Source organism: Apis laboriosa, unplaced genomic scaffold (assembly GCF_014066325.1).
Source record: "Apis laboriosa isolate Shangri-la unplaced genomic scaffold, ASM1406632v1 scaffold26_cov146, whole genome shotgun sequence".
Lineage (NCBI taxonomy): Eukaryota > Metazoa > Arthropoda > Insecta > Hymenoptera > Apidae > Apis > Apis laboriosa.
Genome location: NW_025222592.1, coordinates 3,533,779 through 3,597,096, shown reverse-complemented (window position 1 = coordinate 3,597,096; position 63,318 = coordinate 3,533,779). Strand labels below are relative to the sequence as shown.

Sequence of the window (63,318 nt, the reverse complement as noted above, 5' to 3'; positions counted from 1 at the left end):
CAAATTATTCTCTCCAATATTTGTGAAGTAATTACATGTATATTAAGTAATGAATAGATTTGTTACTTATTAATTAATTATTAAAAATTAATCATTATTAAAAATTTTAATTTAATTATTTATGATAAATAAATTTTCATTTATTAAATTGCTATATACATATATTAGTTAGAAATAATAATGAATATTTTAACTTACTTTAACAGAATATATGTGATTTAATATTCAACGATGAGTTGAAAACACGATTTTTATGAATGACTTTATGAATATCCGAATGTTTTAGAATCGTGACAATCTGTGAATCAGTTTCATTTACTGAGACAGAGAGAGAAAATAGTAGATGAAACAATATTAATGCAATCTAGGATAATGATTGCAAGTTCCTTGAAAAAGAGAGGGAAGCACCCGTCATCGTTATGGAGCAATACGTGCTTTCCCAAGATTTTTCCTGCGAACTCGTGTTTCTTCTTTTCTTCGACTACATGTACTCAAACTGTCATCCCTGAAAATATCGTTCAATTAATATTAATTGCAGAAATAATATGAATCATGATTGATTCATCATAATGTTATTGATGTTAATTTGCATGTGCATAGAATAGATTGTAAAAAAGTATTGAATTAAAATTCTTATTTATAAATGTAAATATTTTTCGATAAAATCATATTTCAGTCATTTTAAAATCATAAAATATTGCAATATTGTTTCCATTTTTATGTTATTTTATTTAAAAAACTTATAAAATTTTTTCGTCTCGTTTTTCTTTCTCATTCTCTTCATTGATAATTTTTTTGATAACTGTGCCACAATAGATTTTAGAACTGAAATTAAAGAAATGATAAAATTACGAATTATATAAAAACAAATTATATTGATATTGAATTTATCTCGAAAGAATATTATGCATTAACGTAATATTATAGGAAGAGAATTAAAAATTTCCTGAATTCCATAAACTAGATTTTTCTTTTATGATTATTAACGTTTCATGATGAAAATTGCGTCACGTAGAATGGTTAATTGACAATTCTATGACAAGAAGACATCGTACAAAAGAGGCATCTGGTCCAAACTAGAAGGGACTTTCAAGGGACTAATTCATCGTATTTCTATACCAGACAATCTTGCACCCCTTTAGACAAGGTTCCTCTTGCTTTGTCTAACTTCTGAAGTCCTTAGAATAGATCCAGCTGCTGGATCTTTTATGCCCTCGACAAGTTTTCGCGCTCTAACTGAACACGTGCAACCTTGAGTTTTATTCTTTTATTTTGTTTTTTGTTTGTTTTATTGTTTTATCGAAATTTGTGTCTTGAAGTATTTCTCGTAATAATGAATTTAATAATGATCCTTTTAATATGAAAATTATTCTTTTCAATTTATTCAATTCTATGTTCAATATGTAATTTTAAATAAATTAAATAAAATTTAAAAATTGTATTTTAAGATATTTTTATATTTTTCAAAGACATTATTGTCTTTTATAAAATCTTTTATAAAATCATTATCTTTATTAATTTATGTTTCTTAAAATTGAAAGATTAATAATTTTTAATTAATAATTTTTTGTTCTTGTAAAAATTATATTTTGAAATCCATATATAGAATTTTTTAGAAATTTTAATAACTTTATATATTTAATTCATAAAACTTTATACTTTCAAATAAAATTTAATAAATAAATCAATGTGTAAGTATATTTTTTTCACATATATTAGTTTCATATATATTTATGTTTAATAGTTAAATCTTATGAAATCTTATAGTTATGCAAAATACATTACATATCTAATAACTATATAGTATAATTACTATAAAAGCTTCAGACACTTAGCCACTGTTCTTTTGAATATACGATTTCATTACATTTCAACGATAAGCATGAAATTACTAAGTATAATTGAAGGAACAAGATTATATAACTTACAGATATCGCCTATATGTCATATAAGAATTAATGATTTTTGATCAAATTTTCTTTGTTCATGAAGATTCATTTTCTCCTATATAAATAATTTCGATCTTTTGGATTTATTAATCCTCTATAAAGTTTATCTCTCTTCCACTTTAGAATCGAAATAATATTATTCCTTATATATTTTTTTTTATTAATTATTAAAATTATTTTCTTTTTCACCTAAAAAGTTAATATTAATTATATTTCATAATATTAGGCTATTATATTTTTGCAAATTATAATTATAATTATTATATAAATATATATATAATTAAAATATAAATATATAAATATATATAACTAATATTAACTTAATTATATAAACATAAATATTATATAAATATAAATATAATTATATATATGTAAAAAATAATAAAATAAAAATATAATAATTATATAAATATAAAAATTAAAACAATTTTCGAGTATTTCTTTTTTAAAATGTCTGAAATAAAATTCCGAAAACAATATGCAACAATCTAATAAAAAGAAATAAGCAATATATAAAATACAATTTTAATGTTAATGTTTTTTCTTTTTTTTTTTTTTTTGAGTTTTAAGCCGGATTTTTACAGAATTCTTAGAAATAAGTCATTAAATATACTAATATCTGACGATATCGATTATCATGTAGTTCTAAAGATAATACAAATAATTGCATCTATCAATTTTTCATTTTTTTACAAATTTTCACTTTTACATTAGAATAACACATGGAATAATAGAAACTATTTTTTAAAGAAATAAGTGACATGAAAATATTATTCTCTGAACGAATTAAAATTGGATATTAATGATTTTAAAATAATATATAAAATAAATTAAAAAATTAGAATAGAAATGAAATTAAAAAATTAAATTTGTCTTTTATAAGTTTATTATATTAAAATTATAGAAATAAATTTTCTCAAAATAAAATGTGAAGATAAAGCATTAATTAATAAAGCATTAATAAATAAATAAAGCATTAATTAATGTGATAAAAAAAGAAAATCAATTCGAATGATAAATATTATATATCAATAGTACTAATAAATCAAGCAAAAAATAATGAGATATTTATCTACTTTAAAAAAAAATAAAAAAGAATAATAAAATTATGAATAAATTTCCTTAAGAATTTAACTAAACTAAATAATTGAAGAAAAAAAAAATATTTTTAACAATGTAGAAATATATAATAAATATATAAAAAAAATATATATATATAAGAAATATATAATAAAATTTTAAAATTAAATCTTTCATTGTGTAAAATCTTTAAAATAAGAAATTGGCAATACATTATAGTAAGAGATTATATTATACATTATAATAAGAGATTATAGTAAGAGATCATAGATGATGATGAAAATATAAATTATAATTAAAATATAATTTATAATCTGTTCGTTCATAATAATATAAGAAATGAATTTCATTCAATGAAATCTTCTTGTATTAAGAATTTATATTAAAGATATGATACACGTTTCCATCAATAATTGTTGATCTGATAATTACAGAACATGATGAAAAAAACCAAAGCAATATTTTATCTCTATTTTAGATGCGAAATATTATTATTTCCATTAGCATTGAAATAAAAATGTTTAGTTAAAAAAAAAAAAAAGATTCTTTCTTTTAACTACGCTTTCTTTTAATTACTTCTAATTAATAAAGTTTTATAAGTTCTAAATTGAAATTGTTCTATGACAAAATTATTTTAAAAAATTAGTAATTATTATAAAAATTTTGTATAACATATTCATTATTATACCAAATTTTCATTAGCTATATTATATGCTAAATATTTTCTATGAAATTTATTTTTATATTACAAAACGTTGAAGCTTTTTTAAAATTTTATATTCCATTCTAATTTGTATCATAATGTAAATGATTAATCCTAACATATAAAAATTAAAAAATTATTTCACTATTAATTTTTACCAAATTTCATTGCAAACTTTAAAAAATTTGTAAAATATCTTCTCACGAATTTATAAAATTTCAGAAAAAAATGAAGAAAGTTATATTTTTTTATTATTGCTTATTGATTTTTTAATGAAAATTTATTATATAAAAAGACTAACAAAAATTGAACAAGGAGAAATACCGCGAATTTGATGGAATTGATGGTTTCTTGCGTAGGTCGTCCTTTTTATATGACGTCACAGAATCAATATGCCATTCTGAGCTCACTATCTACGTCATCAATGGTACTTTGCCTCTTGATCGTATTCAACTACTAGAAACAAGCATACTATGTTACCATCACCTGAACTTGTTCCTCTAATGCAATTTATCAAGTACTCAGTGTTGTAAAACGGGCGAAAGACATTGAATTAGTTGAGAAACGAGATTGCTCCTTTCTATCTTAATTTTACTCCTATTCAATTGTAAATCCTTGATAAGAAGTTGCAAATGTAACTTCGAGTTCGTAGTCAAAAGATAAAAGTGATTCTTTGAATAAATTCTATAAAAAGTTTATATAAAATATATAATTCTATCATTTATAAATTATCTAATTGTTATATTTATTAATTTCGGAAACAAAATTAAAGAAAATTGATTAACATTATAAAAATAGTATAGTAATAAATATATTCTTTTAAATTCTCAAAAAAATAGAATTCTTTGCTTATCACAATAAATTTTTAATGAATTAACAATAATTGTCTTTGCATTCTTTATTTCAATAGAGAATTAACCTCTTATTTATATTGTTTACCTGACAATTTCAATCATAATTTGTCACTAATTTAATTCCTAAAAATATTCCAATAAATCTCACTGAAATAAAAAAATTAATTTATTAAAACTTTACTTTTATTGTTTTAAATTTATTAAAACAAGTTTATTTAATAAACAAAAATAAAATATCTAGATTTATTGTTATTCACAATAATTATTGTGATTTTAATTGCTGATGATGGAACATGTAATTAAAACGGCAAATAGCCGTTTAATTAGATTTCGAGAAACGTTTATATAATTTGTAAAATAGTCAATTGTTGTTGAATATCGTTCTCTCCAAACGTATCAATTTTTCAATTTAAGTAAAGCTTGTGACTATGTCTAGACAATTCATCTAATAATAATATTAATAAGAATATTTTATTCTATTGTGAACAAACCATTTTATTTCGTATCTTGCTCAATGAATAACACAGGATGAAATTGTTAATAGGAAGCGAAAAATATGTCTTCGTTGTGCGAAGCCAAAAATTTGTATTTCCATCGTAATTTATATCGTAGATGAAATTTTACTCTGCAAAGAAAAAGAAGAAAAAGAAAAGAATCAAGAAAAATTCTCGATTTAAATTATTTTCGTAATATTCATTGATACTTATCGAATCATAAAAATAACATTTCTATTTCCATCCATCTTGATCATTCGTATAATATAATACTATTCACAATAGTTTTTTGAGATATCGATTATTGCGATTCGGAAAGATAGATCAAGAATTGTTTCAAATTGATTTTATTAAAATTTATCATAAAGTGGAATTGATCTGTTTTAAAAAAATCTTTAAAAATTTTTTTTTTTTAATAAAAAATTTATAAATATATCTTAATCTATAATATATGTATCTATAATATAATATAATTAATTAATCTATGCTTTTACTTCTTTTATATTGAACTTTGAATGATTTGAAATCTTATAAAAGAATTTAAATCCTATATTAATTTTTTTATAATACTATATAAATTTTTTTGCACAAAATTTCAGAATTTATTATTACGCTGAAAATTGTAAAACACAAGATCTGAACAGATAGAACAGATCTTCTATTCCAATATTACAAATATTGGAAAACTATATTATAATAACGACATCAAAAAGTTATCAATTATAAAAACATAAGAAAAGAAATCGTCAATCAAGAAGGAACAGAATCTTTATACAATTGTCGTATGATATTTATAAAAATTAGGAAACAATTGAAAAAGAGAAAGGATTTTATTTTAATCTCTATATTCAAGCAATTAAATAAAAAAAATTTTATTAGAATAAAAATTTTTTTTTGTTTATATTGATTTTTATTGCATATTAAAATTTAATTTTTGATTTCTATTTCAATTCATATTTTATTCCAATTTAATTTGCATATAATTGTTAAATATTTAATATTGAAAAAGTATTGGAAATATTAAATCCTTCATCGACAAATTCATTCTTTCTGCTATTTTCTTGAAAAAAATTGTAATAATATCATGACAAAGAATAATGAGCATTGTTGAAGAATTATAATTTATTAATGAAAGATGTAAAAAAATTTGGTTATCAATTTCATTATACAAAGATTATATTTCTTTATGGTATCGTCATGCTAATAATGTAAATCGCATATTTCAAAGTTCTGACGTTATATTATACGGTATCTTAATATATTCTTTTTAATAAATACTATATGTTTAATGATTTCTTTATAAAAATAGAATGTACTTACGTTACATACTTATGTCTGTTTCTGCGAAAAACTGATGAATGATATATTGATATGTGATATAATAAAATTAAATGCAATAACAGAAAATTATTTTCTATCTTTTTAAGATCCTATAAATTTAACTTAAATTATAGTTTCTTAAAATTTATTCTAAATAAATTATCTAAATAATTATATTTAAATAATCATATACAAATTCAATTAAAAATAGCAAAATATCTATCTATAAAAATTCTTTATTATGGTCGATAATAGGCATTTACTGCCATCTTTTGACAAATAATAGAATTCATTTTCTGATGTTGTCGATAGGCATTTCTTTGTGTGTATAAGCACGTGCAATATGAGGGTAACCTTACTTTTTAATTAATGTGAATAAAAACAATAAAAAAACAATTTATACGTGTGAATTAAAAAATTTTGATATATTATTTAAAAATAAAGTATAAGAAATGGGGAAATTTGGGCCACGATTAGGTAGTCGGAAGAATGCAAAACGATGGTCAAAAGGTCAAAGCTCCAGTTCTAATCCTGAAACTAAAAAACATCGAGAACAAGCAACATGTTTATTTTTTAAGGATCCTGCAGGTATTTATTAAGAATCAAAGATTACAATTTTTTAAAATTTATTTTTCTCAATTTCATGTCAATTAATTTTAGTTTTAGGAAAACCTGGTATAACAAAAGAGGATTTACAAAAACATAATGCTATTCAAGGAATTGAACCTCAATTTGAGAAACTTGGTCTTGATGAAGAAAGTAATTGGGAAAATACTACAGAAAATACTGCAGATACATTTGCTACTAATTATAGTAATTGTTCAAATGTATCATTTAGTAGGTAAATAGTTAATTGTTTTTAAAGAAGCATTACATATATATCTATAAATATTCATAAAATTTGAAAGAATATTAAAGAATATTAAAGAAATAACAATTTTTCAGATTTTTAAATCATTTTCAATCAAATTCAGTCTTGCATAAAGAAATGTTAGCTGTATTATCTGCTGTTACAGAAGTTATAAAACAAAATGGTGGAAATGAATCTTCTACAGAATATTTTGCTGCATTGGTATATATTAATATATAAATTGATTTAAAAAAGAGATGTGAAATAATAAATAATTATTAAAATGATAATTATTAATATTTTAGATGAGCACTTTGGAAGCAATTGAATCAGAAACATCAATTGCAGCTACACTATCATTATTAGGCATGGGTTTAAAAACTGTACCAAAGAATGTCCTAAATATTCAATTTGGAGCTGCAAGTAAAATTTTCTTAGATATTCTTATCAAACATGCAACATCAGATGAATTTTTGATACTTCGACATGTAAATTTTTAATTAAATATTATATATAATATTATTATAATAATTATACTTAATATAATATTATATATTATCTATATTTTTACAGTGTATTCATTGTTTATGTTTGTTGCTTCGAGTATTAGAACCAGCTGCATGGTCTAATTCATCTACAGTACAAGTATTGGAGTCTGTTTTATCATTTGTTGTATATTGTAAACCAAAAGTGAGGAAATCGGCACAACATGGAATTTGTGCCATATTAAAAGGTTAAATAAAATATATAACATAAATAAATTTTGATAAATTTTAATATTATGATAATTATAGGAAGTGACATCATGAAAGCTGATAATCCACCACAATATCATCCAGCTACACCATATATTGCAAAATTTTGCATTAGCCAATTACAACTTGATTCTGAATCCAGTGGAATTACAAATGTTCTTCATATTCTCACATTATTGAAAGATATTTTCCATCATTTACCTACAAATTATGTGAAGGTACTTATTAATATGTTCCGAAATCTATAAAACATAAAATATTAAGTTAATATAAAATTATTAGTTTTATTTTTTACGGGCTTTTTTATCTATTGAGTACTTTATCAAACATCATTAAACAATGTTCTTGCTCAACGAAGTACAATAAAATAAAATTTTTTACTTATATTATGCAATTAAATATTTTCATTTTTTCAGATAATTAGTGAATCTTTATTGACACTTATGACATTAAAAAATGTATTAGTAACTTCATGTTGTTTACAAGCTTTTCATGGTTTGTTTGTTTCTCGACCGCCAAAAACTATTCTTTCAACACAAATAAATGGACAAATTATTACTGCTCTTTATGATTATCAACCTCCATCAAGTGATACACAACCAACTTTAGCATGGTTGACTGTTATGCAAGAAGCACATTTAAATTTAGCCAAGTAAATAATCATTTTATTTTTAAAATTCTGTATTTTAAATTTTATTGAAAAAATAATTATTAATTTATTCTTATTTATTTTATTTTTTATTTTTAATTTACAGTGTTTCTTTGAATTTATGCGCAGTTCTTCTTCCGAGATTATTTGAAAAATGTATGCAATTATGGCTTTCGGATAAATCAAAAATTATAGCTGGCTCTTCAAATACAGTAAAATTATTATTACAGGATTGTATTAGTAAAATGTGTGAAAATGAAGAAACAGTAAAAAGGTAAAATTAAATTTTTTTTAATATGCAAATTCATATTTTATTATTTATATTCTAATTTATATTCTATTTTAGTTTTAAAGATACTATTGACCAAATAATTTTTATGATGTATAATGCATTGGGTTATCAATATTTGGAAGCATGGTATCACATTCTTCATTTAATAGCCTTACTTTTCCAGGTAACATTTATTTTGTCTTCTTTTTTATTTTTTTATTACTAATTTATATTATGTATATATATAAAAATAAATGTTTTTTTTTATTATAGATAGTTGGTAAACCAAAAAGTAAACAATTGATGGATATATTAAAAAGATTAGCTGATTTACGTGACTCTTATAATTTTGCATCAAAAAATGATGCTGAATATGCTATTGGAGCTGCAATAAGAACTCTAGGCCCAGAAGCAGTATTAAATTTGATTCCATTGAAAGTGAGTAATCTCATGTGATCTCAAATACACAAAATTATTATTTTATAAGTATATAATAAATTTTTTTCTTATAGGCATCGGATAATGTAATTAATTTAAAAAGAACTTGGTTACTACCATTATTGAAAGATTGCGTAATAGGTGGATCACTTACTTTCTTCACAGAAACATTATTACCTCTTGTTTCATTCTGCGAGTAAGTATTTTAAATTATTATATCCATAATATAATGTTAATTATAATTAATTCTAGAAAAAAAGCGACCGAACCTATAGGAGGAAAAACTTATGAGTTTCTCATTTGCCAAATCTGGGCTATTTTACCAAGTATATGCAACAATGCCACTGATGTAAAAGAAAATTTTAAGGTATGTATCATATATGTACATACAAAAATATAATTTAGTATAATTTTAATTAATTATATATAATTTTTTTTTTTTTTAGAATATTGCTCGATTACTAGGAACAACTTTCAATGAGAAAAAAGAATTAAGAATGTCAATAATGAGTGCCTTACGAAGGTTAATAATGAAAGCAGTCGAAGATGATGATAAAGAAGATATATCTGAATTAGCTAGATTTGCAAAGAATTATCTACCACTGTTTTTAAATTTATATACTACTAAACCAAACGGAACTGACGAAGAAGGACAACGTTTTGCAACATTTGATACAATGAAGGTATAATGTTTGAATATAGAATACAATGTTCTTTGAAGAAATTAATTTTTTATAATTATAGGTATATCTTACAATTACAAATAAGGAGTTAATACATGAATTATTTGATCGAGCACTATGTAGATTAAAAGAACTTAATGCTGACGATTTTTTCAAAGAAAGCATTCATGATATAATAAGATTACTTGTTGAATATACTGATATTGATAGATTAAAAACTTTTTATGATATGTGTATATTATCTATTAAAGAAAGTTCAAATATTAAGGAACAAAAAAAAGCATATAGGTAGTCTTTTTTTAAATATCTATAATTAAATATTTTACGTAATATTTTCACAAAAAAAAATTTTACGATTTTGTTATTCTTATTTTTAGATTTTTGGAAGAAATATGTGGCAGTGAAAAAGAAACGTGCAAAGAGTTTGTAAATCAATATAGACGTGAAATACAAAAATTATTAATATCCTCAGCCACTGAAGTTGCAAAACCAAGCAGAGGAGTAAATATTGATTTTTTAAAAATTTTATTAATATATAAATTTTATATTATAAATGTTATTAATTTTAAAAAATTAATATGATAAAACAAAATTTATTTTTTAATCAGGCTCGAATAAGATGTTTAACTCATCTTATCAAAATTCATCCACAATTAGAAAAAACTAAATTCTTAGAAGCCATTGTTCCTGAAACAGTAGTATATTTAAAGGATATAAATTTAAAATGTCGAACGTCTGCGTACCAACTATTAAACACTATTGCCGAGAAATTTTTAGAAAATCCTACACATCTTAAAGATTATATTAATATGCTAATAGTTGGTTTAGGTGGTGTACAAAAGTATTGTGCTGCATCTATACTAGCACTTGCCTCTATTACTTATCATTATAATGGTATAATTTATTTGAAATTAATATTTAATATTTTAAATTAATATTTGAAATTATAATTTATTGAAATAAATATTTTGAATAAAATAAATAATATTCATAAATAATATTATAATATCATAACAGGATCTTTAGGTGTAGATACAATTAGAGAAATTTTAGAACATACATGCAAACTTGTTACATGTCCTACAAGAGAAATTGTAGAAGCTGCATTATCATACATTAAAGTTTATATTACTGTGATGCCATCTCCTATTGTTGCTTCGACTTTAACTAAATTGGTGAGTAGAAATATAAATAAATAACTTGAAAACTTAATTAATATAATTAAAGAATTGATTTAATTATAGATGGATGCTATATGTGGGATGACTGATGATTGTCATAGACATTTTCGACAGAAAGTACGCGATATTTTAGTAAAATTATTGAGAAAATATGGAATGGATACAATTTCTGTCATGATTCCAGTCTCGAACACGATATTGCATAAAAGATTGAAAAATATGAATAGAATTGAAGAAGCAAAGAAAAAAAAGAAAGAGATGAAAAAATCAAACCAACAAGAAATCAATGAAGATAATGAATTTAATGCAAAAAGAAGACCAAAAAGGTAACTTTAAATTTTTTTATTGAAAATTATATTTTTCTTGATTCAAATTATTATAATCTTTAATCTTTAATCTTTAAAATATAGTATAGAGGATATATTGGCAGATAGTGAAGATGAATTCGAAGAAATGGAAAATAAAGAACCGAAGAAAAAAAATAGAACATCAAGAAAGGACGTTTGGATTCAAGAAAATGAAGAAATTGTTGATCTCGTAGATCCTGCGGCTGCTCGAAATATATCAAGTTAGTGTATTTTTAAAATTTAGTTAATTAAAATTGCTATATATTAATATATAATATTAATAATTATAATTAACTACATAAAATAATGTTTTCAGCTACACAACCTAGAGCCTTAAATTCCAAAACAGTTGCAAAGCCAAAAGATCGTGGGTTCAAAACTGCATCAGATGGACGTCTTATTATCACATTAGATAATGAAAAAGCTGATGAAACCGAAATTAAGAAAATTAAGAAAAAAAAATCTCCATTATTATTGCACAGTGATTCAGAAAATGATTATGGTAAAAAAATATAATTAAATAAGAACATAAAATAAACCAAAATTAAATGAACAAAATTGATTTATGTTTTCAGAAGAAAGCAATGATGATGCTGAATCAGTAATTACATTACAAACAATGAATAGAAAACGTAAATTTAGTGAAAATAATGATAACATTAGTGTAAGAACTGGATCCACAAAATATCAAGGTAATACAATTATAATCTAAGACATTTTTTAATTTTGATCTATAACTTATAATAATTAAAAATTTATCATTTATAGCGGGAGGATCTGGAATACATCGACAGTTGAAAAAAGCAAAAATGGAACATTGTATTCCAGGAGCAGAATACAAAGCACCAAAAGCTGGAGGTGATATTAAAAAGAAGGGCAAACCAGATCCATATGCTTATGTACCTCTATCAAGAGCAGCATTAAATAGAAGGTAAATAAAAATATTTAAAATCTCTATTCAAAACTTATCATTAGAATAATTTATATTTTTCATTTTCAGAAAAAAGAAAAAAAATATAACTAAATTTCAGAATATTATTAAAGGAGCAAAAAAAGGTGCAAAAACTGGAGTGAAAAATAGAAAAAATTAGAATTTACTTGTGAATATATGTTGCTATAATATAATAAATACTTATAATTCATAATTATAATGTTTTCATTAAATAATAATAAAATATATATATATATATATATATAAAACTGTATTACATGATAAAATTTTAATTAAGATCGAATTAAAATCTTTGATAATTTATTATATATTAATATTATCAACTTATATATACTTAAATAATTAAAATATTTTCAACATCAAAATAAATTTATAACAAAGTTAGAAAATTTTTATAATATTATTTATATAATCTATTTATTAATAATTAGGTTTACAAAGAAATTTTTGTATAAAGATTATTTAATTATTTAATTTAATTTATATATTTCAATAGAGCAAATATTGAAATCTTTACAACTGATAGAAAATAATTTAAAAATAATTATATTAAAATAATGACTGGTTTTGTTTTCTGAAAGAAAATAATTAATATATAATTTATAAAATTAAAAATGCTACAATTAAACATTTTCATTCATTCTAAAAGTATTTATATATTTTTATCAATAAAAACTCACATTTTCTTTAACTTTTATTAACTCTTCTTAGGCAACATATTTTCTAGCTCTCCAGATTCACTCATTTCCTTTATAATATCCAATCCTCCAATAAGTTCTCCATTTATATACAACTGAGGATATGTAGGCCAATCACTAAATTTTTTAAGTCCTTCTCTAACATCATTATCTTGTAAAATATCAAATGATTGATAGTCTGCTTTATAAGAATCTAGAATAGAAACTATTGTTCGAGAAAATCCACAACGTGGATTTATTGGAGATCCTTTCATGAATAGCATACAAGGTGCTTGATTTATTAACTTTTTTAATCTTTCTTCAAGATTTTCTTTTGGTTTATATGTTTCAATTGAAATGGAATCTTTTTTGGACAACTGATGTTTGATTTTGTCTGCTATAGCAGAAGGGTTGGCTCCATCGACTCTATCGAGTATAGTATCGTTTCTTGTGAAAATAATTGTTGGTACTGCACTGATACCGGCTTTTAAAGATACATCAGGAATTTTTTCAGCTTCGATTTTAGCAAATTTAACTTCTTTATACTCGGTTAGTTTGCTCATTTCTTCGATCACATCATTTATCTGCGAACATTGATCAGCCCATGGCGCGTAGAAATGAATGACAGAAAGATCTTGTGACCTGACATAATAAACAAACATGAACTTGAAAGTAACACATATCTTAAGTAATAAACATGTTTATAAACAATATATATATAATTTTGCTATTTTATCATGAAACTATATCGAAAAAAATTCATGACTTCTGAACCTTTTATATCGAATGAAAAGAATATTAAACATTTATATTTTTATTATATCAATCTATTGCATCATCTAAAAACAAAAGATGAATATTTTTTTTGATTATGAAACAGTAACTTTAAAATATAAATTTTGATTTTTTCACAACAATATTAAAGAAGAAAAATAAAATAGGTTATGTTATTTCTAAAATTGTATAAACTTATATTTACTCACTTAACATAATTTTCATATTCTTGCTGAGAATTAAGATTAGTGACAGACATTCTGTCACGTTCTTTCTATTTTTGATAAATACGCAAGAATATTAAAAATAAATATCTTACAAATACATCCACTCACCACGACAGCGTCTACGCGACTTTCAATATTGTTCTCATGGAGGTTTTATATTCACAAATGCAAAACTTCTGCTTCTGCGCAGAAGTTTGCCAATCCACTATGTGCTGCAATAAAATAATTTGATTTTAATAAAGTGTTTTTATAATATAAAAATAATATTAATGTATCACTTATTATTTAGTTACTGTTCTTTGTTACACAATAAACTAAAAATGAAAATAAATTTTATTTTAACTAATTTGATACGTTTATTAAGTAAATTATATATACAATTTTTATTCAAATCTTTTAACAAAAAAGTACTCGTTATTTATAAAGCTAAATAAAAAATCTGACTGAAAACAAAAAGCTATAATTTAAATAAAAATGGCGTGAAATAAGAAATTTATCACACAATGTAAATTTGACTTTAGATTTATGGTTCTCAATTATGATCTTAAAATATTTTAAAAGATTTTAAATTTTCTAAATTATTAAAATTCTAAAATATGTTTTTAAACAATTGTTTTTAAATAAATAGAAAATGTTTAATATATACAAATATTTTTCTTTTATTTTTTTTCTAATTATAATTATCTTTTAAAAAAAGCTTTAAAACAATATTATAATGAATTTAAAATGTTATTTTAAATTTTAATAAAGTTAAATCTTTATAATTTTACAATCATTCATTAAGTACTGAAATGTCAAAAAAAAACTTATATAAATTGAGAATCACTGGTACTAGATTGTGTCAGATAAAACAGGTGCACTAAAAGAAAGTGGCCAATCGGAGTGTCGATGGGTAGTTCGTCATACAAAGCGTATAAGACAGTCGTCATTGAACGTTATGAACGGAAGGGAGGGGGGTAAGGGAAGAAAATACGAAGCAGTAAGGACTGTCAAGATACCTCGCCCACAAAAAGTAGATGCAGATGCGACCGGACGGTGAACACGTGCGACGCTTTTTTGTGACGGACGCATGAACACGCGGTGCAATGTTCAAAAAGTTGTCGCGAAGCGACGCCCTTGAGAATATATCCAATTGGAGCACCAATGATGTGTTGTGCCTACTTCGAAAGGTGAGTAAACTCTGATTCAAAGTGATCTTTGGCATTGTCAGCAACAAATTTCTAAAGTGAACGAATCAAAATCTCAAATGATTTCATAAATCATATGAAAACACTGAAAATTTTCTTCTTCGAGTTTTTTATTTATCTTAACAATCGAATATTTAGGATGTGTATATTAAATTCTATTATTTATAAATTCATTGAAATAAATTCATTTCATAATAAATAGTAAAAGAAAAATGTAAATAAATTATTTATATAAATATACTATAGATAAAAAGTCAATAAATATAAGTTATTCTTTTTTATTCGTGACACCTCGGAATGGTTTAGTACTTTGCAAACTGTCAAATTGCATGACAGAATATTGAAAATGAGATAGAAATAATGTTTCATATGTATATATTTTTAATTAGTACAAAATGAATAGGTTCATGTATCACATTGTATTTTTTTTTCATATTTTAAAATCGTGGGACTAGAATATTAAAACCATTGAAATGTGTGAACAAGATTAAACCGATGAATGTATACCGACTGAGTATACCAAGTATATTGAAAGCATTTAAATTCTAATTCAAAATTATACTAACGAAATAAAATATCAAATAGAATAATATAATTATAAAATAAAATGCAATAACGCAATTTTTAAAAGCAAGAATCATTTAAGTAATCTTAAAATCACAGTACATCTGCTATTTATCATTCAATTTTATATAATAGATCTTCAAATGATAAAACTCCAACGCATTTTTATTTTACACTATAAAATTAACATAATTCAAAAAATTTGTCATCAAATATAAATTTAATTTTTGCAAAATATTTAGAAATATCAATATTAATCAATTTAATATATAATTAATTACTCAATTTAAATTGATATAACAAAATACAAAGGAAAAGAAACTTGTATCTATTCATTCTGCACTTTGTTGTCCTAATAACGTAAATATTTGTACAAGATATAGTATATATGCATGTTATCAGTAGTGTACATCCTGTTTGATCGAAGAGTTTTTTCTTTTACAGAACGGTCTGGATGAATGTTGTAAAGCCATTGCAAAACGACAGATCGATGGTGACGAATTATTGGTGAGTAAATCCGTCTGTTAGATCTGATATCAGTCATCATCATGACTTCTTTCCCTGTTTTGTTCACGTTTCGCTAATGTCTATGTCATCTATGAATATATATAATAATATTTAATAATACATTGATAATTATAATATATTATATGGATTGGTAATAAAACGTTTATGAAGATGACTCCATTTGTTATAAACTAAATTCTAAAAAGATAATTATTAGCCTATTTCCCATTATTTTTAAAGAAAAAGCATTGTAAAAACTTTTATTGAAATATCTATAATAACCTTATCTGAAATGACCATAAATTCTAAAAAATAATTATTAATTCAAATTTTCTTATACTTCGTAAAAATGCAAATAAAAAGAAATTAAGAAAAGAAATTATTAGAAATTTTTTTGTTAAGATTAAAAAAAAATCTTTGATATTAAAAAGAATAATCAAAGACTTGTCACTTTCACTAATTAATTGAATAAAAGTAAAGTTTGAATTAGACATTATTCGCATACTGCCAAGCCACACAATGCAAAGAGAAACAAATTTCTAATCGGTTGAAATAAATAGAAAACGTGGGGATAATGCAATGAGCAAGTTTCATTCATAATTCGTGTCGTTACATATTTCGTTTCCAACTGGCGTGTGCTTCTTATGTTCTTCTTAATTAATTGTAATTATTCCAGCACTTGACGGAAGGGAAACTGGCGCTGTGGAAGAGTGACCTCACGCGTCCACTGATATGGTAAGAGAACGAAATATCAGACATGTCTCGTTTCTCCGTAAAATGTGGTGGAACAAAGTGGACCCGTTCTTGTGACCAAATAGAATGTTGATGTTCGTTTCACAGTCTAACGGTTCTTCTTCACATCTCCCTGAGACATTCTTTCGAATCGTGATCGCTGAATAATTATCCATACACACTTAAGCGTGTTCCATAATTTTCGAAAGTATACTGTTCAGAATAATTAGAAGATTATCCGACTGAATGAATTTATTACCCAATTAGATCTTAAATATAGCATATATCTTCAGCATTGTATGCTATACCTTAAAATCGATGATTGGAAATCAAGAAATGATCTTATATCTTACACTTTTTAATACTTAGAAAGTATTATTTTGAAGTAACTGGAAATGGAAAAAAGAACTCACATGTTTTACATTCTTTAATTATTTACAAAATAAAATAATAATTAATTAAAAAATAATAAAATTAATAATTTATCTATTTATTTAATTTTAAATACATAGGCCAAGTTTTTGTTATAAAAAGTATAAATAAAAAGATGAAATATGATATAATATGAAACTGGAAATAGAAAAATGATTTCATATTTTTTTAGATCTTCTAGTTACTTATATAGCAATAATATGTCTTTTGTAATATAAATTTTTGAAAAGTGTTTATTACAAAAGATATATAGATAGAAAAATAAACTAATAAAATAAAAATAAGATAATATTTTTACCTAAAAATTATATTATTACATCTCTTTATTATTTCTTCATAGATATTATTTTTAGAATTTCTTATTTGATAATTCTTGGAAGTTTTATTTTCAAAAGAATCACATCATTCTATTAATAAATACCACGTTTTAAAATTCCAAAAGAAAATATACTTTTCAATGAAAATATAAATTTGAACAATATTCAGGTGCCATAGCATATGTTCTACTTCTATTCTATTGTTGAACTTCATAGAGAAATTGTATCGACATTAGAGACTGTACATATATAGAGAAGACGAATTGTTTGCATTCTATTGATATTACAACAGCTATTCCATCCTATCATTCTAAACGTCGCGGTGGCTTAAACCGGTGAAAAATTTGGCGAGCGATGATGCTATAGAAAGCGTCGCCGGACGCAGTATGCATACCAAGAGGAAGGTTCAATGGCTTGAGTGGTGAAATCAAAATATGCTGTGGTTAGTATTTCCGAAGGCCACGCTAAGACCGAGTGGCCCCCGGTTATACAAACCGGTGCAATAAGTGCGTAATTCTATCGTGTGGGATGTCCTCACGATCATTCAATATCGCTACTGACGCCACGAAATTTATCGTCTTCTTTTATTAAGGAAATTCCACTTGACAACAACGCGACTGTTAATGCGACGACATTAGTATGCTATTTGTAATTAGATGATAATGTTTCTAAAGAATTCGAAAGTTAAATAATAAAAATGAACGAAATTTTTTACTTAATTATGTACATACGATAATTAAACTGATAAATACAGATAATATTTGTGAAAAATTTAAATATATAAAAATTTATAGAATGCACATGATGTATAACATAAGATATAAAAATATCCAAAATAATATTATGCTATATGGAATATAAAATAAATAAATTCTTCACTTTCTTTTCTATACTTGTGTTTATAAAAATTTATATAAATATTCATAATCTAATGATATTAGAGATGAAAAATCTAATTTGTATCTAATTTTAAATATTTTTTAAATAGACTAATTTATTGATCATTTTTTATTATAATTAATTTTTTTCTAATTAATTAATATTAATTAGAATAATAGTTATCTAGAATAGATAACTATTCTAGATAATAGAATTCTAATTAATAGAACTATTAATAGAATAATAATTATCTAATTAATTAATTTTTTTATAATTAATTAATAGAGTATCAACTAGAAATTTTTAAAATATTCATTTTTTTAGGAATCTTTGGACATTCGTAGAGGAAATAAGAAAAACACCAGAAAAATTTGTAGAAGAAAAGATTCTTGAATCTCAATCAAACGAAGATCATTTAAGTGATACCGGCTCCTGGGGGACTGATTTCGAGGATGAAACAAACGAAGAGAATACTTTATCAGAAACTCAGAAAATTTCCGGATCAAATTATGAATCTAAAAACAATCAGAAAGTTTTAGAGAACAATGCAGATCTTAAACAAAAAGATATACAAACAGAGAAAGTATCGAAGCAAGAGGAAGAAGAAACTTATGTGAATTGTGGTCTTACAATTGACGAGAACACATATGCGAATTGTCAGGAAACTGTGCCATTGAAGAATGCGTCCAGATTGCATAATCAAGGAGAAAAATCGTTAGCTGAACAACTTAAGGAACAATTGCAATTTATAAATACCAAAAAGCCAATAATGGGACCAAAACCTGAATTATTGCAAACAAAAAATGTAGAGGTGTCAGTTTTAAATCGAACTCAACCTCGGAAATCGTTTCTTCATAATACAAAGGCCAAATCGAATAATCTTACTCAAACGCAAAGTTAGTAAATTAGAAACAATAAAAAGATTATATTTATTCATATATTCTGTAAAAATATTTTATTTTTTAAATATTTTTTTTTCTTTTAATATAATAGAGAATAATTTAATAAATAATATTTAATATTTCAATTGATAATTTCAGAAAGAATGACAGTACCTCCTCCACCACAGCCAATAAAAAATAAAGATCAAATGGTGATTATCGAGAAATCGAACAAAGATCAAGCAAAACCTCCTGCAACGCTCAGAAATCTTGATCTGGTTGCCAATTTACCCACAAAGACAGAAGAAAGTGAAGATGAATACGAGTCATTCGATGAACAAATAATTGAACAAAATCAAAAAAAAAATATGTTGAGAGTGGACAGTAAGCAATCATTGACTAGTCATCAAAGTTCTGTGGAAAGTGTTTACCAACCACCAAGTATTACAAGTTATGAAGAAGAAGAAGAACATTATGATATTTATGAATCAATCACGGAAACAGTAAGTTTTAAAATACATTTTTAATTTTATAGTAATAATATTTAATGAAAAATTGAATTAATAAGAATTATTTTTACAGCCAGACGATAATGGATACTATTTAAATCCTATTCAGAGGACGGCTAATGTGAAAACACCCCCACCATTGCCAGCCAAGCCTCCTCAATCATCGGCTACCCCCTCTCCAACTCCCTCTCGAACAGATATAGAAAAATTAAAAGGTATATAATTTTGATTCTTTTTATAATTCCTTTTTAGTTATTTTATGTGTGTGTGAAATAAGAAATATTATGGAAAATTCCCATCATATGATAAAACTGTCTCTCATATGTCAGCATGAATATTAAAATGAAAAAAGAAATTAAACTGAGGTCGTTGAAGATAGTCAGTGGTGCAACATGTTACGATGTATAAGATAAAAAGTGCAGGCTGCATTAAATTGGAGGAATAAAAAGCTTTCAGTGTCCCAACTTCTCATAAACATGTGCGTGGCAAATGGCCAACCACCAATGGTTCTGCATCAACCTGATGCACATTGCAATTGCAGTCAGTCATGGATGAACTATCGTTCACACAATTCTCTTTATTTCAAGTTGTAATAGTATATCTATATATTTCAAACGAAATTTGTGTAACATTCGAATAAATAGTGATAATAATTTATTAATGAAATACATAATAAGAAATATGAATTAAAAAGTAAATTCTGAATAACTCTAATAAGTAATAACAGAAACAAGTGCAGTTTCAAAGTTAATTAAAGAAAGAAATAATGTTTCGAAGAGATTACAATTTTCCAAAAACTGATTAAACACAAACTACATATCTTTGAATCTTATCAAAAACGGAAGAGGAAATAGTGGGATGGAATGTGTTCCTGCTTCTATCTGAGATTGAGCAAACAGCTCGTGGGAGGTTTAGGTGCTCGTCTCGCCGATGAAGTGTCCGATATGATAGTAAGGATCAAACGAGGACTTTCACGATGTTATTACACTCAACCACCTGAGCCACCAGGTAGAATCTCTTACGAAGCGAATTTTTTGCCTACCATATCGTTTACATTTTCTTTTACATCTGTGTACATATTTTAAATTTGAATTATAAAATCATCAAATATTTTAATAAATGCTTATCAAACGTTTCTTCATAAATTCTTCATAAATTGTGCTATCTTTAAACTAAAAATAATTATCTAATTTTTCGGTGAATATATACCATATGTTTTATCTTAAATTGGAAATACCTAAAAACTTAAAATAATCTCAAAATGCGTACAGATCAGTCGATATATTTTTAAGCTTTGAGGAGACAACGTGACCCATGCTGAGGGACCAACGGATGGCCGAGTCTTGTAGTTTATTCAGCTAATTCTTCACTTAAATGCCAGTCTGTGTAGTGATTTCATAGAGTTCAAATCGTTTGAATTTTTTTCTTAAAGTTTTTCTATTTGATAATTTTTAATTTTTAATTTTTAATTTTAAGAAATTTGTTTTAATATAATTTCTTCGAATGGTTAGACCAATACAAAATTTCTTTAATTATTATTTATTAATTTACAATAAAAAGTCTATATGAATAATAACAACTTTAAATTTGCTGTTTAGTGTTTGTCATAAATAATTTAAAATGTTGTATTGGATTTTATAATCTTTAGATATTATTTAAAACGCAATTCTCATTTCATTTTTAATATGGAAGATATATGAATTATTGAAACCAGTTACCTTGAAATAGATCATTTCAATTCCATTAATTTAAATTTATTAAGCGAGATTATTCTATTAAGCAATATATTCTTCTATAGTTCTATTTTTATATCTATTCAAAATTAGATTCATTCATTACATCAAATAGACAACAATAGAAAGTTTTATTTTTGAAACAAAGACCACATTCAAATTTCCAGATGATGAATGAAAAAAGATTTGACGATATATTGGTGCATATTCTTTTGATAAACGCGTGAAAAATTTCAAATAGTTTATTTCTGAGTGAAACGTGAAGATCTTCTGAAAATGGCTACCATAATTGGAGATCCAAAAAGAAACGTGTCCTTAAACACTGCGATTCGCCGTCAGGCAAGTCTTTCAGAATGTCTGACTCAGGCAACTCTTACCCAAGCTCGTCTGAATTTAGCAAGTTAGTGATAAAACTTATGAATTTTCAAAATTTTCATAAATAAATAAAATTTAGCTTTCGATAGATTTAAATAAAATAAAATAATTATTAGAATCTGATTAGAGAGATATAGTTGAGAGAGATTAATATTTTGTATTGTTTTCAGAGAGATCTCCTGAGAAAAAATCGGCTACATTACCTCATTCTAACAGTAATACTTCTCTATCATCGGAAAGGGCTACGAGACCATTACCACCGCCTCCTGAGAGACAATCTTACATTGACAAACCTTGGTTCCACAACGTTACCAGAGAGCAAGCAACAACTCTTATTAAAGAACGTGAGTTTTTGTAATAAACTAGGATAGATTATCATTAAACTTTGGCAATGGGCAAATTTCTATATTCTTAGTTAATTTTTGTTATCCGATTATATTGAATCAATTTATTATTATTTTTTAGAAAGTACTTACGGTAACTCACAAGACGGATACTTCCTTCTGAGACCATCCACGACAAACGTGAATAATCCTTTGGCTTTGGTCCTTTGGTACAGGGATAGAGTATATAATGTTCCAGTCAGGAAAAGGCCTGACAATAGGTAAGCAAGTTTTCCACACTGATATCTTTTGTCCGTACATATTTTTGCTAGGTACTGGACTTATTCTATAGAAATAAAAAATTAAAATAATGAAATATCTTTAAAAACTTCATTAAAAGAATTCTTATGAGAGAGAAAAATAAGAATCGGTAAAAAAATTAAAAATAAATATAAGAAAATTGAACAAAGTCGAGAACTATTTTTTGTATATTTTTTGAATAGGTATGCATTAGGTTCTGCAAAAGTAAATGAGCAATCGTTTTCTAACGTGGAGGAGATCGTGATGTTTTATACAAGAGAAGAATTAGTTCTTCATAGCGGTGGCGTAGAAATGGGAAGCACAAAATTAACGGATACTCCGCCTAAATAAATTTTTAAAAGTTCTCACAAACCAGCTTATGCAATACAAACACTGCCTATTTAAGAATTTCTAAAAGAATTTGCATGTATTTATTCAATAAGTGCCTTTTGTATATGATGATAAATCAATTTCGCATATTTTTTAAAGTTAAAATGCATTTATATATATGAATTGTAACACTCACTGTGAGTATGTTTAGTATTTAAAAAAAAAGAAAAAAAAAATCTCTTATAAAATTGCGTGCATATTTTTTTAATACAGAATTTTTTAGAACATATATAGAACATATACAAATGGTATTTTTGCTAATGTTAAATTTAAAATTAAAATTTAAAGAGCATTGATGTATTGTAGATATTATTTTTGTATTAGAAAAAAAAGTCACTTTGTGCACACAACAAAATAAATATAATTTACATTTTTGTATACTTGTTATAGATTAGATAATTTGGAAGAATTTATAAATATGAAATTATATTAGATAAACAATGATGTATATTAGAGATTTGTAAATAAGAAATTTTTTGTTTCAAAAATAAAATTTCAAGATATAGATAATTATCTTTATTATTATCGATCAACTGTTATAATTATAAAAATTACTGTTTAATTATAAAAAATAATTAAATAATTATAAAAATTGATATTGTAAATAAGAATTATATAATTTGTATCACTATATACAAAGTGACTTTGTATAATTGTGACAGATGTATTTCAAAACATATATTGAATATTACATGTTAACTGAAATCAAATATACTAAAAACAATATACCCAACATCAAAAAAAACATCAAGATCGTTTCAAGATCACTTTTTTTAAAAAGAATGAAATTAAAAATATTAAATAAAAAGTTAAGATTTAATTCAATATTTTACAATATTTAACTTTGATGCAATAACAAATTTAATTAGATTTAGAAATTTAATTAATTAGATTTAATAAATTTAATTAAATATAATTAATATCAATTATTTATTAAATTATTAAGTGCCATATTTAAAATGATCTTGAAACGTTTCCTTTATTTTTAAAAATAATTTTTTTCAATTCGATGTATTCTCTGATTTATGTGGATTAATAAGAATCAACTTTTAGATTGTAATCTATGCATTTATATTTTGCCATTGTTATTGTGAAAATAAAAAATGATAAATTTAAAGAAAAATTTAAATTTGAAGAAAACAGGAACAAAATGTTTTTATTGTAATTTTATCCAATTCTTTTTCAATTTTTAATAGAGTTTTATATTATAAGTTTTTATGCACCAATATGAGCTTAATGAGTTTAATAAAAACATATATATACGGAGTTAATTAATTTTTTACATTGTTCTTTATTTATCAATATTAATACGATTAATAAATTCGAAATGATGAACCTGCAATTTATCCAATCTATTTATCTTGAATTACATTCGATTGATAACGATAACACAAATTAAGTAAACATTCGTGTAATCAAGTTTTTTATTTTCTAAATCTATCAGTAGTTATATATTAAATAATTATACGAGTTCTATTATTGTATAAATTTATTTTTGAAAACAATTTCAAATTAATATATATAGTAATTTCATATAATAAAACTACGTGAACTTGTGCGCGTGAACTTTGAACTGAGAACGATTGCAACACAATTAAAGAAATCATAATATTAGGCGATTTATGCATTTGATTAGTGCTCAATATTAAATTTTGATTCATTTTACTACAATATTCATAAATACAAATTGCTTTTAAATATGAAATTATATAATCTGATAATTTGTACGAAAAATAATGAAATTTATCATGAAAAATTTGACGTATTAATACATTATAAAAATATTAATTTTCTAACGAAAAATAAACTACATTTATATAATATAATAACATTATAATTTATTTATAATAACACATAATTATACTTTATAGTCTTTTAAATATTAAATTTATTGATTCTTTATTATTGAAACAAAGATAAATTAATGTAAATTATCAAATATCAAGAAAAATACAATTCGAATGACGTATTTTAGGCGGGAATTTATAAATTTTTGATCTATAAAAAATATATTTTAAAAATTCCCTAGTTGTTTCAATCTGGTTACTTTCATGACGTCAATCGCTATCGTCGACAATGATGTGGTAGGAGAATGTAGTAGTGAAAGACATGACAGGTTGTGCGCACTACCCCGTTAACTGCTTGTAACTAAATGCCAATTGAGCAGTCCATTTAGCCCATCACTTAAAGCTTTTCAAGAGGTCTTCTATATCTCACGAATCTGGGACGTTGAATAAAAAAATGCTATTTGTTTTGTGAAAATTGCAATGAAATCATTGTATTTTGTTTCATCAATTCCGCGAACTGTGTGATAAAAACAATGCTGACATGAATCAGTTTTTACAAAAGTACAATTCTAAGCGGCAATAATGATGCGTTAAATAAAGTCAATCACTCGAGAAATTGTTCGAGGAAGCAATGGAAGATGAACAGCCAGCAAGAGAGACGAATAAGATTTGCGGTGTATGTGGTGATCGCGCACTCGGTTATAATTTCAACGCGGTTTCGTGTGAAAGTTGCAAAGCTTTCTTCCGACGGAATGCTTTGAAAAACAAGGTGACTAATTTGATAATTCTCCTGTAGATTTTTCATGAATCATTTTTAATACAAAATTGCAATAATATTAATTCTCATATTGGATATTCAATAAATGTATTTATGAGTATGATAAATTAATATCTATTTTGTTTTTTTCTTTTAATTTAAATTAAATGTTATAATAAGATGGCGTAACAGATAGATAAAAATTTGATTTCAGTTAAATAATAACAGCAAAATGATAATAGAAGACAATAGAAAAGAAATTAGTGTTTATATTATAGTTTAAAAGTTTGCTAACTAATAAAATACTTTTTCTTAATTTATTCATTTAAAATTTTTTCACAGGATTTTCGATGTCCATTTACTGAGAATTGTAATATTACTCCAGTCACTAGACGATTCTGTCAAAAATGCCGTTTGGATAAATGCTTTAGCATAGGCATGAGAAAAGAATATATTATGTCTGAAGAAGATAAGGTATTAAAACGACAAAAAATAGAACAAAATCGTGCAAAAAAAAGACCAATTTTAGAGAATACAAAACCATCAAAAATTAAGAAGAGTTTAGATGATTGTAATTTTGATGATACTTCTATGTCAATTAATTCAGTTGCATCAACTGCATCAGACACATATTTCTGGGAGTCTGATAGAAAATATACAGATTTAGATGCAAATAGACAAATTGTAACAGAGAGTTTAAGTCCAGTAACAGCTGCAAGTGTTCCAAGTCCTTCTAGTCCACCAGAAAATGGAGTTATAAGTGGATCAAAAACATTAGACATGATGAAAGACTCTTCACATAATTCTAACTTTGAAAATTATGATCATTCTTCTTCACCTCAAGAAGAAAATGAAGTTGATGTAGAAAAGTTGAGAATGAATTCAAATTCTCCTTCTCAAAATCAGCAAAGGTTTGATAAAATTAAATCTTCTCATAATTTAGAAAAGGATAAAAAATCAATTATAAGTTCAAAAAAGTTTAATCAAAATATATTAGACTTAAATTCTGAATTTACTTCTACTAATCATGAATCTATGAAATATTCTCCTGAATTTGATAATGCATCTTGTTACAATAAGTTTGATTCTAGCTCTATACAGAGTTCTCAATATATTGAACATACAACACATTATAAAAGAACGAATATAGATATGAATTCAGAAATCCATATGGAAATTTCTTCAGAAGAAGCAGTATCTAGTCAAAAACAAAATAAGGAAACATATCCAAAGGAAGATAATTTCGTTAGTAATAAATTCCCACAAGAATCTACTTTGATCGCGAAACTCGTTAATAATTCGAGTTTTATTACGAAAATATTTCAAAATGAAGAATTACTCTTAAAGATTATGTCAGATCCTGTTGTTATTAGTAAATTAGAGGCAGATCCTCAAATTTCACAATTCTTTAAAAAAAATGGAATCATTGCAGATAAAGAAGTTTCATCTGAGAAAGAAACGAATATTCATTTAAAAGATGATGTGAAACTAAATCACAATAATTCCAATCAAAATGTATTTAAACCAATATTCAAAGTTAAACAGAGACAAATAGAAAATCCAATTTTAACTGATTTAATTACAAATTCGAGTCAAGAAGAATGTATAAAAATACAACGTGATGAATCTAATAGTTCTGAATGGAATAAAAATCTATCTGATGTCACAAGAGATGTGCTTCAAGATGTACAAAGGTATAGTCAAAATTTACATTTGTTTAAGATCTAAAAAATCATTTTAAAATGTGTCATTTATGGATTATATTTCAGAATACCAATTGCTGCGAATTCCATTGAATCTATTCTTTGTGAAGCAATTAAATTAGAATTTTCAGCATATTCTACTCTTGGTGGTATGGAGACTAGAAAAATATTAAATGATGCTGAAAGAGCAAAGTTAAATGAATTAATAGTAGCCAATAAAGCATTATTAGCTCCTTTAGACGAAGATATAACAAATTTAATTGGAGAAGATTGTAAATTTAAGGTAATATTTATTTTTAAAATGGTTTAAAAATATTTTTAGATGTTAACATATTTTTGATAAATTCTATTTCAGAATAATTTTGGTCAATCCGATCCAGCTCTATTAGATGTTGTGAATCTTACTGCCATAGCCATTAGACGCTTAATAAAAATGGCGAAAAAAATAAATGCGTTTAAAAATATGTGTCAAGAAGATCAAATAGCTCTTTTAAAAGGAGGATGTACAGAAATGATGATTTTAAGATCAGCACTCAATTATGATATTGAGAAAGATATGTGGTGGATACCACATAGTCAAGAAAGTATGTCTAATATAAAAGTAGATGTATTAAAAGAAGCAAAAGGAAATCTTTATGCAGAACATGCAAGATTTATTAGAAGTTTTGATCCAAGATGGAGAGATGAGAATATAATTTTAATTTTAAGTGCAATTGCTTTATTTACACCTGACAGACCAAAAGTGGTGCATAATGATGTAATCAAATTAGAACAAGTAAGTTTAATACTTTTTATGTATAATGTTATCTGTTATATAATTTTTAATAATATATTTTTTTTATAGAATTCTTATTATTACTTGCTTAGACGCTATCTAGAAAGTGTTTATTCCGGATGTGAAGCCAAATCCATGTTTTTAAAATTAATTCAAAAAATTTCCGATCTTCATAGATTAAACAACGAAGTTGTTGGAGTATATCTTAATTTAAATCCGTCGAGAGTAGAGCCACTTCTTATAGAGATATTTGATTTGAAACATTGATCGAACGTGTTCAATAATGAATAGATATTAAATGTAAAATGTTTTTAATTAGTATTTCTCTAAATAGCAAAAATAAAACTATTATGAATTTATGTCAATAGATCGCATGTTCGTACAAGTAATTAATAGCAATAATATTGAAGAGAGAAATGTTATAACTATGAAATCAGAATGTGATTGGAAATATACAAATATATATAGGTTAATGTACATAAAATTATATGAACAATATCGCCAAAAGTTTATTCGTATCAGAATATCGATATAGAATTACATACATTAAAATATCTATATCGATTTACAGTAATGTTCTGTTAACATCAAAATATTTCGATTTATATAATATTCAAATTATCAATATAAAACTACAAAACAAATATAATACTATCAAATCTATAATAAATTTAGATTTCTATCTTCTTCCATATTTAAATCACATTAATAAAATAAACATAATAAATGTGAAGTAGAAAAGAATTATATTCTATTTCAAGATTTGAAACTATAAATTATTATTTTGATTGCTAAAATGAATTTTTAATTTTTTAATATCCTTGATTAAACTAAACGGACGATACGCATTTATTAATTTGAGTTCATTAATTTAAAAATTTAAAAATTATAAGTTCTTTTTAATCGATATTAACGGAACATTATTTTAATTAATTTCTGATAGAATGTAAAAAATTATTGTAATCTTTATTTTTATGTAAAATATTAATATCAACGATTGTCTAATCATAAAGATAATTTTCAGAGATAGTTCGAAATATAAAGGTATTTCGTCATTTCACATCATTTTTTCGAGAATAAATATATTTGTTCATATGTTAACGAAAGTACCTTAAATTGTTAAATCTAGAGAAAATTTGTTATATCAGTATCAAGTTCTATATTCATGTTTAACGAATTTATAAATATAAAAGAAAAATATTTCTTTATTTCAAAATAAATTAAAAATTATGTATGATAAACATGAATTCAGTACTTGGTATAAAAATTGAAAAAATCAATACAAGCAAGAGAATGCAAGATATAAATTGTGTAATGTGTATTCACGTTACAAATATTAGTATGTAAGTAATAAATTGTGATATTGAGTCAAAATATATTTTTCAGATACTTGTTATATATGACTTTAAATATATTATTTCATTCCTTTTACTATTATATTATTAATTAATTTTGTATTTCATAGATTATATACGATTTAAAAATAATACCTTTTTTAAATTAGCCGTCATTTTCAGGCCAATAACCAAATAATCGCAGGATTACAATTATAATGAGGCAACAAGAGGTAAGAAACAATGCGAAGCTGACGAGAAGAAGGAACAGATATCCCAGTATTCTAAGGACGGATAGAAACAAGTAAACTACCCAATCCCAGATTGTTTTCAATATCATTTTATGTATCACTTAAAATTTATCAAAAAGAAAATAAAAGAGACAACGGGATAATCGATATTTCATATCCGATATGCTATAGTGGTGACAGAATCTTTATCAACGAATTAATCAAATGAGAATGTCAATTGTTATACATACATAAATATAACGAACGATTAATAAATTTATTGCTTGCAATTTCTTTATATTTGTTGCTATTGAAAATATTCTATAAGAGATATGTATAAAATGTAAGTATAAAATATAATCATCGTTGTTATTTGTTCTTTTATTTATAATTCCTATTCGTAACGCTACAAAGAATGTATTGGGGATTTTCAGTTTCTATTAAATCTTTTGATACGTCAAATTTTACATAATTATCGCGCTTATAGTGATAAAATGGTTCAATGTTATCTTCATAGGATTTCGTGAATATCCAATTGATTTTTTCAGCTGCAAGATAACAAGCGCCCAACGCAGATGTTACTTTTAAACGAATCAAAGTTAATTCATCCAAAACTTGAGATTCATGGATTTCATCTATAAAAGCATCCTTCATAAAATTCCATGATTTCCAGACTGATCCGACGCAAATAATCTTTAATCCTCCGTGAGCTAATTTGAGATCCTAAAAAATCATTTCTTATATTCAAACAAAATATATATTTAATTTATAAATTTAAATAACTCACATTATGGGCCTTCTTCGCGAGAGCTATAACGTGTTTTGCAAGATATTTTCCATTTTCCTGGAGAATATGTAAACAAAGCAGATCTTTTTTTTCACAACCTATCACAATTTCCTTGGCAAATTTAGCGAAATTGGTTTTATCAAACTCATTATAAAAATGTGATAGCATCTCTTTTCTATCTGTTGCATTGAAATAATATCTCATAGCTGGCCATACATAATTTATAGGTTTAGGTGCTTTAATTAAATCATCTATATCATCGAATACATATTTACAAGCTCTATACGCGATCCAGAAAGCTAAAAATTTATTTTTATAACAATTATAAAATTTATTATAATAAAAATAATTAAAATCAGTTTTTTAATATTATAATCTCGGCCAGATATATCAATCACTTAAGGTCATTTCCTTTTATAGCGAATCAAACAATCTCTACCACTTACCACTGCCTTCGTCCCCTATAAAATATCCCCATCCGCCGCATGTTGTCGTTGTTCCATCTAAATTGACCATCAAGGCATTCGAACCGGTGCCAGCAATTAAAACTATTCCACCGTTTTCTAAAGCTGTTCTAAGACTACCCATAGTATCTGAATTGATATAATAAGATTTAGCAGCATTTGGATATTTCTGTTGCATCGTTTCCATAAGCATACGATTGGTTTTTTCTTCTTCGCATCCGCTCAGAGTAAGACCCTATCGATTTAATCGATTTTTTCAATTTAATTTGTCGATGATAACAATCCTTATCATATATACGAATTAGTCATTGATATTATTCATTCAAATTGCAATAATTTTTTAATATTTACCAAGCAATCTAAAGGAATTATTTCAGACATTTCTATATTCTGTTTTCCTATTTCCACCATAGCGTTGATTCTGGCACTTGTTTCTTCTATTCCAAGAACCTGAATAAGACACACATAAAATATAAAAAAATAATTAAATAATATATAATAAAAAAATAAGAAAATAAATAATGATAAGAATAAGAAATTAATGGAGCAGGAATACATGACGATTGTTCAAATATTCAATTAATACCCAATGATTAGTGCTCGGTCCTTTGACTTCCGTCAACACTTTTCCTTTTCCATCGATGATGACTAGCGTAGATTCAGTACCGCCGCTGAAAAATAATTAAATTTACTGAATTTATTAATAAATTTATTTTATGTTACTATATCAATTATTAATATATCAGTTCTTTATTTTCGATTGTTCATAATGTTAATATAATAGCACATATGGAGCAGATAGAAGAAATATGAATATATATTTAAGAACAGAATATAATAGACTGTTACAATCACTTAAAATAATCATAGAATTAGACCGTTACTTGATTTTATACATATTCCAATTATATCGAGAAGCATATCGAAATTAAATATTTTATAATGATTATATATAAAAATATAAAAAGAAATATTTCCTAACAAATATAAATGTATAATTTATAAAATCAGATAAGAGATATAAAATGTTTAATAAATAATACTAATTTTTTATCTTATTTTATGTTCAAATAAAACAAATTCACAAATTATAATATGATTTAATATATCATACATTATATATATTTACTGATAATGATGATATGACAAATCATAAACATATAATTTTTTATATTTTTTTTTAAATATAAATAAAGAACAAATTTTACTTTAAAATATAAATATTTCGTTTATATGTTTATTTATTTCGATAAACATTGATAAACATAAAACTTTTCAAATTTCAATGAATTTTGACAATGAATTTTATATCGAAAATATTTTTTCACTATTTATAAAACTATAATAACATTTATACAAAGAAAAATTGTAAATCAAAAAAATGAAAATTTGTATCAGCGATTTAAATTTCGAAATCAAAGATAAATCGCAATTATAAGTTACATAACTTTTCTACTTATTATTCCAAAAATTAAATTATTTAAATTATTAATAAATCTTTTTTTAAAAATAAATATTTTAATATGATTTTAAATAAATATTTAGATAAATATATGAATTCTGAATATAGATTTTAAAATCAAATTTTGATTATGATGCTATATATAATGCTATACGATAACAGATAATATGTTTATATATTCTAATTGGATTTTATCAATGTATATTAATGAGGAAAGAATTTACTAGTTAAAGTTATTGCATTGATATTACAACTATAATTTATTAGAAATTTACTAAAATTTTCATGATTTAAATAAAAATATCAAAAAAGACGAAGACAAAAAATTTTTTTAAAATCTCTTACCCCTCGATGCCCCCGATCCTTATTTCTTCAGGATATTCTGGTAACTCTACCGGTGGTTTAATTAATTCTTCGTCTTCTAACATTCTTTTTCTTTGTTTTCTTAATTCCCTACGAAGTTCATTTTCATCAATCTTTTTTTTCTTTGCCCTCTTTCTTCTTCCTGTCATTTTTTTAATGATATGATTTCAAATTTTATTTCATGATTTTTTTCATTATTTTTTCTTTCGAGAAAAGGATCCAGGAATTTGAGGATGGGATTTAAACAGGCATATTTATCTAATAATGTACAAAAAATATAAATTTAAACATTTTATATAAGAATAGACTAAAGAATAAAAGAGAATGATAAATTCTTTAGATAAAATAGATAGAATAGATAGAATAGATAAAATAATACAATAAAAAATATATTTTTATTTTGTAAAAAAATTCTAAATATTTAAATTTTAAGATTTATAGATAAAAAAACATAATATTTAAAATATATATAAGTATAAACTTAACAATATAAATGGGTAAATAATATAATCATATGATATATATTAAGTTTCTGTATTGTGTCAACTTACAATAAAGACTTGGAGTATGATTAAATAAGCATATGTCGAGCAATTATTAAAAATGTTGAAAATTTATAAAGAATAATCCCACGTGATACAAAAATTTTGAAATGGAGAAATGTAAAAAGTACTATAATGTTAGTGGCGAATGTTTACCTATAACTAGAGAATTGCTATGCTAGGAGAAGTTGCCTTCGTTACTACTGTTGCGTTGTTCACGTTACATACAACTTAAATATTGCATCCACTACAATGAAATTTCATGAAATGTTAGAGAAAAGTAGGGATTTGAGACCTAACATTAACTGAAAAACTGTTGGATGATCAACGAGTCAATAATCGACTGGTCTGACATCGATAAAAAACTTTGAGAACTAAATAAATTTCTTATTTTCTTATCGATAAAATTTCATAAAAAAAAAGTATATCTTAAATAAAAATTCTATAAATTATAATAATATCATCTATTTTTATCAAAACAATAAGTGATTTATAAATAATATTGGTATGTGATATTTAATTTTTAGAAATTATACTCCTAAAGAAGTTTAAATTACATAGTAGAATTCTCCAATCATATACACATTGTAGGCGACATCTGCCAGTAATTATTGAAACTAATAATACCAAAAATATTTTTAGAGTGTGCTATCTACTTGAAAGTCCGATTAGTATTATAGTTCGTGGTTGCGACACCGTGAGAGCCGCGCGGTGGCGACCGCACTCTCAAGTTCGGCAGCGCGCAGCGAGTTGCATCGAAACGCGAGCGAGAAGGTGCCCATATGTATTTCGTCCGGTGCGTCGCCGTCGGCCATTGTCTCTGACATGGAAGCCTATCAAAATGGCAGAAGTCGTGCAGATGTTTTTGTTCCTATATAAATCGAAGTATCGTCGGAAAGGGCAGTGCCGTGAGGTGGTACGAGATCAGTGCGGTGTAATTGCGGTGCCGTGGCCAATACTGTGGGCGGCGCTGATTTGTTGGGTGGTGCACGTAACTGCGGCTGCCTCCTCCTCCTCATCGTCGCTGACGACGGATACGACCTGCGACACGGACAGTTGCGTCAACGGAGACTGTGTCAATGGCACTTGCGTGTGCCACGAGGGTTGGCAGGGTTCGGCGTGTCAATTTTGCGGCGGAAAAGTCAAGTGAGTAAGATAGAATGCGCGAGCATATCTTTCTTATAATATTCGAGTTCCATTTATTTTCGATAGCAATTTCTTATTATATTAATTATAATGTAAATATATTTTTTTTTTTTATAAAAAATCGATAGCAATAATATCTATAAAATTATATGGTTGAAGACACAAATAGGCTAACTGTACATTCTGTCGAACGTGCAACGGTATTGACGGCTTTTTAGGTCGACTTGGTTTCTTAGCAGATTGATTGTCTTTTTTCAAATCTTTTTTCGAGGAGACATGTAAATAAACTGGAGAGAACGTGCGTATGCGCGCCTTCCTTGAATTTAATTGCTGTATGCGCGTCTCATGGCCTTTCATAAGAAGGGGAACGGGGAGTGTTCGGTCATTGTCTGCGGCTCTGGTTGACAATGAAGAGCCAACTCGTTAATCAGGACATTGGTAAATCTAACGATAACACTGACCGCGGAAATTAGTCTGGTTAGCTTTGGTTCGATACATTTCGCGATTTAATTTGCCGGAGATTAGATTTTATATTGATCGATCGCTACGGTTTTAAACTTGGCAGGGAAATTACAGTTTCCGCCACTGTCAAGGCTGCTTTTTCACGCGCGCTTAACGTAATAATCCCCCTCCTTGTTAACGACGACGGAATGTTCATCCAAAACATCGAATTCTGCATTCTAGAATGCTTGTGTAATATTTATTCTAGAATTGCACGTAGGCACTTGAGAACACTCGGCATCCCTGGTGTTGAGCAATTGCGGTGAAATCTAATGCGAATGTCGCTACGGAACTCTCTCTTTGTTGCGTTTTGTATTTTGATTCATTATGTCGAGATATATAATAAAAAGTTAGTAACAATCGCTAAGATTTGAACAACGATTATATGTTAAGTTTCTATGAAATGTATTACAAATATTATCTTGATTAGTAGTTATCCTTCGTTTTTTATGCATTATTTTACATGCATTATATTTTTCATTAAGAATTTTCATCATGATATCATATTGAGATACATAAGTTGATTGCTAATTAATATTCATAATAAATAAGTAAAATAAAAGAATGATAATATTGCTTTCCAAAGTCTCATTGATATTAGTCAAATAGTTGATCAACACTTTTGCTAAATATTAATTCCTAAAAATTCATCAATCACATGCATGATTATGTTTCATAAATGAATACTATATATTACATTCGCGTGCTTTCATAAACGCATTATATATATAGTAAATATTGATATACTTGTGGAAAGTTTGAAATCGGATATCTGATCGCTTCGTAGTGATGTTTTAACGACGTAAATTGATCGGACTTAACCTGGATTCAACTAGAGGATGCCGTTTCAAAATTTCATCGTATTCGTGAATAATTGGCGCTGGAAATAACCGCGCCTCCGGGGCCACGTAAACGTGAACTTCTAGACACGAAACAAAACAGTGAAAAGAAAGGGGGCGTTCTTAATCACGAAAACAACCATGCATGCTTGGTACATCGTTGCATCTATTTATTCATTACTCTATGCTTGTCATGGATTAACGAGATGAAAATGCTGACGATATATCACACAAAATGGTCTATTATCGTTCTTATTTTCTACAAATATGATCGTAACACATATTTGCAATGTCTTGAAGAATTTATCATTTTAAATTTATTGCATATCAAGTATTCTTGTGTATATATATGTAACGCATTGGAAAAATCTTTTTTTTTAAACGTATTAAAGCATTTTTTATAATGTTGCTCATTTAAAATATAAACATAATCCATACAATAGTCAATGAGCAATAATGCGACTATGTTAATTCGTTAATCAGTCCATCTCTTCTCTATTGTAACTCATTTTAATTTGAATTGCGCGCGCTAATTATGAAAGACATGCGTGCTTTTGTTTTGACAGCAGTTCACACTTGTGCGAATGATTAAACACTTATTAAAGACTTTGTTAAACGATGAATAGTTCGTAATGATTTTTCTTAATTAATTTATTGTTAATTAAAAAATTGCTAAACTTTAACTTTGTTGAGTGAAATTTTAAAAATTTCAGTGTATTCTTTTTACGTTATTTTGAATTTTTTACATTATCAAATATAGAATAACAAGAATGTTTCATTCAGGCAAGATTTGATTCATTTTTATCAGTATTAATTAGTTAATATTAATTTCTTCTTTTTTATTATAAATTCTTTTTTTTTGCTTGCAAGAAGAATTCTTTTTTACAAGATCGCTGTGATTATTTATAGAAAATTTTTAATTTAAATTTAAAAATTTTTAACATTTCAATGATTATAATACTGATTTTTGAAAGATAGTGATCAAGTGTCTCCTACTGAATGTGAAGATTGATTATTATGGTTAATTATAGAATGTCTTGTTTGGAGGGAGGTTAAGAAACAATATGTTAATGCAACTAAACTTCGATCCGCTCTAATCGAAGTATTATCATAATATCTCGTGAAGATAGAACGAATATAGAACATTTCAGGTAACCCGGGTACACGCGTTACAAGAATGCGAAACAACGGCGGTAAACGAGCCGACACGGGAGATTCTTCAAGTGGAAACAAGGGAAGAGAAGGCGGTCTCGAAGGACCGAGGTGAGAAACAAAGTTCCTCGCCGTTTCCTAACAATAGAGAAACGATTTCGGTACAATATCGTGTAATATTGTACATATATAGATAATACCAGAACATAAACAAACGATAATATCGTTTTACAGCTCGTAAAAATTTCGTTTTCATTGAAAATTCGTTAGAAGATTCTTTTTTCTTCTATGATTAATAATTCAGGTAATCCACATATAATATTTGATAATTCATAAATATAATTCATATTGAAAATTTATAATTTCCCTTTTAATTTTGTCTTCAGTCTTTATATTGTTGCCTAATAAAATTGTTATCTAATATTTGCTAATATTTTTATTAATATCATTTAATTTATTTCTTACAGAAATCTATGGTTCAATAGTCATAAAAAATTGAACGCTTGAAAAATTGATTGTTAAATTCGATTTCCATTTTTATTTTGGAATCAGTGAGTCACATGTAATCAAACTTAAAAGTATATTTAATAACTTCTTGAAAATTCAAATCAGAATTGAGCAATATTTAATGAAAATAAATATTAAAGATTATGATTGAAATATATAATTATCAATCACAATTAAATTGAATTTTTATTTAATTTATATGTAATCATAATTAAATTAATTATACAATTGATATTTCGATTAATTATTAAAATTCTTTTTCAGGAATTAATAATCTGAATAAGATATTATTTTATTTTAATTAAATTTCGATAAAAAATTGATTAATAATTGACGATTAATATTTTTACGAATGATTGATGATTCATCATTTGATTAAATCAGTCATGATTTTTGGTAATCAATTTTTTTTAGTCATAAATATTAATCGATCAATCAAAAAAAAAATTTAATGGATTATTAGATTGATATCGAATGTTATTTTTCGTTTTCTTTCTTTTTCTTGATCGAGACAATTTTACTTAAAGTATAATTCTCTATAATAATTATGAACCCAAACTATATAAAATCTACAAAAAAAGAAATATATCGAACAACACTATCTGATGTTTGCAATTAGCAATTATTTTAATAATCCAAGATATAATTTCTCACATTTATTCGTACAAATAATAAAAGGAAATAAAAGTGATGAAATATCGAACGATATAAGAATAATTCTGGATTCTCTTATATATAATAATCATATATAATAATCTCTTATATATAACAAACTTATATATAATAATATTCGTTAAATTCCTATAAATAAATGAATCTGTCGTGAATGTTCATTAATTCAGAGTATTAAGAGATCCAATTCGCTTGGAATAGTAATTAACACCGAATGGATGTAATTAATCTCATAATAAGGTATGTTCTAGTACAATCTTATGCATTCATTGGTTATCGATTCAGTTGGCGAAATGAATGATATCAAATTGCAGAGTACAAACAGACTGTTGTGGCTGATGGTAAACGTTATCAACAGTAATTAATACACAGTATAGGAAGATTAGCACGATTATGATAAAACAGTGTTCTGCTCGATAATTATTGACCACAACAATTGGATTCTCTCATTTAGAAACCATAAATAATCTGGTATTTTATAAATTATATATAGATTTAAATACTATTTAAATAGGAATCTAAAATTTATATAAATTTATGAAATTAAATCTGTAAATAGAAGAAGAGAATTTAAAATTATTTTCTTTTTATGAAAAGTAATTTTACTTTATTATAAATTTTATTATTATTTTATTTAAATTTTATTATTCAATATATATATTTTTTCTTTTTCTCAATATCTTAGTGATTATTTTTATCCCTATTGATTCATTTCGAATCTTTTGAAGTATTATGTTTTTAATAATATTCTGATTACATAATTGATGGTCTTTGATTTTAGAATCATTGAATATGAGATTATGAGAAATAAAAGTGATTATTGCACTTTGAATGTCTGCATTGATAATTATTTCATTTTGAATATGATTATTAAATATTGCGCAACTAAAAAAACTAAATCATGCAACATAGTGTTGCGTATATCTGTTTACAAAAACTTGAATTTATATAATAGGGAACGATATAGAAAATTGATACGTGAGTTTTTTCTTGTGCAAACGCGAAAGTTATTACTTGCACGCATGTTAAATGAAACAATACCCGTAGGTGGCATTGTGTTTTCAAAATTATTTCGACAAACAGGCCATGAAGTTTCTCAGTACATACAGAAAAACGATTCGACGTATTAGAAATTTTCTCATGATCCTGTAGCCGTTTCAAATTTCTTCCAGTTCAATCCAGAAGCACAAAGTAGATACCGGTGTATGTTCCAGAGGCCAAGTAATAGCTAGGGAAATTGGAAAGCGTTCTAAATGCCACCCGGTCCATAAACTCCTCCTTCTCCTCCTCCTCCTCCTCTTCATCCTCTGCATTCGTGCATACGTTTAATCCGGTTGAATATCAAATATTCACGTCAACGTTTATTATATGACAAATACATTGATATGATCTAACATTCTATTCAATATAATACCAGATCAAAATCAATATCTAATTTCAATATTCATATTCAATATTTCAATCCACAATGAACATTTTACCGTTTTAAAATTATTTTTCAAATTATTTATCTATAAATATAAATAATTAATTCAAATATTAATTCGTTTTATAATTTAATATTAATTAATAATTAAAAAAATATATTAATAAAAAATTATTAAATTATACATTATCCCATATAATACTCGTTTTAATTCGATTTGTCTCTCAATTTCAAATAAGACAATTTCCTCTATAATTTAATCAATATTCAACTTAAAAATTTACGAAATTTATAATTTCAAATCGTATTAAAAATATCCATTATTCGGTCTTAATATATACTTTATATTATAATCTGACGTCTGATTGAAAGTCCTCCCATTCGCTTTGATTCCAATCTCAATTCATCGAATTTTAAACGGCTCTCGCCACACAGGGTCATCCGTTCGATCTTGTTGAAATGAAGCTACCTGGCGGCGCGTGGACAAAAACCGGCAGGACAACCGGTAAGAATTTCGACTACGTTCCAGTTCCAGATTGGCGTCGATCTAGAAAATGACGTACAAATTTATCCTCAGAATGAAAATTGACGAACTTTTACGTCTTCCATGTCCAACCTTTCGAGAACTGGAGGTGCAATCAGTGGCACCGTGCCGGTTTCCCGCTAGGTTTTATCCGTTCTATCCTATCATTGAATTATGAAGGATAAAACTTTATATAATATCTATTGGAATAATATGGAGAGATGATATGGAGAGAGAATCGTGGAAGTTGGATTAAAATCGATTTTTTTTTTTTTTGCGATTGATCATTCGGTGCTCAATTTTCTCTTTCCATTTTGAAAATCACTTAAGATTTTATGTATTGGATCTTTTATTATTGGATCTTTTATGTATTGGATCTTTATTTCGATTGTTGTTCGATGATCGATTTAAATCGTTTTGTTATAATCGAATGTTAGTCCATGTTGATTAAAACGTATTTTTGTGATCAGGGATCTGATCATATAAATACTATGATTAAGTACTTTTTACTTGAAATAAAATTTTTTGCAAATAAATTCTAAAACATTATTTTAAATGATTTATTCATCAAGAGTTTGATTATTATTTGAAATAATAATAGAAATTAAATAATAAAGTTATTAGTACAAGAAACTTTGAAAAATAATATACTCAGAGAAGGCAATAAAAAAGTGGCTCAAAAAAACCATTCCATATTTTTGCAGTAAAATCAGATAATCTAAATATTGAATAAATAAATAAAATTATTAAATAAAATAAACAAAATTATCGAAAAATCGAAGTCCAATCATTTATCGATTCAAGCTAGTATGCAAATACTAAGAAATATTGAATGAAGTTAATATAATCGTCGAGAGCCACGAAAATATGGCTTATTTGCTCAGTGGTAAATTAATCAGTTATCGCGATCCAAATAAATAATATTTAGTTATTAAAATAAACGAATATTCTAATATTAATTGTAATTTTAACATCGAAAGTGGAATAGAGAACGGTTCTATCATCAGAAGAAATAATCATATCTTCGAAGACAGTATCTACATGAATAGCAGACTTATATGAATAATATGGAATGGTAATTAAATTCGCCACGTTTTTTTAGTCGATTGATTACAAATTTAATAGCCAATTATATAGTTATCTAGAAATAAACATTTCGTATAAAAATGTAAACATGTGGAAATTGTTTACGACATTGTTTGATTTAATGTTGATTAATTCGTACTTTACCAATTTTCTTTCGTATAAAAGTTACTTAATTGAATCAATGTCACGATTTCTGTAGGACAGCAAAAAGACCAGGGCTTATTTTATGATAGGATTATAAACTAAATTGATCGATAAGAATTTTAATTATATTGAAGCGTATTTTTGGCTTATCGGTTTTTGGTTTATCTAGATCTATTTAGGTGTTAGGTAATTTTGTATTCTGCTGCAGAATTGCAAGTTAAATTAAATGGTGTAATTTAAATGGAAGATTAGTAAAACGAAGGAAAACAAAATTCTATGCATGCACAAGTGGCATTTTCCTTCATTTCTTTAAATTATAAGATTGTTTGTTTATCTAACAAACATATTTATTAATGTAGTTATTTTTCTATGTTAATAACATAGTTAGTTATTAAAAAAATTTTTCATAAATAAAATTAATAAAAAATAAAATTTTTCTAAATTATAATATTTATTAAAATATTTATTATAGTTATTTTTATTTAAATTAAAAAGAGAATCATATCATAAAAATAAAATTCAATTCTAATATTTATTACATATTTATCATTAACCTTAATAGGTATCTTCAAAGATTGAATTATTAAATTATGCAAATCTTCACTCCTGATACTTATGTTACTACTTAATTTACTATTCCAAAGGCGTAATTATATCAGTTTAAAATAAAAAAAAAAAAAAAATCAGAGAAAAGAGAGAGAAAAAAAAGCGAACAAAGTTTCATCGCATAGCATTACACTTCTCCTTAGTACCGTAAGTCTCATAAAAATCCAACCAACCATAGTTCCAGAATCACGCTCTATTTTCTCGTAAATCTCAAGCACTCTTCAGAAGATGTTCTTCGTCTTCTTCTTCTTCTTCTTCTTCTTTCGAGTGGTTCCCTTTATGGTTCGCGCCAATGCTTCATCCTAAATATCCATCGTTGTTCCTTTACCCGTTTTCTCTTCTTTGCCTATTTTCTTCTCTTAATTTCATCGTGCCATGAGTTGATGTTGAAATTTGTTTTTACATCCCTTCACGGAGAATCTTGCGCGCGCATCTTTCATTACGAATTCTTCCCGCGCTTCTTAGTCATCTGCCAGTTCAGTAAATTGCATTGGCCCTGCAACAAGCATGGCATTTCGTAGACATTGGAAATTATTCTTTAATTTACGAGTTGCAGGTGAACGAACTTTGCCTTTTAACGTTTATTAGCACTATTAGATTTCGAATATTCTAATCTTTTCAAAGCTAAATTCAATATCAATAATATGTGAATGATTTATTCATAGTATTCGTACTTAAATTGAAAAATTCAATTTTTTTTTTTAAATAGAAATAAAATCATGGACATAGGACCACAAAGAATTAAGATATTTATTATATTTAATTAAAAATAGGAAAAAATTGGGTAACTATTAAAAGTAAAGTTTATAAAAATAAATATTAAATTAATATTTATGATTTAATAATCTATTAATAATGATAATATTAGAAATGATAAAAACTTTTCTTCTAATAAAACTTTATTCAAGTTAAATTATAAATATTTTATATGTATTACTGTAGATGTATTCAATCATAATAAATTAAATCATTTTTCTTGAATGACTTCTTTATAAAATTATTTTATCATATATATATATAATTTCTAAAATGAATGATGCAAAAGATGAAATAGACAAAAATGTCATGATGATAACATTATAAAATATTTAAAAATACTGACTGATCGCAAAACATTGATGTTTTTGTGTAAATGTAATTAAATTAGAATAGATTGCTTGAAGAAATAGATAATTTAAGATTTGTGTTAAATATTTATTAAATGATCGATGAAATATGAAACTTTTTAACGATTACATATTCTAGAAGATTCTATAAATCATTTCTTATTATACTGTAAAATTTATTATTGACATTGTATTATAAAAATCAGTATAATGTCAATATCGTGATTTGATTATTAATATCATATGATCATAAATCTATTTCTTTTATTAATAATAATAAAATTCCTAATATACTAAATAATTGAAAAAATCTTTTACTATAAGTCAGTTAATTAAATTTATAAATTTAATTAACTAATAATATAATAAATATATGATAATATAATTCAATGATTCAATGTTTCTAGAAAAAATTAATAAATAAATAATAATTATGTTAAAATAAAATAAACATAATATTTCTTAGCCTAAAATTCAATCTGACAGGGACACGAGAAATTTAAAAATTTTTCTCTCAAATCATAAATATGATATATACAAATATTAGATTCATTTATTTTGATACAAGAATCTTGATACTTTCTAATATAATGTACTAATTCTTAAAATAAATATATTGACTTACAATATTTTATTTTTTAGTTCTATAAAATTTAAGTATGTACGAAATTTCCTCAATGATTCATAATTTATATTCAATTTACACTATCATTCTACTTATTCAAATTATCCAAACATTACATCTTGCTGAATCTTCAAATACACATAACTATTTATATACTATATTTACAAACTTAATTTAAAAAAGAGAACAGTATAAACTCAGCATTCCGATATCTTAAACAACGCATTAAGCCAATTAAATACAAATCAAACAAAAGAAAAACGTGTCCCTTCTCTGTTTTTTTTGGAGACTGCAATACTGTAGAAATTATCTAATTGATGATTAAAGTCAAGAAAAGATAATAAGATCGGTCGATTTCCTCAATTGGTAAACAATGTGTCGAACAAGAAAAGAGATAGTTTCTTACTTGTATATCCCACGAGAAAAATAGCAAAACGTCCAAATCATAAATTCTCCATTGTGTCGTTGCATCCCTCGTCGACATTCCCTTACTCTAATTTACCGCGTTTCTTTTAATAGCCATAGAGTCCTTTGCTTCCTCCATCGTTTGGCTTCGCATAAAGGCCGAGCTACGCCGCGCTGTGGCGCGTCGGTCGTCGAACCTCCTCTATGACTCATCCGGCGCCTTCTCGTTATTGAAAAAATATTATTTCGTGCTAATGAGAAACATATACAAACCGTGGAAGGAGATATAGACAAATCTTGTCGTTGTATTAGAATTAATTGTCGTAAATTATGCCACTCGTGTAAATTTTATTGCGTGAAATTTTTTTTTCATGAGAATTTTTTTCATATTTTGTCTGTTTATGAAGGAAATCTGGAAAATTTAAAAATACAAAAATATATAAATTTTATATATGAAAAATTTATAAAATATTAAAAATTATAATATTCATAATAATATTCATAATAATATTTGGTTGAAATAAGTCATATTTCTAGAATTCATTTTTTTAATTGTATTAATGAAAATATGAATATGTATATAAATTTATATGTTCATATAAATTGAAGTTTAAAGTAAATTTGAATTTCATTTCATGTTTGCGAATTATTTTATGGAAAAATCGTAGAATGAATAACTATAAAAAAATCGAAATCAAAATTTCATTCCAAAATTTTAAAATTTCAAAAATTTTTTATATACATAAAAATTTTTTTAATTTTATAAATGAATTTTAGAATGATTATTAACCGCGTAGGTGGATAATCGCATCTGTGAGAAATCGTTGCGCAATTAACGCGAGACGAATTAATTATTGTCGGTGAAGTGAACATGTTTCCTAAAGATTGTGTTGCGAACAGATTATTGAATACTTGTTTGCAAAGATATTTTAATTATTATGTAAATCGATAATATTATTAAATTATTTGTATAATCAATTTTTTATAATATCAGACAGATATATTCTGTCTAAATTCATAAATCTAATTGTAAATATTTTAAGCAATAATTTAAAAAGTCAAATAAAATCATGAAATAAAAGAATGTTTCGAAATAATTATTATTTTGCTTTCATCATTGAAAATAAAGTGAAATAATGTATATATAAATATGCAAATTAAAGATAAAAAAGAAATCTCCACTATTGAAAGACAACAGTTTATCAATAATCGAACATAAAATTCAATAATTTAAATTGATACGTAAAAAATTAACAGAAACAATAGAATTAATATAATATGGGTACTAACCTTTTGAAGACTAATGGAATAATAAAATGATGCTCTTTCGCACGAACTGTCGATTTTTAACTATGACATTTTCTTGAATGATAAATGTGTAGATTAAAAAATGGTACTTTATGATATATATATTTCTCGCAATAAAATAAGAATCGGTTGAATAATTTTATTGGTCTTGTAAAACTTTATAAAATTTATTAGCTTATTTCATAAATTTTATATTTTTAGACATAATTAATTATTTTCCTTTTCAATCAATATCACATTAAAATCTTTATCTCTTTTACTTATCAAGAAATATAAAAGTATTGAATAAAAATGAATTTTTCATATTCCTTCTCAGGGTTTTTTTAAATATTTCAAATTTTTATTTGAATATATTTTTTTTTTAATTAAAGATTCGTCTTCGACTATACGATTTTCCATTTTTGTTTTCGATTTCCAATTCTTTGCAAAAATGTTTTGCACTAAAATAATAATCCTGGTATCTTGCTTGTGATACGTATTGCTATTGTAAATCACTGATAAGAATTTTTTTGTAAAGCAAAATGTATGCTTACGCATCGATTCTGACACATTTCATATTTTTTCTTTTCTATCTCCTCTTTTCTTTTTTTTAATACTGTTTTTGCGTTGTGAAAGTCATTATTGTTATTCGTCGAATGTCATTGATGACAATGCGCATCCGTTTTCAGGACGGGATCGTTCACATAAATGCGTTCCCAGTATCAATTTCAACGCACTTTTATGGATAAAGTCGTATGTTTTTCACAACGTCAATAATTCTCTGTCTTTTTCCAATGTCGACGACATTATAAATATCATGCATAATCATAGCCGAGAAAATTTGTTTTAATAGATGCTGCTTTATTCCAATTTTATGTGATTATCATTTTACTTTAGATGGTACTTTATGATTAAATATTTTATTTAAAATAAAAACTTATAAAAATAAAAAAATAAAACTTGAGATATTTTAATTTTAAAAACAAAAATTGTTATTATTAAGAAAGAAATATTAATTTTTAATATTTCTTTCTTAATTTTCTTAAAAGAAAAAAATTTTTAAGTAATTTTTTTCTCTTAAAACTTTCAAAATAAAATAACAATAATTTGAATAAGATTATCTTGCAAAATTCGGATAAAATTGAGAATTAAATGAAATAAAATATTTGAAACTATATAAATATTACGGTTATTATATTAATATTCAATAAACGAATTATTTATTACAAATATTTCATGCTTACTTTCAAAATATCCCTCGATTCACACTCAGGGTTTTAATGAATCGAACGATATGATACATTCACGAAGAGTGAATCGAAACAGGAAGCAGGAAGTCTATCATGGTCACGATTCTTTATTCTTTGAAATTATTATTCTTCAAGTGTAGATCTTTAATATAATCCATCTTTTTTCAATATCTCTTGCTCATGTAAATATAGAAATGAATTCGTCACCTGGGGTGTTAGCACGTTTACCTCGTTAAAGCTTCTCGCGAAAGTCGTAGGTTTCTTTTCTAATTCTCGACTTCCGGTATCTTTAAAACACTCATTAGTATAAGGCAATATGTTGGGCTGAAAACGAAGAGCTAAAATTTTTTTGGTGATTTTTCTAACTTTTTGTTGATTTTACAAAAATTATATTTTATTTTTTAATTAAATGAAATTATAAGATTGTGAATTTAGTATATTTTTTTTTATCATAAATAAATAATTTTTGAAACACTAATGAGATTAGACTGAATAATCAAATAAAAATATATAATTTTTTTTAATATAATAAAAGATAATTTTTTAAAATAAAAAATAAAATAAAAGAAAATTTAATGAAAGAAAACTTTATTATTCTTTGAAATAAAGAATAAATAAAAAATAAAAAGAGAAAATTTTTTTTTTATCCAATCTAGTAATTAATAATATTGATGAGTTAAAAAATTATATTATTATTACAAGTTATAGGTTATAAACATGTTTTTGTATATTTTTAAAATTTTATTTATATTAAATCTTATAACTTTTGAAATCTCATAATTTAATTTAATGTATAAGATAAGAAAATATATTAATGCAAGTTTCTTCTCTAATCTCAAAAAAAAAGAATCAATTTCACTCATATCACAAAATTCTGATTCATATTCCAATATAAGATTAAAATTTTTTTAATTTTCCACATTATCGTAATCTCTAATCAATAAAGGACCATAAAAAGTATCAATTGTTCAATTGTAATCACACTTAATCCTTTATCGATTTAATCTTTTAATCGTGTATAATTCTCTCCTCATGATCTCGATCATCCATTTATCGCATTCGATTTCACATCGCCTTATTTCGTCTCCATATTCCAATGTTATCATGATTGTGGATCATTTGTATAATCATCCTTGGTCTCAAAGAATATCGAAATCAATTGTGCAGATATGAAATTTAGAACGAAATGCATTTATCTTGTTTCGAAATTATTTCAACAATAATAAATCGATTATGTTTCATGATTGGTCTTGTTTCATGAAAATCGTTTAGATAATCGATTTCAGAACCGTTCGAGTATCTATTTAAAAGTATAGAATTAGTCGAAATTTGCAATTTCTAGGTATGTAATTAAATGTTAAATTTCAATGAATTTTAATTAAGAATTAACTTAAATAAATAAATTATGTTAAAAAACTTACAATTATTTAATCTCATGAAATAGTGCAATATATATCATAAGTATTAGAATACTGGTGCCATCTTGCGTGATAATTTACTAACTAATAAAAGAATTTATGAGTTGAGTAAATTATAGGTTATAAACACAATTTTATAAATTTTTAAAGTCGAAAAGAGTGATTATTTTTTTTATTAAATAATTTCTTCATTTATCCAAAAATTATAATAAAATTTTGAAAACTTTTTTACTATTTTATTAATAAAATTTTTCATCAATGATAAATTCATAGATAAAATTTTTTCGTCATTAGAGAATTAATCAGGTAAAGATAATTTCAAGTTGACTTTCACTAATAAAGTGCTTTATAAACGTATTCGTAAATGTTTTATTAGTCGATTTTTGTTTCGTTTCAAAGGATTGAAATGATATTAGCTCGCTTTATAAAGTCACTACGAAACCGACCTAGTTTGAAACTTTAAGACAGATGTTGCAGGGTAACCAATGAAACTATTTGAAAGTACAATAATCCTAGGACATTGTTTTTTTGAGATTAATATTTTTTGGAAACTGTAGCAAAATATAAATTTGTAAATATCATTTAATATCATTTAATATTTTTTTTGAAATTGTTAATAATTATTGTTAAATTATTGAAAATTAATTTTATATATCCTAGAAGATTACAGAAATTAATATATTGAAAATGGAATTATATAATTTTTTAAATAAAGTATATAACAAATAAAATAAAAAAATAATTTTAAAAATAAATAAATAGTTCTTAAAAACTCACTTATTTAAGAAGTTTAAAATATCACATCAAATCCTTGAGATGCTATTTAAAGATTAAGTAATTAAATATATATTATTTAAATATATAATATTTAAATTATTATATTAAATATATAATATTTTTAAATAAATAATTAAATTATATAAAAGGAAAAATTTTTTTCACAGAAATTCTGAGTTCTTAAATCTAAAAAAAAAGAAAAGAGAAAAAAGAAAAAGCCATGCATAAACAAGAAAATGGGTCACAGAGAAAATAACAACATCACAGAAAAATCAGGAAAGTACTGGAGAAAATTCTTCAATTAAAAAATTTCAAAATCCAATTGTTTTAACTAAAATTATTATATAAGTATCTATATATAAGTATCTATATATTTTTCATATCATTAGTAAACTATCGATATTCATGTATTTATGGAAAATTTTAGTATGCAAAAATATACAGAATATATAATATGCAAATATATGTAAAATATTCATAAAATATTATATTTATTATGTAAAATAAATAGTAAAAAATGCACATAATATGCATAAATATATGTTAAATACTCACTATAATATTCAATAGCAAAAAATCTGTATTTAATATAAAATATAGATAATATATATTATTCATTATTAATAAAATAATTTATTAAATAAAAATTTTCATTTCATTTTATTATTCTATTATATTCAATTTTTTTATATATCATTACAAGATTTTTAATTAAAAATATTATATGAATTTAACATCAACAAATTCAACTACTAGATTATTAGTGATACTTTGCGAATGTTTAAATTTTTATTCTTTATCACAAATATGAATTTGCATAAATATCTATATAATATTGATCAAAGATTTGAATTTATCGTGGTATATTTTATCAATTCCATCTCTTTATCATTGATATCGGTAATAATCTATCATGCTTTCATCTCGAACAACTATAAAATTGATTAAAGGATTTCGTTATCATTTACAGACTGACGGAACCGACGGGAAACATCCACGACGGTATCGGGAATTACACGGCGGACGTAAAGTGTTCCTGGCTAATCGAGAGCAGCCCAAACTCCACGATACGGATGCACGTGGAGCAATTCGCAACAGAATGCGGTTGGGATCATATGTACATTTACGACGGTGACAGCGTCGAAGCGCCGTTGCTTGCCGTCTTCTCTGGATTGATGCACAAAGATGGCTACCACATACGTCGCGTTCCGGAAGTGATCGCGCGTTCCGGAAGCGCGCTCCTTCACTTCTATTCGGATGTCGCTTATAACATGAGCGGTTTCAATATTAGCTATAAGATTAATGCCTGTCCCAGCAGGTAAATTTTTACTGTTTGTAAAATTTTTCTTTTCTTCTTTTTTATTTTTTGGATTTTCTTTTATTTATTTAGAAATTTTATATAGTATATATATATATATATATATATATATATATTTTTTAAGAAAAGTTTTAAATTTATTTTAAAAATTTATCTAGAATATTTGTTTACTTATTAGAAAATTATAGAAAATTATTTTTATGATGAGCTTATTGGGATTAGAAAAATTATTTATAAAATTATTGCTTAAAATTAAAAAAAGCATTAATTGAAAAAAAATATTTTTATATATTTTAATAATTAATAATTATTAATATGATAATTTTAGAAAAAAAAATTCTTTTTTTCCACTTAACAATTATTTGAAGTTTATATATAAATCTTCAATATGGAACATCCTCACATTTAGTTTTTATTTGGTATTAAAACTGTTTTTATTCCTAATTCATCATATTTTCCAAAACGCAAAAGAAACTCCTTTACATTAAAAAATAATCATCTAAAATGATCTTTCATTTGTTTCTCTTACATTGATCATTTTTTTTGAAACATTTGTCTAAATTCAATCAGGCAAACATTTAATCTATCCTTGTGTATAAATATGTTAAGAGCATGTTTACAATGGTATTTAGAACCAATATGCGATAGCTTGGTTTCTTAGAAAGATTTGTGTAACCTACTTTCCTCTTGTACATATTTTTCGGTATTCACAGGTATTCGCACATCGATTGTTCTGGACATGGGGTTTGCATTGATAGTGTATGTACATGTGATGCCACATGGACTGGTGAAGCCTGTGAAATTCAAGTTTGTCCGAATAACTGTTCCCATAGTCATGGACAGGGCGAATGTAATCGGGAGAGTCATCATTGTGATTGTATGCATGGCTTCAAGGGTGAGATTTTCTATCAAAAAAAGTTAGCTAATGTATTTTGGAAGACTTGATTTATTTTGTTCTATATTTTTATGAATGTTTCTAAGAGAATTGGATAATTATATATAATTTTATGATTTTTTTTTTGCTTATGGAAAAGGATATAATTAGTTAGTTTTTTTTGGGTTATGAATAAATTGCTTAGCGTGATGGAAGAGTGTAATGATAATGCCAATAATGTAGTAATTGTATAATTTAGTATAATATAGTAATAATATTACATTTGGTATATTTATAATTTTGAAAAAGAAAAGGAAAGAAATTTAATATATTGTATAATGATCCAATTAATTTCTACTATCTTCTTTTTAAAAATCAAATGATTTAATCTATAATTCATATGTATAAATTACTATATAAATATACATTTATATAATTATATATTATTAATATATATTTAATTATAAAATTATATATTAATTTATTATTATTACATATTGTATATTATTTATTAACTTTATATTTTTTCAGGCTCTGATTGCAGTCAAAGAAGCGACCGTGGATTCTGGGAAAACGTATTCTATACTGACTTCTCACCTGAAGGCTCGGCTAGTCATTGCTCTATCGTTTGGAAAGATTCTTTATATATAGTTGGTGGTGAAAGTTTTCATCGCGCTAAAATGATTTACGTGTATGATTTCAATGGAAATGTCTGGGAGACCCCTCATGTCGAAGGGAAGGTTCCTCAACCTCGATACGCTCATTCGTGTATACTTTTCGGTGATAAAATATTCATGTATGGCGGTGTACTGCCTAATTCTACGGTAACCAATGAAATCTGGGCATTTGATGTATCGGCGAAAGTCTGGGAGAATGTAACCGTACACGACAAGAGCAACAAAACTATGCGTGGTCCTTTAAAGGTGATTTGATAATTTCTTTCATGAATTCGTTTTTATATCTTTTAAATTTCTATAATATTTTGAGTTAGCTTTAGTATGTCTATACAAGTAGTTTTTAGTTTTTAAATTAGAATTTTTCTTACTTAGAATTATATTAATATAATATAATTAATATAATTATCATAATTGTTACATCTATCTAATTCTTATAATTCTTTTTATTAATTCTTTTTTCGATTTTTATTAATTTTGTTTGATTAGGTTTTTTAATTTGTTTATGTTATTTTGGTTGTTTTTTTATATTTCTAATTTGATTATTTTCACTTTTAATTTTTTTCCACAAAAATAATATTTAAATATTTATTAATATATTTAAATATTTTAAAGAATTTCATTCTATTCTCGTAGTTCTATTAAGAAAAAATAGTTAAATTTTTTTAAACTTCATCAAATAGATGAAAGAAAAAAAAAAGTGAAGAGAAAAATATTATATAAATCGTTGAAATTTTCTTGCATAACTATACTTAACTACTGTTAAGAAAACAGAATTCTATCATGTTGCAATCTTGATCTTTAATGGATTAATGCTGTAATTGATGTTAATCAAATATTTTTTCTCATAGAATATTATGTATGCATAATGAATATCTTAGCATGCTCTAATAATATTTTTCTAGCAATATATTAAATATATTAAGCCATGTTAAATGTGCGTGTTTTTAATGCGTTATTTTACACAGGTAGCCGGACATTCTGCAACCCTGGTACAAAATCATGGAAGAAAAGAAAAAATGGTGGTAATATTCGGATATTCACCTCAATATGGTTACTTGAACGAGATTCAAGAATATCATTTGGGCACACGTGAATGGCAAATCGTAGACACAATTGGATTCCCTGTGAAAGGTGGTTACGGGCATAGCTCCGCTTATGATACATTGACAAATCTCATTTATGTATATGGAGGATATGTATCAGAATCGCAGACCACACAGGTCTTAACTAGTCGATTGTACTCTTATGATCCTAATTCTCGTCAATGGACATTGCTTACGGCTGCCCCATCAGCTCGTTTCTTTCACACAGCTGTGTTCATTTCTGGTGGTTTGATGATCGTCTTTGGCGGTAATATGCATAACGATACGCAACATTCGGATGGAACGAGATGTTATTCGGCGGATACGATCGCATATGATGTCACTTGTGATTCCTGGCATCAATTTCCTATGCCCAAAGAGATGACCGACCTGCCCAGGTATGGACACAGTGCGACTGTGTTTGAGAAGTCAATGTATATCTATGGGGGATTTGATGGACAAATGTTGTCTGACATGACAAGGTAGAATATTTATACAATACATCTATCATATATAATTATTATTAATTATAAATATATATAATTATAAAAAAATTATATATATATAATTATAAATAATGTAGTGATAGAGAAATTTTTACGCATTTCAATTAAAAGAATAAGAATAAAAATTTATTTATTATAAATAATAATAAATAAATAAATAAATAAATAAATAAATATTTATTATAAATTTATTTATTATATTTATTAGGTATACTCCAGGAAATTGTGAGCATTTAACAAATCAGAATCATTGTTTAAATGCAAGGACAGGCGTGAAGTGCGTGTGGGATAAAAGAGAAAATCGATGTATTCAGATCACCAAGATAGCTCGACACGTGCTTCTTAACGATGACATGCATGATGGAATTTATATGAGATGTCTGGACGATACTCCGCCTCGTGGGATGACATCTCACAAGGAATTATGCAAGCTGCTTACGGATTGTGTGGCTTGCGTACAAACATCATATAATTGCATATGGTGCGGTAAGAGTTGCTCGCACGAGATTTGCCGAGACAACGCTAATGCACCTCCGATCAAGGCTATCAGCAATCTAGATCAATGTGATGCTCACACAGCCATTAAATGTTTGCAGTTGCATACGTGCCATGCGTGTTCTAGTAATCCACACTGCATCTGGTCTTGGTCAAATGGACCTGATCGATGTAAACCATATTCGAAAGCTCGAGAAGTAAGTATTTGAGTAAAAAAGTTATTGTTCGCTATATTTGCTACAATTAGAGCAAATTCGATAGTGATTCAAGTCTTACTATTTATAATCATATAGATAAAATGAAAAAAATATTTGATGTTATAGTTTGGTAGAATCACTCTTCCATCTTTTTTTCTGTAATCATAGATATTCATTAAAGAATTTTGCATATATATAGTGATTTATTAGATGGTAGATTTTAGTTGTTTTGCAAGATTAGTAAACAACCAATTTATTACCAACTATGCTTCGAATATATATTTATACATATATGTAAAATATATAAAAAAAAATGAATCTATATACAAATATTTACAGCAAGTGACCATTTTAAACGGAACTATTCAAGCACAAAGATTGTCCATAGATTCTTGTCGCAGTCCATGCGTAGACTATACTTCCTGTAAAAATTGCACAGAATCAGATTGTATTTGGTGTCAAAATGAGAAAAAATGTGTGGACAAAAATGCATATCCTGCAAGCTTCCCTTATGGACAATGTCGTGAATGGACAACGGTTGATTCAAAATGTCATCCCACGGAAACAGGAAAGGAATGGTGTACGTTTTATTCATCTTGTGCAGCGTGCCGATCTGATCCTGGATGTGGATGGTGTGATGACGGTTCTGGGACAGGAAAAGGATTGTGTTTGCCAGGTGGAGCTCGTGGTCCAAGCAGTAAAAGCTTGGACACTTGCTCAATCGAACGATGGTATTTTACAAAATGTCCTAGTAAGTACATTATAATTAAATAATAAAATTGATTATGGTATTTAAAGGTGATATGTGTAAGCATGTATTAATTCTCTTTACATTATAATTTTAGCTTGTCAATGCAATGGTCACAGCAAGTGTCTTTCGAATAGCAGTATATGTATTCAACCATGTGGAAATTTGACTTATGGACCTCATTGCGATAAATGTATTCCTGGTTACTATGGAAATCCATTAAATGGAGCCACTTGTCAACGTAAATTCATTCTATCCTACGTAATATAATTTTTCGAATAGATTCTTAAATTATATTTTTTTGTTACAGCATGTTTTTGTAATAATCAAGGCACACAATGTACCAGTGAAACGGGTAAATGTTTCTGTACAACGAAAGGCATTATTGGAGATCATTGTGAACGATGTGACGTGTCTAGCCTTTATCATGGAGATCCTACTAATAAAGGATCTTGTTTTTGTAAGTTTTTTTTTAATATTTCTCTTTTTTCATTCATTTAATATTTTCAAAGATACAGATTTCAATTTAAAATTCTTTTACAGACGATTTGGCTATTGATTATCAATTTACATTCAATTTAAGTAAAAAAGAGGACCGTCAATACAGAGCGATTAATTTTAAGAATTCTCCGCCAAAACCTGATATTGATGCAGAGTTTTCCATTACGTGTTCCGTTCTGGCTAAAATGAACATCACGGTGAAAAGAGCAAATACACCGGAAATGCCAGTCATTCTTGGCGCAAATTGCACGACTGCAATGTATAAACATCGTTTTATTAAAGATGGTTATGGTTTCGGTAGTGAGAACAATAATACATTGACCACATTCTATGTGTATGTGTACGACTTCCAACCGCCGGTGTGGATTCAAATTTCTTTTTCACAATATTCCAAACTCAACTTGCAGCAATTCTTTATAACATTTTGCACGTGAGTATTTGAAACTTGATGTCAAAATAAACTAAATATATGGTGAATGTATTGATTATCTGTGTTATGTGTAGAAATTAATAACAAGATGAACGACATTGTGATTTTGTTCATTATTTTTTTTTTTTCAAAATTTCCTACGCTTTTGTGTTGTCCTAAGCCTCAGGCAGTATTTACTTGTAAACTAGAGATTACATGCCTAGGTGCTTCCTCGCTCTACTGTTGGTGGCTGCTGTTCTTTGGAAAATCAAGCAAAAATATGATATGTATAGAAGAAGACAGAGATTGTTTGTAGAAATGGAACAAATGGCCAGTAGAGCGTTTAGCCAAGTTTTGGTAGAAATCGAGAGGCGGGACATCGATAATTCTGACTCAGAGCGAAGTGAGTCCGAATTAGTAAATTGCCGCAAAAAGAAAAAGGTTAATATTTAATTATTTAGCTATATTAAAAAATCATATATGAAATATACATACAACATAACAAATTTAATAAAAAATATAAACATAATTATATATATATAATTATAGATAAATATTTATAAAATAAAATTATTAAAATCTATTTCCACTGATGAAATTCTTAAAAAAAAAAAAAAAAAAAAAATGAATATTATGACGAAAATTTAAATAAAGGCGCCACTAGCGCCATTGATTTCGATATTTGCGATTTTCGATTTTTCGATATTGCTTGCGATTCTCGTTCCTTCATTTCAAATTTGTCGTGAACTTCGGTGGACGCGGACGTGTCGTCGGGAGTTTATCGCGCGTGTCGGGAATTTTGTGAATAATAAATCGTGTGTGTGTGATTTAGTGTTATGTGGTTTTTTTTTGTGAATATTTTTGCAGGATGCCCCTAGTCCGATCGCATTGGAGCCCTGTTGCGGTAACAGAGCAGCGGTCTTGTCGTTGCTAGTCAGACTGCCTACTGGTGGTGAACCGTACACTCCGGCTGGTCAGAGCGCCGGTTTAGCCGTAGCGTCTGCGTTAGTTACACTGGGTAGCCCACGGAGGCCATCTCAGGAATTGACGACAAAAGAACCGACAAAAACACGAAAGTCTGCCAGCCAACATCCAGATTCCACTTGCATTTAGCGATAAAGGCGTGAAAATAGAGACACCTTAAACATAAACTACGCCGTGGGTGACTATGAGCCTTAGATATATTTCTGTGATCTTGCCTTAGCGAATGGGCAGGACTGTTCAACAGTTAAACTCTTCGAACTCTAATCGAGTGAAGTGTGTAATACATTATTATTACAATTTTTTTTTTTCGTTTTCGTTTTCGTTCGTTCCGTGATAAATATTCGTTTCGTTTCGTAAAATCAATCGGTAAAACTGTAATAACAAATTCGACTTCCCGAAGAACATATTTCCGAGGAGAATTGCATCCCATCATACTCAAAGGGTCAGCTAAGTGATTTGAATGTACATGTTGGATTTTCGATGCGAAATGGGGATCAGCCATTTTTCGTTCAACCAATTTTTGGTAAGTAAATTAGTACATGAATTATTTGCGTGTGGCGGTAACACGCTTGGCTGACTTGAGATTTTTTTATCATTTTATTTTTTTCGTTTCTATGTGACAATGTACAGTTGTATATAGATCTGTTATGCGATTTATTTCTTTCGTTTAGTCATTGCGATCGAACGGAATCGAGTTCGTTCCGCAATTATCGAAGTGTCTTCGAAAAGGGCTATAAAAAAAAACCGAATGTTGTTCTTTATTCGAGAAATGAATTTCGCGCGTAATAAAGTTGATACGTGCTGCCCTCTGTACGAATTTCAACAAATTCGGGTGAGAGGTCGCTGAAAATTGGCGGGTGATTGAAAAACGAAATATTGGAAAATTCGATTTGCCAGATGCAGTTCGAACTTAATTTTCGTTCTTCGTTTTGTAAACTTATGTAAATACATATATGGTTGTATATCCGAAGTAAAAATCACGATACAGATGAACTGTACAGATATAAATTCGATTTGAAAGAAAAAGAAAGATAGCAAAGTGAGGAATATATAATTTTTTTGTGTATTCATATACAATAATCGATAAAGATTTAATTCTAAATTAAAGGAAATGAATAGGGATAAATTGTTGATATTTTGAATATTGCATCATCTTTGTATAATCTTCGTATTCTATATATCTACTGTGCCAAAGCATTTTTTGATATTGGTATCAAATCATTAAAGAAAAAAAAATATCAAAATATCATTGGTGTAGATACGAATTTTTATCAGCAATTCAATCTGTTGAAAAGTTTCTTAAAAAACGATGAAACATGAAAGTCAATTTCTTTCAGTTATCTCTATTCATTTCTATAAGAGAAAAGTGTTCGCTATACGATCGAAAAATATCGAAGCAGAAAAATGAATTATTTTCATCTGAAGATTTTTTTTTAAATATGACATAATAATTTCTATCGTGTAGCGTTCCATGTAATTTTAATGTATAATGAACTTAGAAAAAAAAAAAAAAAAAGAAAAAAACAAAAAAACAAAAAAAGAAAAGAAGGATGTGGACGTTGCAATAAACTGAAAGAATCGCGGTAATTCTTCGGTCGACGATACAGTTTTCGTTTTGCTACAAAGATGGCGGTGCTGGTTGTTTCACGTACCAAGCCTAACCTCAAAATGTCTAAAGGAGACAAGACAAACGAACGTATATGTTATGTGGCTGTGGTTTATTTTTTCATTTATATTATCGTTCATTTATATTACCAATATATATAAATTTCTTATATTTTTGCGTGGCCAATAAAAGATAGCTGCTTCCGTTCTGAAATTTAGAATGATCTCATGTTCTTACTTCCTGTTCTGAATATGGAGGCAGCTCTTACTATCACGTGTTCCATAAAGCAAATGAAAAATAGAAAAAAGGAGAAACCGTTTTATATCGTAGCAAAACAGTTTCTTAGAACTTAAAAAACCTCCAGCACTTGCATAGCATACGGACAGAATATTCGTGTATAAGTGTCGTCTAATTTTAATTCCTGTAAAAATCGAATTTTTTTAATGTGTATTTTACCATAATGTTCAAAATTGGAGGGCCGACTGCTTATTAGTCCACTACTGAGATAAGAAATAAGACGAAAATGCTGATTATAATATTTTATATTTAATTATCTATTATAGAATATTTTCAATTTTTTTTGTTACCTATTACAATTAGCTTCCAATGCTCAAGTTTATTCTATATGAGTAGACGATCCTCCAATCCTGCGCATGGTATAAGACTCGAGTACATTAAGAGTATCGTTTTAGCTTAAGTTTTTGGTCACAAAGGATGAGAGTGATATAAATTTTTTTTTTAAATCATTGTATAGCACGGATCAAGTGCAATGTATTTTGTTTTACCATGTATAATACTCATCAATGTTTCTTTCATTCTCTCTACTGTACTCGGAGTCTCTTTTTGTGAGGGTGCAACCAGATGCTAGTCAATGCAATTGTACGTGATTTAAATTGACAAAGTTACCCACCATTCTTTAGAGTCGCTTCTATCATTTTGTTAAGAGAAAAAGAACTATTTATTCTCATTCTTTGATTATGCTCTGGTTGCATTCACTTAGAGCATAGTGTATATTTTATATTATTATCGTAAAGATAATTTAATTTTTTTTATACAACTGTTTTATTTTTGTTTGTTTTTTTTAAACGGAATAATAGGAGCGCGTATTCCCTCCTCCAGTTCTTGTTTTGAAATCAAACTTTTTATTATTTTTTTGTGCAAAAATTTATAATTGTACATATACAAGTTACAAATAATGTTACGTTATATTTAAAGAAAATAGGATTATATTCGATATATTGCTCAACTTTTGAGTAGATTTCTTTTTAAATTGCGCTTAATAATTTCTACTTTATCGACTTTTTTCTTTCGTATCTAGGGATATTTAGATTTTGTGTTCATTCGAGGGAAAAAGTATTTAAAATATAAGAAAAAGAAAATGAAACGAGATAGATTATATTTGGGACACATTGTTAAGGAAGGACGATGCTTAGATCGACGAGTATTTCTCATTCTTGTTCTCTTCTTTTTTTTTTTTAATCCATGTGTATTTATCGAGTGTCTTGATACTGCCATTTAACTTCTATGATCTATTTGTCTTCGAATTCAAAATGATTAGGATCCACCCATTTAATCGTTAAAACTCTTTGCTGCTTGAATTCCATTGCATGTATGAAGTAATATTAGAAAGTAGAAATTTCGCTTAAGGAGACAGTGTCCAAAAAGTTTTGCCAGAATTTGGTGCCAACTCCCATTATTATTCCAATCTTATCATTTATTCTTCGTAACATCTTGGCTCCTCGTTAACATCGAGTTTCTTGGCAAATGTTTCTGTGCTCGAAAATTTTCTTTACCCTTAGGAAACGATGTCAAGATGGTTATTAACATTTTTTTAATAAACGAGATTTTTAATTAAAGCATTCTAAATTATTTGTGGTCATGTTCGAATTTAATCTTCAATAAATATGATTAGAGACAGGAGAAATTTTTTATCATTTTTTATCATTTTTTATCTTTTTTTTATCATTCCTTTTTTTTGGCTTGTTCAATAAATAGAGCAATTGTTGAAAAATTGAATTAAAAAATATTATGGAGAGTAAAATAGATTTTTTGTTGAAATGAAAAAATGAAAATTAAATGATTTGAATTCAATCTATTTATTTTCATCATAGAGATACTTAATTATAAAAATTAAGGAATATGTTAATGGTGGGGGATGATCTTGAAAATTTGACTGATTTCAGCCAGGCTATAGCTTCCATAAATGGAATACTTAGTTTTCAGGCAGCAATGGAGTTAACTAGGCCCTAAACTAAGACTATATCACACACCATTGTTGTTCATACATTAATTGTGTCAGGATTATGAATGATTTTAAAATTTATATTGTGTTTCATAATGATCCATAGATTTGTGATTAATCCATGCTCCTGTGAATTATCCACAGAATTAATTCTTAACTATTATGATTCTAAAGTATCCCAATAACAAAATTAATTCTGAATTTATGAGTTATATATTACAAAGTTGATTCTGAATTAATCATTGTAAGATTAGATAATCATTGTAACATTAACATTATATGTTATTTGAAAATTATACAATGATAGTTTAACAGACTATGGATGTTAATGCAATGGTATTAGAAATTTAAAAATTTTAAAAATAAAAAAATTTATACAAGATATAATATCATTAATGTAATATTTATAATAATCTAATATATGGAATAGTTTCTTATATAAATTTCATTTTTTTAAAAATATAAAGTTGTATCAATCTACTTACAACATTAGGGGTACTCTAACATCTTAGCAGTTAAGAATTAAACATAACTTCAATAAAGAGACAAAGATGAATAAACGTTGAAAGATAAATCATCAAATAGTAATGATTAAGAATGATAAAGAATAAAGTTCAATCAATTTTCAGTCATATAATCTATGTAAAATATCAGGTTTCTTAGGTGGTTAGCATAGTCGATTATAGTATTGGAAGTATTTAGCTTGATTATGGTGTTTCCCAAACGTCTTCGAATTATTTGTAAATTTTATAGAGAACACAGAGGCATCGCTATCATTGACGTCTCGTGTTGATCCTCGGCCAAAGGAAACGTGCAGTTTTAATGTTTAATATTTGAATATCGAATGTAAAAATTCGATATTAATTCAGGGGAATCGTTGTATCGAAAATCATTTTTGATACGTCCATTGTGGAATTTTGAGAAGATAAGATCTGTGTCTAGGGCCTAGATCAAGGTGGATTTTTTTAATCCTAAAAATTCTAAGATTTATGGGATTTTCAGGATCTTTTACGATCTCTAAAACTTTTAGATTTCGAAGATTTTTGGATCTTTAGGATTTTTAAAACCTAGGATTTTTAGGATCTTTAGGATCTCGATAACCTTTAGAATCTTCAGGATTTGGATGAACCTTAGGAATCTTTATGATTTCTAGAACCTATAAAATATTAAGGATTTTTAAGATTTCTAGATATTTTAGAATCTTTAAAGATTTCTTAGATTTCTAGGAATTTTAGAATCTCTAAGAACCATTTAGAATCATAAGAAATATTCAGGAACTTTAAGATTTCTAGAATCTCAAAGATTTCTCTAACTAAAGTATCCCTAGATTTTCGATGATCATCAAAACTTTTAAGATTTAACAAAATTTCTAGGCTTTTTAAAATTTTTAAAACAATTAGAATATCAAAGATCTCGAACAATAATACTTATAGAAATTCCAAGATCTCTGAAATTTATATGATCCTTACAATCTGTAAAATTTTTTAAAGAATTTTTAGAATTTTTAAATTCTTTTAGAATTTTTTATTTATTTTATATTAGGAATGAAAAGAGAATTTAACATTTCTATAATATTTGATGATTCTTAAAAATTCTTTGGATTTTGGAGAAATCTTTAAGATTTTTAAAATCTGAAACATTTCTTTATTTATATTTCGCATTTTTGCAAAATTTAGGATTTCTAAAATTTTGATGATCTTCACAGAAAATTCAAAGTTGTAAAAATTTTTTTAGAATCTTTAAAATTTTGAAAATTTCTAAAATTTCTTTAAGATCTTTGGAATTTTTATAAGTTCCAGAATTTCTAGGATCTATAAGATTTTTATGATCTCAAGAATCTTGGGAAAACAATTTAGCTAGCTCATTTAGGCCCTTGAGAATACGCCGCGACACATATAGATATGGCTGCTCGTCCATCGACAGAAACAGGATTTTATTATTCGATTAATGTATGATTTTTTTTCTTTTTTCCCCTTCTGTTTCGAAATTATCGACAAGATTGAAATTTTTTATTAATTTGTAACTCGCGTGGCGTAGCCAGAGCATTGTATCTGGCGATTTAACGTTTAAGAAATACTTAACGTAATCTATAAGTAGGTAGGTATATTATAATAAACGAGTATAGCTTGCAACAATTTTTCTAGAACACAATCGAAAATATTTATTTTTATTCAATCGTAAGCATAAGGGTAACTCTTTGATAAAATGATGAAAAAAAATAAAATAAAATAAAAAGAAATAAAATGAAATGAAATGAAATAAAGTAAAATAAAATAATTGAAGGAAAAAATGGTGAAATATTAATTATTAAAATACAGAGGGGAGAGAGAGAGAGAGAGAGAGAGAGAGAGAGAGAGAGAGAGAGAGAGAGAAAGAGAAAAAGAGAGTGTAAAAAAAGGAAAGTATGTGATGATGAAATTTTATGTGCAGTGAGAGTCAAAAGTGAGAGTACACGTTTTGAAGACAAAGAATTTATTTGATAAATCTTACATTGTATAAATTTGAAAAGATAAAAACAATTTATAATAAATATAAATTAATAATGTAAAAAATATAAGTATTCCTAATGTATCATATTTGAGATTGTATGATACCTTATGTAATAATTATTATACAATATAATAATTTGTATACATATATAAAACGAGTTTGATTATATTTATTAACGATTA

At 25.9% G+C, this 63,318-nt stretch overlaps 6 protein-coding genes and 1 long non-coding RNA gene across 14 annotated transcripts; 4 read left to right on the top strand and 3 right to left on the bottom strand.

Annotated features, from left to right (window-relative positions):
• Positions 1–6,735: 6,735 nt before the first annotated feature.
• Positions 6,736–12,665, top strand: LOC122713975 (RRP12-like protein). Its single transcript, XM_043934875.1, has 23 exons — positions 6,736–6,988; positions 7,061–7,241; positions 7,346–7,472; positions 7,556–7,738; positions 7,824–7,983; positions 8,045–8,223; positions 8,422–8,657; positions 8,761–8,928; positions 9,001–9,109; positions 9,199–9,363; positions 9,438–9,559; positions 9,616–9,730; positions 9,810–10,046; positions 10,108–10,334; positions 10,424–10,547; positions 10,655–10,940; positions 11,064–11,221; positions 11,291–11,553; positions 11,638–11,795; positions 11,891–12,076; positions 12,150–12,266; positions 12,343–12,505; positions 12,575–12,665. The coding sequence occupies exons 1-23, from the start codon at positions 6,853–6,855 to the stop codon at positions 12,663–12,665; spliced, it is 3,891 nt and encodes a 1,296-aa protein (XP_043790810.1). The 5' UTR covers positions 6,736–6,852.
• A 541-nt stretch (positions 12,666–13,206) lies between these two features.
• LOC122713980 (glutaredoxin 3) lies at positions 13,207–14,341 on the bottom strand. The gene is made up of 2 exons (XM_043934884.1): positions 14,187–14,341; positions 13,207–13,845 (listed from the first exon to the last, which is right to left on the bottom strand). The coding sequence occupies exons 1-2, from the start codon at positions 14,234–14,236 to the stop codon at positions 13,224–13,226; spliced, it is 672 nt and encodes a 223-aa protein (XP_043790819.1). The 5' UTR covers positions 14,237–14,341; the 3' UTR covers positions 13,207–13,223.
• An 847-nt stretch (positions 14,342–15,188) lies between these two features.
• On the top strand, positions 15,189–23,654 carry LOC122713977 (lymphocyte cytosolic protein 2-like). Its single transcript, XM_043934878.1, has 9 exons — positions 15,189–15,373; positions 16,400–16,462; positions 17,139–17,197; positions 19,147–19,718; positions 19,863–20,206; positions 20,286–20,427; positions 22,491–22,664; positions 22,786–22,924; positions 23,147–23,654. The coding sequence occupies exons 1-9, from the start codon at positions 15,290–15,292 to the stop codon at positions 23,292–23,294; spliced, it is 1,725 nt and encodes a 574-aa protein (XP_043790813.1). The 5' UTR covers positions 15,189–15,289; the 3' UTR covers positions 23,295–23,654.
• Positions 23,655–25,276: 1,622 nt separating this feature from the next.
• On the top strand, positions 25,277–30,170 carry LOC122713976. 2 transcript variants are annotated; one of them, XM_043934877.1, is made up of 5 exons: positions 25,277–25,889; positions 26,220–27,571; positions 27,647–27,863; positions 27,936–28,355; positions 29,873–30,170. In XM_043934877.1, exons 1-5 carry the CDS (start codon positions 25,752–25,754, stop codon positions 29,906–29,908), a joined length of 2,163 nt encoding a protein of 720 aa, XP_043790812.1. In that variant the 5' UTR covers positions 25,277–25,751; the 3' UTR covers positions 29,909–30,170. The 2 variants fall into 2 exon arrangements, with proteins under 2 accessions (XP_043790812.1, XP_043790811.1); XM_043934876.1 differs by lacking the exon at positions 29,873–30,170 and adding an exon at positions 28,425–29,051 and having other exon boundaries at positions 25,279–25,889.
• A 111-nt stretch (positions 30,171–30,281) lies between these two features.
• On the bottom strand, positions 30,282–33,842 carry LOC122713979 (N-acetyl-D-glucosamine kinase). 4 transcript variants are annotated; one of them, XM_043934880.1, is made up of 7 exons: positions 33,694–33,842; positions 32,978–33,137; positions 31,757–31,841; positions 31,522–31,620; positions 31,153–31,405; positions 30,707–31,005; positions 30,282–30,642 (listed from the first exon to the last, which is right to left on the bottom strand). In XM_043934880.1, exons 2-7 carry the CDS (start codon positions 33,058–33,060, stop codon positions 30,301–30,303), a joined length of 1,161 nt encoding a protein of 386 aa, XP_043790815.1. In that variant the 5' UTR covers positions 33,061–33,137; positions 33,694–33,842; the 3' UTR covers positions 30,282–30,300. The 4 variants fall into 4 exon arrangements, with proteins under 4 accessions (XP_043790815.1, XP_043790817.1, XP_043790816.1 ...); XM_043934882.1 differs by having other exon boundaries at positions 32,978–33,085; positions 33,694–33,841; XM_043934881.1 differs by lacking the exon at positions 33,694–33,842 and adding an exon at positions 33,547–33,662.
• A 391-nt stretch (positions 33,843–34,233) lies between these two features.
• LOC122714010 (attractin) lies at positions 34,234–62,091 on the top strand. 4 transcript variants are annotated; one of them, XM_043934979.1, is made up of 13 exons: positions 34,546–34,683; positions 49,175–49,283; positions 49,978–50,325; positions 51,039–51,220; positions 51,731–52,122; positions 52,842–53,440; positions 53,673–54,156; positions 54,496–54,907; positions 55,002–55,145; positions 55,215–55,364; positions 55,448–55,835; positions 56,024–56,255; positions 56,682–62,091. In XM_043934979.1, exons 3-13 carry the CDS (start codon positions 50,081–50,083, stop codon positions 56,925–56,927), a joined length of 3,474 nt encoding a protein of 1,157 aa, XP_043790914.1. In that variant the 5' UTR covers positions 34,546–34,683; positions 49,175–49,283; positions 49,978–50,080; the 3' UTR covers positions 56,928–62,091. The 4 variants fall into 4 exon arrangements, with proteins under 4 accessions (XP_043790913.1, XP_043790912.1, XP_043790914.1 ...); XM_043934980.1 differs by lacking the exon at positions 34,546–34,683 and adding an exon at positions 49,047–49,064; XM_043934978.1 differs by lacking the exon at positions 49,175–49,283 and having other exon boundaries at positions 34,234–34,683; positions 56,039–56,255.
• On the bottom strand, positions 42,113–45,743 carry LOC122714011. Its single transcript, XR_006346554.1, has 3 exons — positions 45,566–45,743; positions 44,277–44,687; positions 42,113–42,635 (listed from the first exon to the last, which is right to left on the bottom strand). It is a non-coding gene; the product is annotated as an uncharacterized LOC122714011 (long non-coding RNA).
• Positions 62,092–63,318: the final 1,227 nt, after the last annotated feature.

Bases quoted from the DNA above. Each gene is read 5' to 3' on its own strand.
- LOC122713975 (XM_043934875.1), top strand. From the start codon at position 6,853: ATGGGGAAATTTGGGCCACGATTAGGTAGTCGGAAGAATGCAAAACGA. The intron at 7,984-8,044 runs GTTAAATAAAAT...TGATAATTATAG, and splicing joins AATTTGTGCCATATTAAAAG to GAAGTGACATCATGAAAGCT. The intron at 12,267-12,342 runs GTAATACAATTA...TATCATTTATAG, and splicing joins TGGATCCACAAAATATCAAG to CGGGAGGATCTGGAATACAT.
- LOC122713980 (XM_043934884.1), bottom strand. From the start codon at position 14,236: ATGTCTGTCACTAATCTTAATTCTCAGCAAGAATATGAAAATTATGTT. The intron at 13,846-14,186 runs GTGAGTAAATAT...TTATTATGTCAG, and splicing joins GAATATGAAAATTATGTTAA to GTCACAAGATCTTTCTGTCA.
- LOC122713977 (XM_043934878.1), top strand. From the start codon at position 15,290: ATGTTCAAAAAGTTGTCGCGAAGCGACGCCCTTGAGAATATATCCAAT. The intron at 15,374-16,399 runs GTGAGTAAACTC...TTTCTTTTACAG, and splicing joins TGTTGTGCCTACTTCGAAAG to AACGGTCTGGATGAATGTTG. The intron at 20,428-22,490 runs GTATATAATTTT...TATTGTTTTCAG, and splicing joins AGATATAGAAAAATTAAAAG to AGAGATCTCCTGAGAAAAAA.
- LOC122713976 (XM_043934876.1), top strand. From the start codon at position 25,752: ATGGAAGATGAACAGCCAGCAAGAGAGACGAATAAGATTTGCGGTGTA. The intron at 27,572-27,646 runs GTATAGTCAAAA...ATTATATTTCAG, and splicing joins GTGCTTCAAGATGTACAAAG to AATACCAATTGCTGCGAATT. The intron at 27,864-27,935 runs GTAATATTTATT...ATTCTATTTCAG, and splicing joins GAGAAGATTGTAAATTTAAG to AATAATTTTGGTCAATCCGA.
- LOC122713979 (XM_043934879.1), bottom strand. From the start codon at position 33,144: ATGACAGGAAGAAGAAAGAGGGCAAAGAAAAAAAAGATTGATGAAAAT. The intron at 31,406-31,521 runs GTAAATATTAAA...TTAAATCGATAG, and splicing joins TAATTCCTTTAGATTGCTTG to GGTCTTACTCTGAGCGGATG. The intron at 30,643-30,706 runs GTGAGTTATTTA...ATGATTTTTTAG, and splicing joins TCGCGAAGAAGGCCCATAAT to GATCTCAAATTAGCTCACGG.
- LOC122714010 (XM_043934977.1), top strand. From the start codon at position 34,379: ATGGCAGAAGTCGTGCAGATGTTTTTGTTCCTATATAAATCGAAGTAT. The intron at 50,326-51,038 runs GTAAATTTTTAC...CGGTATTCACAG, and splicing joins ATTAATGCCTGTCCCAGCAG to GTATTCGCACATCGATTGTT. The intron at 54,157-54,495 runs GTAAGTATTTGA...AAATATTTACAG, and splicing joins CATATTCGAAAGCTCGAGAA to CAAGTGACCATTTTAAACGG.